The sequence below is a fragment of the Phoenix dactylifera genome, unplaced genomic scaffold (genome assembly GCF_009389715.1).
Source record: "Phoenix dactylifera cultivar Barhee BC4 unplaced genomic scaffold, palm_55x_up_171113_PBpolish2nd_filt_p 000113F, whole genome shotgun sequence".
Taxonomy (NCBI): domain Eukaryota; kingdom Viridiplantae; phylum Streptophyta; class Magnoliopsida; order Arecales; family Arecaceae; genus Phoenix; species Phoenix dactylifera.
The window spans coordinates 95,729-156,676 of NW_024067685.1; the positions used below are offsets into that span (position 1 = coordinate 95,729).

The following is a 60,948-nucleotide window of genomic DNA, read 5'->3' on the forward strand; positions in this document are numbered from 1 at the left end:
ATTCAACCCACTTAACTCGAATCTTTCAAAAGAAAAATAGAAGATGGAAGGAATCATGAAAGTAGGACTTAAAGTCTCCTTTTTTTTATTAATTCTTAAAAACTTGAGATTCATAGCCTCAATTTATAATGTGAGATCCACCCCAACATAATTTGGGTCGGATTCCTCTTTTGTAAACCTAGTAGGACTTTTTTTTATAAAATAGATATCTTTAGTAGAAATTTTCTAGAATAAACTAAAAATTTTGAAGAGATAGATCTCCACTTCTACATCAACTTTGCTTTTGTCGCTTCGCTCGATTCTTCTCAAATAAAAAGCTACGCTTAGTCAAAGTCTTATTCGAAAAAAAAAAAATTTCATTTTGAACAACCTATTTTAGGGTCTAACAATGAAATTTCATCATAATTCAATCTTCTAGTTATAGATCTCGAAAAGATACCCAATTTTTTTAAAAAAGATTATCTCAATCGGGCATCGTATGACCAAGTTATGGCTTCCAAAAATTTGGTTGCGACTTAGCTTTCCGTATGGCAGATTTCGCTCTTGAATCCTGTCTAACCTCGCTCATAGTGGTCAAAGTGGTCTACATCGAGTTTAGTGATCTTTCTGAATACTCATAGTAGCCAAAGTAATCCACTTCGAGTCTCGTGGTCCTCTTGGATATCTGTAATATCTAAAGTATTTTATATCGAGTCTAGTGATCCTCCTAAATACTCGTAGTGGCCAAAGTATTTCACATTGAGTTTAATGATCCTCTTGGATACTCGTAATGGTCAAAGATCTATATTGAGTTTGGTGATCCCATTGGATACTCGTAGTGGCTAAAATGATCTACATTAAGTCCAGTGATCCTCATGCATCACTTATTTTTTTAGCAGCTAGCGAAGGTTAGTCTTTTATGACATTAAAAAGGTTAGTCTCATCTCGAGTTTATTTGCAAAATTAAAAAGGTTTTGTATGGTCATAAGCAGGCGCCCATAGCATGGTATGAAAAAATTGTAAAGTTTTATTATTTTGTAGCTATTCTTTATCTTCCGTAGACTAGTTTTTTTATGAAGCACACTAGTAAAGGTATAGTGATTATTTGCTTCTATGTTGATAATTTAATTATTATCTGTGATGATGTTGACTAGGTTTGTAATGTTCGTGGGTAGCTATATATCTATACAGTTTGAGATAAAGGAATTTGGTGCATTGAAATATTTCTTTAGAATTGAAGTAGCTAAGTTTAAGAATGGCTATTTTATTTGTTAGAAAAAAAAATACTCTTGATTTATTGAATAAGTATGGATTAGCTAATTGTAAACATATACGTATAACAATTAAATTAAATTTAAAGTTAAGCAAAGAGCAAAGGAAACTTTTTAATGATCTTACCATATATAGATAGGTTGTGAGTAGTTTAATTTATTTGACTATCATCATGCCAGTTATTTCTTATGAAGTTGGTCTTGCTAATTGATATATGCAGCATCCTTAGCAGCCACATTTTGTTGCAGTTTTATGGATCCTAAGGTATATTGTTAAGACTATCTATTATAGTATTTTATATACTAATAATTATTCAATCAAGTTAGTAGGCTTTATAGATATAAACTATGCTGGTGATGTACACACATGTAGGACTTGTCAGGATTAAACGTTACCATTACACCAAAAGCAATTGCTGTTAGTGAAGGCGCAGCTCTATTTTCTTAACCAAGGCAGCACAAAGCACCCACCACTTTGGTGCCAAGGGTTCTCGAGTCAAAGGGTGGTGCTGCACCCCACCTGGGCCAACAATCACTCCCCCAGTACTAGCCTGTGCTTGGGAAAACTCGAATCCGCGACCTCAGGCTTTGATACCAACTGTCAGGATCAAATGCTACCATTACATCAAAAGCAATTGCTGTTAGTAAAGGCGCAGCTTTATTTTCTTAACCAAGGCAGCGCAAAGCACCCACCACTTGGGTGCCACGGGTTCTCGATTCAAAGGGTGGTGTTGCACCCCACCTGGGCCAACAGGGCTCCCACTGGTTATTCTTTTAGCTTGGGATCTAGTATTATTTCTTGGTATAGTAAGAGACAACATACTAATTCATCTTCTACAAAGATAGAGTATTGTGCAGCTGTGATGGCAATTTAGGAATTGACTTGGCTCATGAGATTGCTTGATGATTTAGGTCAAGACACTAATTATATTATTCCTCTTTATTGAGTGCTCCGATGGGTAAGGAATCTGATGTTTCATGGGAGGACAAAGCACATGGAGGTTCATCATTGCTTTATTAGAGAGAAAATTAATGATAAAGAAGTTGATTTGTTTGTTGGTTCCATAAAAGATTAGCTAGTGGATATCTTCACCAAGGTTTGGCAGTCAAACGGTTTAAAGATTTGGACAATAAGCTCGGTGTTGTTGGCATGGACTTCGCAATGAAGGAGAGTGTTGAAAATCGTCGCTTGTTTATAATGAAATTCTATTCATAGTTTTATTTTACTTAGTTATTCTATCTAAAATAGACATTGTTGTCCTTTAATGATTATCAAGGTTTGTCTTTTAGTGGTAGTGGCACCGAGCCTATGTGGGGCATCTTTTAAGGGGCAATATGAAGTGTTCATATGTGGAATGAGAAAGAAAGGGAGAGAGAGCGGGACACATCCTTATGGCATCCTTGTAGTAGTGAGTAGCTGGACTTCTATTTTTAAATTAAAAATTTTGTTTTCTCTCTCAAATTTTTTTCTTTCTCTTCTTAAACTTTTTCTTCCTGTATTTCTTCCCTACTATTTTTTTGGGATATTTTTTCTAAATCTTGGGCCGCCATGATCGATCTACTCTAGATAGCGTTCTACAAAGCATTCATCCTATATAGATCACATTTGGTGATCAAATAATATCCTTTATAAAGAGAGAGCAATCCATTCATCCTCTTCATGATCATGTGTTAGAACGAGCTATCGACAAACATAGCGATATTTACTGATGTTGCATGGTTTAGAAGGAGACATTGCAGATTCCTTATCAACTACATGATAGGAAAGTTGCTGCTAAACCAAGATTGAATGTTGAAGGAACATTAATTGCATTCCCGGTATTGAAAGATGCGACGATCAAAGAAGTGTTCATAAACCAGACTAAAGAGGAGCGCTTTCCATTGATAGAAAGACAGTCTTTACCTTAGTTCTCTCCTATGTTCTCCCCAATAATTTACACCAAAGACCTTCCTATATTCATTTCACCCTCAGCCACCATGGTAGGTCGTGGGCTCTTTAATGTTGGACCCTTGTGAATCTCATTCTTTGGTGGGATTTTGGCTACGCGTCCACTCATGGACTTGGATATTGTATGTTTTCTTTTCTTCTTGTTTTTTTTTTAGCAAAGGTGTTGTAGGTTTAATTTTGGATGGTATTATGGGTTTTGGTAATTTAGTTTTCTTATTTTGGTGATGTTAAGTGGGTGGAATCCACCTAGTATTTATAGATCTTACGAGGCTTATGACATGGATGATGGTCTTTGATATTTTATAGTGGTCATTATGATGTTTATTGTTAGAGAGTTTGGCTTCAATGTTGTCTAAACTATAAATTGGATCAATTGGTATTAACAAACTCTATGTATAGAAGTCACTTTCACAACACTAAGTTCTACAGGCTATGTGATTTATTGGGTTCAAGGGATTTTGTAGCCAGCAAAAAGTATATTAGCACTAATAAATAGCTTACCACTTTTGGGCAAGGAGTCTTCGATGTAAAATTGCTAAGAAATTATTTTACTCTAAGAGATCACAAGTAGGCATTTCAATTTAGTACTCAGAAATATGATGTCTTTGAAGCAAGAGTCCATGTAGTTATCGAAATCTGAAAGTGATGGTCCAATCTTGTGTTAGGACAACCTCATTTTTACCATCATGTCAAGATAATTTTGATGGTTAAGTTTTTAATAATCAGCATTGCTATGATGTAAAATAGAATTAAGAATAAATTATAAAACTCTTCTCGAGATTTATGTTTATTACATTTATACTTAGTAATTTATGAAACTGACATTTATGCTGAGTTCAATTAATAGCATTGGTAAATTCGTTTACTTCATATGAAAAATTAAAGTTGCTTTTGAATGAAGAGGAGGATACATATATTTTTATATGTTTTTGGATGGCTGTTATGCTATGTAAAATTATTTTAATTATTTTTTATTTTTTTAAATATAATATTTAAATTTATTTAAAGTTAACTGTTTGGCTAACATTCTGTTATGCGCTAAAGTATTAGATAAAAATAAATTTTAGAGAATAAACATAGATTTTTGGACATAAATATAATTTATCTTTAATCTTATTTTTTTAAATTTATTTTATAATTTAGTATTTTTTCTAGTCAACTATCGTTTAATTATCGGTAGAAATCTTTTAGCGTAATTCATGGCGCACACATCCGGCTTTATGTGGAAAAGGATAAGCAACAATATTATCAAAATCATTCGATTCCACTCGGTAAGAATATGTCCTATCTGATTTTGGGGAGTGCCCCGATAACAAAAGACAAAAAAAGGATTGGAAATTATCTCGATCCATGATGTATATTGTACTGAACTAATCGTTCGCAGCACGGGTGTTATGCTGCGTCGAGGATTATTTCGTCTCCTCAGAGGAGCGGCTCTCCAAGCGATCGCCCAAATTCCCCTAAAACCCTAGCCTCTCGATCGTAACCCTAGATGGACGGCCACTCCGCCGCCCCCGTCCGGTCGCGGAGCTCCCAGTCCCCGTCCCCCTCCCACTCCGCCTCGGCCTCCGCCTCCGCCTCCAGCTCTGTCCACCACAAGCGCAAGTTCCCGGGTGCCGCCGCCCCCACTGCCGCGGCGGCGGCGGCGGCGGCGGCCGCGGCGGCCCCCTTCTCCCTCTCCGACACAGGTGCCCTCACTTCGAACGACGACCTCGACAGCATCAGCGCCCGGGAGGAGGAGGAGGACACCGAGGAGGAGGAGGAGGAGGAGGAGGAGGAGGAGGAGGAAGAGGAGGAGGAGGAAGATAATGACTCCATGAGGGCCTTCACTGCTGCCCGCCTCGAGGCCCCCGGTGGCGTCGGCTCCAGCAACCCGAGGAGCGCGAAGCCGCCCAAGGCCGAGAATCCCTCGATCAAGGTTGAGCCTTCCGGCGGAGGGCTTTCAGAGATTGGAGTGAAGGATGAGCGCGGAGCCACGGGCTCGTCAGGTCAGCAGAATGCAGCTGCTGCGGCAAGCCTGATGCCGGGAATTGTTGTGAAGGAGGATACGGTGAAGGGGTTATTCACCGAGAACATACAGGCCAGCGGGGCTTACAGTGCCAGAGAGGAAGGGTTGAAAAGAGAGGTATTTCTTCTTGCATTTAGTTTTCTACCCTTTTCTTTTCTTGTCCCCTTGCTATCATGCTTAAATTAGACAGAACAATCATTTAAGTAATGCATCCAACAAGGACTTGTATGAAAGCTCCCATACTTAAGAAATTAGATAGTTTAAACCGTGATTTACTGTTGTCATTAGATAGTTTTGAGTTCATGTGGGTAAGATCAGATGTTACTTAACATGGAGGTTAGAATTCCTTTAATCTCAAAAATTGAAAGCAGAACATTATGAAACCCTTTTTTGTTAGTGGTCCTAGACGGAGAAGGTGATTGTGAAGTTACGGAGATAATGTTAAGACCTAAATTTCAGTCCATAGATATTAATCACTGTTTGTAATTCTGTGGTTAGCGACTTCTTCACAATGTTACCTTCATGTAAATTATACTTTTTACCTGTACAAGAAATCTTTACAGGACAAGGGATTTGAAGAATCGAAAAGAAACAACGGACATAATTTATGTGATGAAGTTTCAGGAAAAAAATCAAAAACAAAATTGTGGCTCCAATCAATATCATGGACAAGAGATACTATGAAGTGATTGATTTCTAAACTCAATTTTACAGAACAATAGAGCGATAGATGAAGACACATATAATATGACCACAAGTTATGATGCACGTGCATATGCATATGACTTAAAAATTTAGATTCATGATATCTTAAATAAATTCTGAATTCTAAAAAATTGATAATAACTAATTTATAATTTTCCTAGTGCATTATTTCTCACCTTTCATCTCGTGGTTCAGAAGTATCTCCCTTCCTCTTCCTTTAAAAGTTCTTAGAGTCCAAATATACTAAGTTATCTTTTTTAAAAGTTTTGAATTCTTTCATTCTTGATAAATTGGAATTTTCTCATCTGTTGATTTGAAGTTAGCATGAGTAGGTCTGTTCTTAGGTACCGTCTCTCCTCCTTTTTTTTTCATTTTTTCAAGTCTAGCAATATTATAAGTCTACCATGTTTTATACTTTTAAGAAGGAAATCCAATTAGGCTTGTTATACAAATATTTGATCTTTACTTTAGATCTTTAATGAACTAATTTGATTAGGGTTATTTTTGGAATTGAAGAATTGAGAAATTAAGCTGCTTTTATATAGTTTAAGGATTACTGTTTGATGGATGAAGTGGAAAGGTTCTATTGGGTGCCATCAAATGGTTACTTAATGTGGTGATGTGAGGGAAAAGTTTATAAAATGATTATAAGGACTTTTAGTGTTGTATTATTTAGAATGTTGTGCAGTGTACTGGTTTCAAAGAAATAAGTTGAATGCAGCATATGAGAAAATTGAGATGGATGTATGGTAAAATTAAGAAATAAAATGTTATTTTAGTATATTAGAGGAGTCTCAAGATATTTTACAAGCAAAAATTAATTATAGAATTGTTCACAAATAGCATGAGGGTTGTAATTCTTGCCATTTGTACAACCTATGGAGGATTATAAAGATCACCTTCTTTTCTTTTTTGATTTGGAGAAACCTCAGAGAAAGCTCCCTGTCCCTCCTCTTTCAAACACCATGATTTCTCCAGACTCTATTTTCCAAGAGGAAAGATTTGCCTTATCAACATTATGCTAAAACCTAGCAAAAGCTAGATGAGTATTCCCAACATCAGTAACTTGAAATCATTATGAATATGTTGGAAGTAATACATATTTGAAATTCAGTACTCTGTGTAGTGGTAAGTGAAAACAACACTACTTTCTTATAAAGATCTTAATGTTGCATTCTAGACTTCTCTGAAATAGGTTACTTAAGTTAACACATGTATAATTTAAGCACATCATAGCTTTTCCCTTCTCAAATTAATGTCTAGCTTTGATTTTTAACTTTAACATAATGTATTAAAAATGGATAGTGGGCATGTGAGGCCTAGGCCATTATGGCCCAGACCTAGCAAGGCTCGCCACAAGGCGGTGCCTTGCATGGTGGAAGTGGGAGAGGGGCCTTCTGGCTTTCTATCCGGGAGACAAGAGAGGGGCCACACACCCTTCTCTTCCTTGTGGAAAAAAAACAAAGAAAGAAGAAGATAAACAACGTGATGGATGCTTTGTTCTTCTTGTTCTTCTTCTTCCTCCTATCGTGACCACCCCAACCTAGCTGATGCTCCCTCTCGCTCTCTACATGCTCTCTCTCACACACTCTCTCTCGCTCCTACTCTCTCTCTCTCATCTCTTTCCCTCTCTTGTGCTAGAATTTCCTCTCCCTCCCATGCCGTGTTCGACATTGTCTGCTGCTTCTCTCTCCTTGCACCCTTAGCCACTGGTAAGTCTCCCTCCTCCTTTGTTTTTTTTCTTCTTTTAAAGAGCTTTAAAAAGGAGATTAGTATAGGACTTTGTCTCCCTATTTCCACGGTGGCCGGAGATCGTGTCGTGGTGGCCGGAGGTGGTGCCGCGGGTAGTGGCTGTAGGCTGACCACGTGCATGTTTCCTTCTGCTCTTAGATGAAAAAAAACAAAAATAGGAAAAGAAAGAAGAAGAAAAAATAGGAAAAGAAAGAAGAAAGAAGAAGAAAAAGAGAGGAGAAGAAGAAAGAAAAGAAGAAAAGGAGGGTGACAAGCATCTCTTTTCCTTCCCCTCTTTTTTGTAAAAAGCCCAAAAAGGAAGAAAGAAAGAAGAGGAGGGCTGTCACCACCCCCCTCTCTTCTCTTTCTCCCTCTTTATTTCGTGGAACCAAAAGAAATAAAAAGAAGAAAAATAGAGAGAAAAGGGGGAGTTATTTTCTTCCTCTCCTTGTGTGTGTGCGATTGCATGTATAAGGTTGTACAACAAGGAGGCCCCCACAGTGTCGCCTCTTGTCACACTAAGCATGAGTTGTAGCATAGACATGAGAATAGTAACCATTTTCCTGTTATAATAGTCCTAGGCTAGAAAATCGGAACTTTTCGAATTTTGGCAAAAATTTTAGAATTATATTGGAAATATAGCTCTAATTTGATGTTTGTGTGATTTGGAGGATGGTTAGGTTCCAACAAGTCCTAGTGAAGTGATTAGATTATTTGAGTTCTCGGCATCCGCGATGTAGGTAGCATGTACGTTCTATATTATTGTCTAAATTAATTATGTAAATAGTTATCATGATTCCAAATGAATTAAATAGGAAGTTTATGATTATATGAGATCTGAGTTATCATTATGTTTCTATTGATTAATCGCATGATTGAATCATCATTATGGATTAAATCTGTAAGTTTAGTGGAAGAACTTATAGTGATATCATAAAAGTAATGAATACTGGATCTATATATATATATATGTGTGTGTGTGTGTGTGTGTGTGTATTACTTGACTTTGAGCATGACTGCGTATAGAATCAGACTTGATTACATGTCTCGCCATGGCGGTAAGCATGGGGACCCTACCATGGGGGTCAACATGGCGTGTCCCTGCCACAGGGGATATATGTGGTGACACTACGACGGGGATAAGTATGGCGTGACCTAAACTGCAGGGCTCAGTGCGGTTGCGTGATCATTATTCTGATTGAGAATCTAGACTACAACGGTTATATGTGAGGGCCCCGCCATGGGGTAAGCATGGCATGACCTATGTTGCAGGGCCTAAATGCGGTCATAGTTATTGACTGTAGAGCAGAAATTGTAAATTGGATACCCGGGTATAAGTATGTGTATAGATTGATGTATCAATATATAAATATATGCATAGTATAATCTTAAGACTTGGATAATTTTTCTCCGATTTCAGTGATTCATTTATTCTATGTATAATATTGAAAAGGTGAAATGTATCATGTTACTATATGACTATTGTTAAAACCGATTATCATAAAGTAACCTATACAGATTTGTCATGTTTGTATGATTTGATTAAGCTGCATTGTATAATTTAATTTTATTTAATTCTATAAAGTGAATTTGTTACTTACTGAGCCGTGAAGCTTATAATGTTTACTTATATTTTTTAGATCTAGGGATTAAATTTTGGGGGGTGCGAAGTATCAGCATTTTGGGGCATGTATATAGAGGCAAGGCCAACTTGTAGTTGTTAGATATAGTTCTTTGGATCGGTCTGTATATTAATGTGTCATATGTGGATTATGTATAAACAGGTTAAATACTAAAATTTTGAGATGTAAGGATAATACTTAGTTATTTTTGATAAAACCACTATATGTGTATGGAATATATTATTTTCCAAATTATATTAGATTGATTGATAGGTAGAATGCCTTGTATGCTTATAGGGTCATTCCTTGTGAGCATGTGGCGGCTATTCATGCCCTCGAATTGTGATTCTGGGGCCGGGGGCATGACAACTAGAGTGGTATCAGTGCAGTTAGGTTCTATTTATAGGAATTTATTTAGATCTTAGGAGATGACATACGTTGAGTGTAGGTGGGGTAGTCACTAGATGCTAGAATATAAGTTCTATCTATTATGTTATAAGTGGTTAATAACTTTAAATCTTAGTTTCTTGGAATCATTATAAAGAACTTTTGGTTGTTGTTTCAGTGTGGATTAGAAATGGCATCCCATCGTATTAAGAAGGTTGCCCAAATTGTTGATGACACTCATATGGAGGAACCTTCAAATCAATGGGCTAACAACACCGGTTAGCAAGAGGGTGCTACAACCTCTACTGAAAATATCCAGATTGATCAAAAATAACAACCTACAATGCTCTAGTTTATGGATATCGTAGTTGGAATAATGCAACAACAGTTGCAATTTCAACAACAGATGCAACAACAGTAGCTGTTGCAGCAAAACAAATCGCAATCAGCTTGTGTTGAGGCCCATCTTGAGGTGGGGAGGTATTTTCCGAATTTAAGGTGGTGGCTTCACCAGCTTTCCGAGGTACTACTGAACCTTTGGAGGCTAAGATTTGGCTGGAGGAGATGGAGAAAGCTCTACTGATTATAAAATGCCCCAGAAGGAGATAAAATAGCCTATGCTTCCTACATGCTGCAGGGGGAAGCCTTGGATTGGAGGATGGTACAACCTAAATATATCTCTGAGATGGAGCGCCTCACTTGGGAGAAATTCTGTAAGGTATTTTATGAAAATATTTTCTTGCTAGTGTTAGAGCTCAGAGGAACAAGAATTCATTGCTCTGAAATAGAAAATATGACTGTAGCTCAATATGAAGCTAATTTAATAAACTTGCTAAGTTTGCCTCTAGCTGGTAGAGATGAGCAGACCCAAGCCTGCAAGTTCCAAATGGGCTTAAGAGCAGAGATTAGGAAAGACATGGCACCTCTCCCAGTTAACTACCAATGCAGAAGTTATAAATACAACTTTGATAATAGAAAGAGAAATTGAGCAAGAACAGAAGAAAAGGAAGTTTAGAGAAAGAAGTTTAGGCCAATGACTTTACAAAGGGGACAGAGTTCGGCCGGACAATCAAGAAATTTGTCCAGGAAAATGCGATTAATCAGCAGAAAAGGAGTTCTGATCAATGTCATGGTGTGGAAAAGTCATTCGGAAATGTATTGTCCTTGGAACATTGGTGCATGTTTTAGGTGTGGACAGGAAGGGTTATAAAGTAGCGACTTGCCCAATGAATAACTCACAGTGGGGCTGCTTCGATCCCTTTGTAACTAGTCAGCTCAAGCATCTGTTTATCATAACTCCTACTGTACAACGTAAAAGGGGGAAATCTTAAAAAGAAGCTTACAATACTAGTTATGCTGTGTATCCTGATAGCATCAAGCTGTACCGGAATGTAAACTTTTGTTGTATATATATATATATATATATATATATATATATATATATGTTATGGCTAGTTATTTTCTCGTGTCTAAATTAGTTGGATAGTGGAAAAAAAAGAATTGTTGTGCACTCAAATATTTAAGATATGATATTGACATGTATGGTGTGAGGATTTTGGAACAAGACTAATTTTGAGAAGTTCTAGTATTTAGTTAAATACTGAATTAGAGTTGCATGGTGGAATTATAACTCATAGGTTGTGAAAATTGTTGATACATACTTTTCTGATGTTAGTTCTAAAAAAAAAATATTTATTATGTATATGGTTATATTCCAGTTAGAATTTATTTTTGAAACATATATATTGATGGTCATTTTGGATATGTAATTAACCTTCTTGTGGTGGTAATTACAGAGGAATGGAGGTTATTGAGATATCATTAAAAGTCATTTTAATAGAACAGAAAAGCTAAAACTGCCTGAACCCATTTATGGACATGAACGGCACAATGGACAATATATAAGATCGTTTGTTGATATGGTGGTAAACCGAGGGGAAGAGCCACATGAAGTTGTCAGGCTGTGGGGGCCTAGAGGTGTAGAACAGCAGAAGTCGAAAGAGAAAGCAGCTGCCTTTGGTATTAATAAACTCAAGGGATAATTTAATTTAGAAATTAAAGATGTAATTTTGAGGATGAGGAGTATTACAAGTGTGTATATCAATGAGTTGATGCCGGTTATAAGGACCTACGATTGGAACATCAATAACTAAGATGGGAATTTGATGTATTAATGAACATATACAGAAATCAAATGAATAAGTGTACTCAGTTACAGCGAGAAGTAGAAAAATATAAAAAGATGTTCCGTCCAAATGCCGAGTCCTCAGTTGGGAGAATTCTATATAGAAAGAAAGAGAAAGTTGCACCAGATGAAGATATAATTTATTTTATATAAAATAGATAGTTATTTCACATGCATCATCTTGGTTATTGGTTTTGATTTGTATTGAGATTTTTTATGTGCCAAATGATTTAGTAGTACGATAAATTTTGAATTATATTGTTTGAAAACTCTTATAAGCTAGTTAAATATCTTGAATAATGGTTAATAGAAATAATTATTCAAGTCTTGAGGAATGTTCGAGTTATGACTTAAGGGTTTGGTACATGGATATTTATTTTAGTAGACGTTACACAAGATAGCATATTCAAGATAATATTTGAAATAGCATCATACATGGTAGTCCAGAACAAGGTTAGATCTCTTGATATTGGGAAGATAATTGGAAAAGAAAGTGAATTAGTAGTTACAATGGTACATCGATAGTGGAATGGATTCGACAAATCTAGATATTTTGATGCCATTTCTTGAAAGTTACAAGATTAAAGGAGACACAGTATGTTTTGATTATTTTTGATCTTCAGAATATAAATTTCGAGGACGAAATTCAATTAAGGGGGGAGGGAGGGAGGAGGATGTCAGGCCCAAGCCACTGCGACCTAGACCCGGCAAGCCCCTTGCATGGTGGAAGCAGGAGAGGGGCCATGCGGTTCTCTTCAGAAGACTAGTGAAGGGCCACGCGCCCTTCTCTTCCGTGTGAAGAAAAAACAAAGAGGAAGAGAAATAGAGTGATGGATGTTCTGTTCTCCTTCTTCCTCCTATCGTGAGCACCCCACCCCAGTCAACGCTCCCTCTTGCTCACTGCTCCCTCTCACTTTCTCTCTCTCCTACTCTTTCTGTCACATCTCTTTCCCTCTTTTGCGCTAGAATCCCCTCTCCCTCCCATGCCATGTTCGACGCCATCTGCTGCTTCTCTCTCTCTCTCCTTCTTGCACCCTTAGCCACCGGTAAGTTTCCTCCTCCTTTGGTTTTTTTTCTTCTTGTTGTAAAGAGCTTTAAAAAGGGGATTGGCATAGGACTTTGACTCCTATTTCCACTGTGGTTGGAGGTGGGTGCTGCGGGCTGACCACCCACATGTTTCCTTTCTGCTCTTAGATGGAAAAAAAACAAAAACAAGAAAAGTAAGAGGAAAGAAGGAAAAGAGAGGAGAATAAGAAAGAAAGGTAGAAAAGGAGGGTGACAAGCCTCCTCTTCCCCTTTCAGTCTCAGTCTCTTTTCCTTCCCCTCTTTATTGTAAAAAGCCCAAAAAGGAAGAAATAAATGAGAGGAGGGCTGTCGCCACCCCCTCTCTTCTCTTTCTCCTCTTTATGCCGTTGAACCAAAATCAAAAGAAAGAATAAAAGAGAGAGGAAGGGGGGGGGGGTTGTTTTCTCCCTCTCCTTATGTTTGTGTGCGTGCATGTGTAAGGTTGTACAGTAAGGGGGGTCCATCCAGCCTCCTGTCACACTAAGCATGGTATAAATATGAGAATAATGACCATTTTTCTATTATAACAGTCATGGGTTAGAAAATCGGGACTTTAGAATTTTAGAAAAAACATTTAGAATTATTTTGGAAATACGGATGTAGCTTTAATTTGATATATGTGTGATTTGGTGATAGTTAGGTCCCAAGAAGTCCTGGTGAAGTGATCGGATTATCTGAGTTCTCGGCATCCGTGATGTAACATTTACGCTTTATATTTTATCAAAATTAATTATATAAATTGTTATCATGATTTCAAATGAATTGAATAGGAAGTTTATGATTATATAGGATCTGAGTTATCATTATATTTCTATTGATTAACCGCATGATTGAATCGTCATTATGAGTCAAATCTGTAAGTTTAGTGAAAGAACTCATAGTGGCATCATAAAAGTAATGAATACTGGATCTATATATGTATATATATGTATCACTTGACTTTGAGCATGATTATGTACGGAATCAGGCTTGATTATGTGCCTTGCCATGGCGGTAAGCATGGTGACCCCACTATGGGGGTAAACATGGCGTGATCCTGCCATAGGAGATATATGTGATGACCCGCCATGGGGTAAACGTGGCATGACCTAAGCCGCAGGGTCTAAGTGCGGTCGCATGATCATTGTTCTGATCGAGTACCCAGACCACAAAGGTTAAATGTGGCGACCTTGCCACTAAGATAAGCGTAGCATGACCTATGCAAGGGGCTAGATGTAGCCGTAGTCATTGATTGTAGAGCAGAAATTATAAATTGGGTACCAAGGTAAATACATATAATTTTGAGATTTGGATAATTTTACTCTGATTTCAGTGATTCATTTATTTATGTATAATATTTTAAAAGGTGAAATGTATAACGTTAGTATATGAATAATTGTCAAAACTAATTATCGTAAAGTGACCTGTATAGATGTATCATGTTTAATTGTATATTTAGTTTTGATTTTATTCTATAAAGTGAATTTGTTCTTACTGAGCCGTGAAGCTTCATAATCTTCAACATATATTTTTTCAGATCTAGGGATCAACTTTGGGGCGCTAGTATTGGCATTTTGGGGCCTGTATATAGAGGCAAGGCCGACTTGAGGTTGGTAGATATAGTTTCTTGGATCAATCTCTACAGTGGATTATGTATAAATGGGGTTAAATACCAATGTTTTGAGATGTAAGTATAATAGTTAATTATTTCTAATAAACACACTGTATGTGTATGGAATATATTATTTTTCAAAGTATATTTAGATTGATTGATAGGTAGAATGCCTTGTATGCTTATAGGGTCATTCCCTATGAGTATGCGGTGGTTGTTCACGGCCTTCAAATTGTGATTTTGGGCGGGGGCATGACAGGCATGTAGCAGCTGAGAAGTTTCACAGCAGAGTGGATAGCAGCCAATTTTTAAAATATACTACATGTAGGTTGAATGTAGATAAGATAATTGGATTGTAGCATGAATCAATGTTTCTAGTATAGTATGGACCCATAGCGGTACCTTACAATATAAGTTGGATTGGTACGGTACAACCATTGTACCTATATGTAGTATGACATTGGAATTAATATGCAGCTGTATCATGTGCCAATATGAGGGTGATTTGAGCCCATGTTGTACTTGTGGGTTGTAACATACCGGCTGGTGTGGGCTGGTATTGCAAACACTAGTATGGATGCTATGGTAATCTGTTATTTGATGCATATATATTGATTTAAAGGTACCAACAAGAGCTAGTAGATATAGGTTCAACACTAAAGACTTAACAACTTGAAGGTTGTTGCCTCAGACTTAGGTGGATATGGATGTGTAAATTATTTTTAATTACAGGTGGCAATAAATGTAGGATCCTTCTAATCCAATTAGCCACTATAAACAAGAAATTCTTACCCAATATCCTGTGCTTTAGTGCTTTATCTTTAAGTTTATTGCATGCTTAATCATTATCGAGGGAATGGAAAGGTTCCACCTTCCTTTGCTACGTGAGAAAATGGAAAGGGGGTTTGCTAGCTTCATTGGTTCAAGAACCCTTGGGGAAATGCATCTTGCCTCTCACCTGTCCCTTTGTCTCGGCCCCAACCTTAAATTCACGATACGAGAGTTTGAATAGCCACTTCATACTCACAAGGAATGACCCTATAAAGCGTGCAAGGCATTCTACCAATCAATCAACCCAATATAATTTGGAAAAATAATATATTCCTACACATACAACGGTGTTTATTAGAAATAACTAACTATTATACTTACGTTCAGAACTTTAGTATTTAAACCATTGATACATAATTTACATACAACACATTAATACACCAACTAATCCAAGGAACTATATCTGCCAACACAAATCGGTCTTGCCTCTATATACATGCCCTAAAATGTTGATACTTGCCTCCCAAAATTTGATCCCGGGATCTGAAAAATATATGTAAAGATCATGAGCTTTACGGTTTTGTAAATAACAAATCCACTTTATAGAATTAAATCAACTAATTATACAATGCAGCTCAATCAAATCATGTGTTCATGTAACTTTATGATATCAGTTTTGACAATATTCACTATACTAACATGATACATTTCGTCTTTTCAATATTATATATCAAAATGAATGGATCATTGGAATCAGAATAAGATTATCCAAGTCTCAAGATTATAGTATGCACATGTTCATATACTGATACATCAATCTATATACATAATTACATACTTAGATCTGGGTGCCCAATTTACAATTTCTGCTCTACAGTCAATGACCATGGCCGCATTTAACTCTTGCAGCATAGGTCATTCCATGCTTATCCCTGTGGCGAGGTCGCCATATTTAATTCCTGCGGTCTGGGTTCTCAATCAGAATAATGATCAATGCGACCGCACTTAACTCCTGCGGCTTACCCTTGTGGCGGGGTCACCATATATTTCCTATGGTAGGTCACGCCATGTTTACCCTCATGCGGGTCATCACTTTTACCCCTATGGCAGGCACATAATCAAGTCCGATTCCGTACGTAGTCAGCTCAGAGTCAAGTGATACATATATACATAAATCCAATATCATACTTTTATGATATCACTATGAGTTTTTCCACTGGACTTGCATATTTGATCCATAATGACGATTCAATCATGTAGTTATTAATAGAAATATAATGATAACTCAGATATGATATATCATAAATTTTCTATTCAATTCATTTGGAATCATGCCAACAATTTACATAATGAATTTAGATAATAATGTAAAGCATAAATATTACTTACATCATGGATGCCGAGAACTCAGATAATCCGATCACTTCACTAGGACTTCTTGGAACCTAACCATCCCCAAATCACACATATCAAATTAGAGCTACATCCATATTTCCAAAATAATTCTAAATTTTTTTCAAAATTTCAAAGTTCCAATTTTTTAAACCCAGGATTGTTATAATAGAAAAATGGCCATTATTCTTATGTCTATGCTACAATCCGTGCTTAGTGTGACAGGCGGCGACATTGTGTGGACCCCCTTGTTGTACAATCTTACACATGCATGCATACACAAGAAAAGGAGAAAGAAAACAACCCCCCTTTTTCTCTCTCATTTTTGTTCTTTTGGTTCCACAGCATAAAAAGGAGAAAGAGAAGAGAGGCGGTGGGGACGACCCTCTTCTGCTTTCTTTCTTCCTTTTGAGCTTTTACAATAAAGAGGGAAGGGAAAAAGAGGCAGAGACGGATAGGGAAAGAAAGGGTTGGGACACCCTCCTTTTTTTTCTTCTTTCTTCTCCTTCTTCTTCTTTCTTCTTCTTCTTTCTTTGCTTGTTTTTTTCTTTCAGCTAAGAATGGAAGGGAAACATGCCGATGGTCGACTTTGTAGCCGCCACCCGCGACACATCCTCTGGCCACCGCAGCACGGCCTTCGGCCGCCGCCACCCATAGTACGGCCTCCGGCCACCGCAAAAAGGACCCTACAACCCTTTTTTCCTTCCAAAAAACCAAGGAAGGGAGACTTACCAGTGGCTAAGGTGCGAGAAGGAGAGAGAGAGAGCGGATGACATCAAATGCGGTGTGAGAGGGAGAGGGGATTCCAGCACAAGAGAGGGAAGGAGACGTGAGGGAGAGAGAGACGAGTAGAAGCGAGGCGAGAGAGTGAGAGTGTGTATGAGAGAGAGCGAGATAGAGAGCAAGAGGAGCACCGACTGGGGTGGTGTTCGATGGAGGAGGAAAGAAGAAGAATTGAGTGTCCATCGCTCTATTTCTCTTCTTCTTTCTTTGTTTTTCTTTCCACGAAGAGAAGGCGTGTGGCCCCTCTCTTGACTCCCGGAGAGAGAGTCACGTGGCCCCTCTCTCGCATTACCGCTGCTAAGTTGGGCTGGGCCGTAGGGCAAAGGGCTTGGCCTCACACCCCTCACACCCTTTCTCTTCATGCATAAGTTTCAGGGAAGGCACCTTCTGCGCGTGTGGCGTGATATCCTCTTATACATTCTTTTTATTTGTAGGAGATCGTGAGGGAGAGGAAACTAGCTGCTGATCCACCTCCTCCATGTGTATAGTCAGGAGAGAAAACAACCCTTCTATCTCTTAATTTATCTTTAGTTAAACAATCAGTCTAATAAAAGGAAAGATAATTTTCATGGTGAAATTCACTTTCTTTTACTAATACCCAAATGACTCATTCAACATTTAGTTACATTTTACTAGGGGCACGATAACCACCATCAATGCCTTGATGCCAGGTGAAAACTACTCAGACTATGCAATGAATCCTAATTCAATACTTGTAACTAGAGTTTGCTCTTTTGAAAATTGGTAAAAAAAGATTCATAAATCATTTCCAAGTGGTAGGGAGAAAGTGTAATGATTATGATACTAATGGCATGACGTTTTTTTGTCGAGGATAAATGCTATTGTAAAACAGTCACTTTTCAGTCTTCACCATTAAAGTTTTAAAAAACTTCTATTTTGGTTTTTGAATTTGAATAAGCTTTAGCTTTAAGTTTTATTCCATATTTTGAAGTACCTATACTATGTACAACATGAGAGTGCCTGAACCATACTTTGTCCATTAGCATTAGCCTTCACTTCTTTTCATGAAATGGAAGAATAGTGATGCTAATGATATTGGATATTCATAAGCAGCCTAATCTGGAAAAGAAAATAATCTGAATGCCAAAAGAACTAATGAATCTTAATTACGTATCTTGCCTATCGATGAATGAAGCAAGAAACTATGTAGAATACCATTTCAAAGGATTCTTTTTCCTATTCTATCCACAAGCCCCTGTAGCAGAACATGAAGGATGGCAATTTTTGATCAGAAGACACTGGCCACCCAAAATGATTTTTTAGTGGTTTTTATAATTAGGTTGGTTTTATTTTTTGAGATCATAGTATGCCGTACCATACCGAATTAGACGGTATCGGACGTACCGTGTTGGTTTGTACCGTCGTACCAGTTTGGTATGCAAAAGAACTGCGTACCGCACCATACTGACACTATGCTAGTGTGGCACCGATATGAAGTCCGGTACTAGACAATGAACCTTGCTTGAGACCAACCTAATTATAAATGGTTAAGTTTGGGTTTGGCATCTATATATTATGGTCACCATAGGTGGAACAAGGATTCAAATTGGTACCAAGGATGGTACTGGTTTTTTCCATAGTGGCATGGTATCAAACCATCCTAATTGACTCTTAGAATGAAGCATTTTTTTCAACTTTTTAATTTTTGGTTTCTTTAGTTTTTTCGCGGTTTAAAATCCTCTTACCTTTTGTTTTTTTTTTGGTTTTTATCCCATTGTCGATGGCAGAGAGTTGGAATAGCGGTGATAGAAGTGGAAGTGTGAATGGCTGTGATGGAAGGGGAGGATTTGGCATGGCACCTAGAACACCAGACAATGAGGTCGGGTAAGAATGCTTGGGGTTTCAAGGAGGATCTTGCCATTGTAGAGGTAGGTGAGGTCCAGAGTTGTACATTTGGAGAGATTGTGGGGAAGGCAATGGTAGAGGCTTGAAGGAGAGGATATGAGAGAAGAGGCATGGAATGGGATTAGGTTTGATTTGTGACCTTGGGTTGGGTTTGAATAATCGGTCGGATTTGAGTCGACCCCGATTATGGTGCACAAATTTGATTTACGACATCTTGACGTTGAAGGGGGAGGATGAGGAACCCTAACTCTTTGCCACTCCCTATCGCTCCTCTCTCATTCTCTCTCTTCCTTCCTTACGCTCTATTGCTTCCTTGCTAGCCCAAAGCAGAGAGGTGATAGTGGAGGCCGCAAACCACCCACCATATTGTATGTTTGAACACCACGAACTGCCATGGAGGAGGAACTCCCACTCGTCTGCCTTCGCCTCCCTCTCCCTCTCTTTCTCTTCTCTCTCTTCTCTTCTAAATCCCACCCCACATTGTACCCATCAGTATCTGTCTTGGTACTGATTGAACTGATGCTTACTCCGTTCTGTCCGGTACCTATCTGTACGATTGGTATACACCACTACTACTCGATTTGGCAATATGGCACGCATCCTAGTACCACTTCTCACTAAAAAATATGATACTGTGTACTTTGAATAATTTAAATCCATGGGTTGGAAAACCTATAAAATCTAGGTTCCTAGCATAGTGGTTAATAGTCATGGGCCATGGGCTAATCAAGCTTGGTTTGAGTGGTTGAGATCGGGGTTGTGTGAACTATCCCAAATCATGTGGTTCTGGCCGTTCCGACCATATCAGCAACCCACCGGTACGGTTCCATCAACGGAAACGAAAACCGTTGCCGAGGCGGAGAGGAAAGGAAAGAGAGAAAAAATAGCAAGCGGGGAGGGAAGAGAGAGGGAGGGTGGTGGAGGGTGGTGTCGGCAGAAGGGAAGTCGCGCCGTCTCTTGTTTCATTCGAAACAGGGTCGATCGCTTTTTTTATTTTTCGTTTTTAAGTAAAGTAGGCAAATTGCTTTCCGACTTCACTTAAAATCGATTTTTTTTTTAATTTTACGATTTTTAAGTGAAGTCGGCAAGCAATTTGCCGACTTCACTTAAAATCTGTAAATAAAAAAGCGGCCGACCCCTGTTTGGAATGAAATAGGGGAACGATTGCGACTTTTCTTTTCCACCCGCGCGGCCCTGTCGGTCCTTTGCCAGCCTCTGCCACCCTCTACCGGCTTCCCTCCTTCCTCCCCTGCTCTCTCTTTTTCCTCTTCATTCTCCCTCTACCCCCCTCTTTATTGTGTCGGTATGGTCCGCACGGCGCGGGCCCATACTGACTCGTCCAGTTGAGGACCGGTGCGCCGGTACCAGTTCGCCGACGTTGGTTGAGATAGTGATGTAGCTTGAACTATTGCAAAGAAAAAAGTCGGGAAATTTTCTTTGAAATCTGATTTAAATCTATCGAAACAACACTACTTTGCTTGATATTGTAGAGTTCTGTAACAATTTGCTGCGAAAATATATTTGGAGAGTAGTGAAGAGAAATAGAAAGAGGATTAAGGAAAAACCTTTAGAAAGATGAATGTTAGATTTGTCACATCCGCTAAAATTCAAAAATTTTCAGATGCGTAGCGGAAGGACATGTGCATCCGTTCATCGTATGAACGTATTTTAAAACCATTTATAGAAGATAGGATTAAATTCTATTTAAATCATTTAAAATCATGATTAAGAAGATCAATCTTCACCTTGTGCGGGTAGATGGTCTCCGTAAATCTGATTTACGTGGATTTGTAGAAGGTTCGATGGAAGTCGCACACGCGTCCGGCCTCTACGGGTATCCACACGAGGTAGTGAACGATCGAAGCTTGGATCTCCCAGGGTGCTAGCTCCCTTGCAGAGATGCTATAGATGGCTGAGATCCTCTCCTTAAATCAACTCTTGATTGCCTTGAGAAGAGGAAGATGAAGAAGAAAATCTAGGAAGAAGAATAAAAGGCCCTTCGCAGCCTTTTCTTTTCCATACGCTAAACTAAGGAAGAAAGACCAAGAGGAGATGAAAGCCTCCTCTTCTTTTCTTCTTGCTGATGGCGGATGAAAGGAGGAAGAGAGGAGAGGTCTTCACGGCTGAAAATGAAGGGAATTCATTCAAAAATTCGCAGCCCCTTGACCCCTTCTTTTATGGTGTGTGAATAAGGATGAGCTCCTAAATTTAGGAGCTCATCTTTATCCCTATTTTGAATTCAAATAGGAGGGGCATGGCCCCTCCTTTTTCCTTCACGCCACCAGCCAAGGGAGAGGCGTGGGCCCCTCCCTCTTCTCCCATATGGTCAGCCCCTAGTTGATCAAATCAAGTAGGGAGGGTTGGGTCCAAAGGATGGGTCCAATCCTATTCAAAATAGGATTATGTACACCCATTTTAATTTCTTCAAATTCTAATCCAATTAGAATTTAATTGAACCATGACTCAATTGAACTCTTCAATCCTAATCTAATTAGGAGTCATTTAATTAATTAGATTAAAATTAAAATTAATTAGGACTTAAGAAAATTCTAATCTAATTAGGACTTATTAAATTTCACCCTAATGCAATTAGGACTTTAGAAATCCTACTCCAAGTAGGATCTAATTTAATTTGAAATCCTAATCCAATTAGGACTCCAAGAATCCTACTCCAAGTAGGACTTGTGATCAAGTTCAATTAATTAAATCCAATTAATTAAATTAAATTGCAATCCGATTGCAGTTATTTCTTCTTCGAACCACTAATCTTAGCTGGTTAACCAATTATCAATCTAATTGATCATATGTGATTCTTAATCACAATTCAATCATCGATCGGTCATTACCTTTAATGTGTGTGACCCCATAGGTTCTATTCTACTTAGGAGTATATTGCGATCTCTATTACAATATCATTGAAAACTTTCAATGGTTGAAACAATTCCAACTCAACTCACCAGAAATTATCGACCATCAAGATGATCCCTGTGAGTCTCACACCACCAGTGACACCTAGCAGTATGTAGTGGCTATCCAGCAGAATAGAATAATGAACCTCTAGGTGCAGTTATCGTATGATACAGTCTTTCTATCGTGGATCCCTACAGACCGGAGTCATGGATAATCGTCAAACCCCCCGTCTTCATATGTCTAGATTTATTCGACTTAAGTCCGATAGTGAAAAACTCTTTCTCCACCATATATTACTGCCCTGGCCAAAGTCTTAGAACTCAGTCTAATAAATCACATAGGTTCACTCCCTCCTATCAAGGTCGATAGATTTCATGTAAGTGCATACCCTATTCTATAGTGAACCTACTGCAACCAATCTACACTACAAGGACTCATATGACTAGAGACTATGTATATGTGCAGTCAAACTACAATAACCTCACTGTGAATAGCGGAAGCACCGTAGGTCAAAGGACCAGTCAGACCACTGCAACATCAAGCAAGTCACTGACGAGTGGATAGACATCTAAGTGACTTCTTGTCTGGTCACGCTCAGTACCCTTTTTTTAACAAGCACTTGCACTATCACTTCAGTGTCCCTACACTGTGGACTCGAGTCTCATCCATCCATGAGGAAAGCCATCTGTGCACTGATCGGATCGATCACCGTCCTCGTGATGATTCATTGATCAGAGCATTTAAAAATTAATCATCAATAATACAGGCTCAAATTCTCAACTCTTGAGAATATGTATCATCTTATTAATTCCTTGGATGATTCATAGACACATAAACAATATAAAAAAAAAGATGCCCATTTATTATTCAATAATAATGAAGTCAAGTACAAATTTATGTCCCAGAATAATAATGTGTCCGCCAGATTGGCTTCTATGGCATACATTTAACAATCTTCCACTTGCACTAAAGCCAATCAGACATATATCTAAGTCCCATCTTCTCAAGGTGGGCTTCAGTCTTCTGCTGATTTAACTGCTTAGTGAGCAGGTCCGCCACGTTGTCCGCGGAGTCTACTCTCTGCACCTCGACATATTTCTTTTCGAGGTAGTCTTGTATGAGGTGAAAGCGCCGCTCTATGTGCTTGGACTTCTGATGAGACCTTGGCTCCTTAGCAAGAGCTATGGCGCCATTATTATCGCAGGAGAGTATGATGGCATCTGATGGCATTACATCTAGCTCTGCAATGAATTTCTTGAACCAGAAGGCTTCTTTTGCAGCTTCAGAGGCGGCGATATACTCAGCTTCCATGGTAGAATCAGCAATGATCGGTTGTTTGAAACTTTTCCAATTTACCATACCACCATTGCACAAGAACACATATCCAGAAGTAGATTTTCTATCTTCAATATCAGTCATTAAATCTGAATCTGTGTATCCTTCTGTCTTTAACTCTGATAATCCTCCAAAAACTAAGAACAAATCTTTAGTTCTTCTTAAGTACTTAAGAATGTTCTTCACAGCAGTCCAGTGCTCTTCGCCTGGATTCGACTGATATCTGCTAGTGACACTCACAGCAAGGGCTATATCAGGTCGTGTACACAGCATGGCATACATAAGGCTTCTTATTGTCGAAGCATAAGGAATCCTGCTCATGCGTTGAATCTCTTTAGATGGTTTGGGGCACATCTTCTTGGAGAGATGAATCCCATGCTAAGGGGTAATAGACCCTCTTGGAGTTTCCATACTGAACCTCTTCAGTACCTCCTCTATGTACATCTTCTGTGATAGGCCAAGTATCCTTTTAGATCTATCTCTATAGACCTTAATCCCAAAATATAGGATGCTTCCCAAGGTCTTTAATGGAGAACTCTTTTGACAACCAGACCTTGATCGAGGGTTAGCATGGGAATATCATTCCCTATCAGGGAGAATGTCGTCTACGTACAGTACGAGGAACACGACAGCCCTCCCACTAACTTTCTTGTAAACACCACGGTTCTTCTTCGTTTTTGATGAAATCAAACGATTTGATCGATCATTGAAATAAGTGTTCCAACTCCGAGATGCTTGCTTAGTCCATAGATGGACCTTTGCAGCTTGCAGACCTTGTGATCTCCATCACTGGAGGTGAAACCCAAAAGCTGCTCCATGTAAATACCTTCATCAAGATATCCATTCAGGAAAGCAGTTTTCACATCCATCTGCCATATTTCATAATCATGAAATGCTGCAATGGCAAGCAATGTTCGAATGGATTTCAGCATGACTACAGGTGAAAAGGTCTCCTGATAGTCAATGCCTTCGCGCTGACTATACCCTTTCCCACTAACCTTGCCTTATTAGGTCTCTACCTTTCCATCCGAACCTATCTTTCTTTTGTAGATCCATTTGCATCCAATAGGTACTATACCTTCTGGTGGATTTACTAAGGTCCAAACTTGGTTGGAATACATGGAGTCTATCTCTGACTTCATGGCTTCCAGCCATTTCTCGGAATCGATATCAGATATCGCCTCGTTGTAGGTATTGGGAATCTCCCATGAGGAATATTTCCTCGGTATTCTCTATAAGCATACCTAAGTATCTATCAGGAGGATGGGAGACCCTACTAGATCTATGAGGTGGAGGAGATACTACGTGTACTGGCTCTATGTGAATAGGTTCTATAGGATCATTACTCCGTTGCTTTTCAGAGACTCTCTATTCGAGCTCAATTTTCCTCCCACTGCCTCTATCAAGGATAAACTGTTTTTCCAAGAAAATGGCATTTCGGCTCACAATACATTGTGATCCTCTGAGACGTAAAAATTGTATCCTAATGACTCTTTAGGATATCCTATGAAACGAGCACTTATGGTCCTAAACTCTAACTTGTCCGCCTGTTGTCGCTTGACATGGGCAGGACATCCCAAATCTTAAGATGACCAAGACTCGGCTTCTTACCATGCCATATCTTATACGGTGTGGTAGGAACGGATATAGAGGGAACTCTATTCAGTAAATAAATTGCGGATAATAAGGCATCTTCCCAAAGAAACATAGGCAGATCTGTGAAGCTCATCATGGATCGAACCATATCCAATAGAGTCCGATTCCTCCTTTCTGACACCCGTTGAGTTGAGGTGTACCCGGAGGCATCCATTGTGAGACTATAACCATTCTCCTTGAGATAGTTCCGGAATTTTTCACTAAGGTATTCTTCTCCTCGATCTGATCAAAGAACTTTAAGGGTTTTTCCAGTCTGTTTTTCTACTTCATTTCTGAATTCTTTGAACTTGTCAAAAGACTCATATTTGTATCTCATAAGATACACATACCCATATTATGAATAGTCATCAGTAAAGGTAATGAAGTACGAATAACGACCCTTGGCTGACACATTAAATGGGCCACACACATCAGTGTGTACCAGGGTAAGTATTTAAATGGTCCTCTCCCATGTCCTACCTTGAAGACAAGACTCACAAACTGGATATGACTCGGAAGTCCAATGGCCGAGAAGCCCATCTTTCTCCATTTTGTTCATTCTGTCCTCTCCAATATGGCCAAAGCCTGAGGTGCCACAAATACTTCTGGTTTATCTCATCTCTGGATCTTTTAGATCCTATGGCATTCGCTACTTGCTCAGACACATATACACACACATCAACATGCAACATTCACTTCGTCTGTCATATGTCTAGATTTATTCGACTTGAGTCCGATAGTGGAAAACTCTTTCTCCACTGTATATTACTGCCCTGGCTAAAGTCTTAGAACTCGGTCTAATAAATTACATAGGTTCACTCCTCTTCTATCAAGGTCGATAGATTCCATGTAAGTGCATGCCTTACTCCTACAGTGAACCTACTGCAGCCAATCTACACTACAAAGACTCATATGACTAGAGACCATGTATATGTGCAGTCAAACTACAATAACCTCACTGTGAATAGCCGAAGCACCGCAGGTCAAAGGACCAGTCACACCACTGCAACATCAAGCAAGTCATTGACGAGTGGATAGACATCCAAGTGACTTATTGTCTTGGTCACGCTCAGTACCCTTGTTCTCTAACAAGCACCTGCACTATCACTTCAGTGTCTCTACACTGTGGACTCGAGTCTCGTCCATGCCATAAGAAAAGCAATCTATGCACTGATCGGATCGATCACCGTCCTCGTGATGATCCATTAATCATGAGCATTTAGAAATAAATCACCAATAATACATGGCTCAAATTCTCACTCTTGAGAACATGTATCATCTTATTAATTCCTTGGACGATTCATAGATACATAAACAATATGAATGAAAAGATGCCCATTTATTATTCAATAATAATGAAGTCAAGTACAAATTTATGTCTCAGAATTAATAATGTGTCTGCCAGATTGGCTTCTAGGGCATACATCTAACAATGAATAGAAGAGAGCGAGCTTTGGTGCAATGGTAAGGTTGCTTTTGTGACTTGGATGTCATGGGTTCAAAACATATATGTAGTCTCTCCATATATGGGGGTAAGGTGCATACATCTAACTCTCCCTAGACTCCACAATGCAGAAGCCTCATGCACTGGGATGCCTTTTATTAGAGATGAATAGAGGAATAAGAGAAAAAGATGCAAACAGAAGATAAAATAGAAGAAAGAGAATAGAGGAGTAAAGATAGAAGAGAGACGAGAGGAGAAGTGGATATGAGCTTGTTATTCTACTCAAAATGACTCAAATACAAGACTGATTTTTACCACTATCAGTCGGCCAGAAAGGCTTTATTTACAGACAAAATAATCTCCTTTTCACCCTAAATATGACTCTCTAAATAGGAAATAAATCTTAGAAAAATCAGTGACTGATACCCTCCAGCTGGCCACCTTTTCTATTACTTAAAGGACTCCTAAATTTGGAGAACAAATAGCAACTAATCCATGTAATTTTGGTTTGGCTGGCCACCTAGTAACTTCTCATTTTGAGTCTAATTAGGACTCCTAAAACGAAACTAAGCTTCATTTTATTGGGTGTCCATTATATCTGAATACAAGCCTTAAAATCTGGAAAAGGAATCCTATTGCAATCTGAAAATAGCCTAACAAAATCTGAACCAAAAGACAAGACCTTTTGCTCTAATAACAATCTATTGTAGCTTGAACTGTTGTAAATAATTGCAGCAGCTTTCTTCCAAATCTGGCGGTGTTCTGTCAAAATAGCAATACTTTGCTTGATATTGCAGAGGTCCGTTACAGCTCACTGTGAAAATATATTGAGCAGCGAAGAGAAGATTGAAAGAGGATAAAGGAAAAACTTTAGAAGGATTAGAGATGAATAGAGGAATAAGAGAAGAAGATGCAGAGTCAGGGAGAAGATAAAGAGAAGAAGAAAGAGACTAGTTTTTTCCCACATAAAATAACTCATTATACAAGAGCAATATTCACCACCATCCGTTGACCACAAAGGCCTTATTTACAGACTAACTGATCTGTTTTTCCAACCTAACTAGGACTCTCAAAATAGGAACTAAATCTCAGAAAATCCAGTGACTAATATGCTTCAGCGGGCCAACTTTACTATTCCTTACAGGACTCCTAAATTAGGAAAACAAATAGCTACCAATCCTTGTACCTTTTGCTTTAGCCGGCCACTTAATAACTTCGCACTTTGAGTCTAATTAGGACTCTTAAGTGGAAGCTAAGCTTCCTTCTGTTGGGCACCTCAATTCGTAGTTATTTGAGCTCCATTACATCTCAATACAAACCTTAAAATCTGGAAAAAGAATCCTATTGCAATCTGAAAGTGACCTAAAAAAATCTGAACCAAAATACATGGCCAAAATTACAACCCATAGTAGCTCTTTTGGTTGGTATTAGCTGCACCAGATAGTTTACTGGTTAATTTTTAAGAGAGTACAAAAAATACCGGAAGGAAACATGGAACAGGCATTGTGTTCAGGATCTGTCATATTTTATTCTCTACTTTATTTTCTTCTCCTCTCTCTTTATTTTGTTGCCCAACCATAGATTTCCTCTTGTTTTCATGTTTTAAGATTTATTTACTGATAAGTGAAGTTTAAACTAGGTTGGTCGTTGTGTACAGGTCCATGTAAAAATACATGGGTAGTTATGGTTTTACTTTTTTCAACCTGATCATAAATGGGTTGGTTATGGGTTGAAAGATATTTTGACCTTATCCTGGTTTGACCATTCTCAACCCTTACCACTCCGATCTGTTGCCAACCCTACAAAACATATAGAACAGATCTTCATGTTGTTGTACACCTTTCTTGGATCTACTTTACCCCATCTTTAAATTACATTTATAACTGAGTTCATACATGGTTATTGTTGCAAAAAGCCATTAATCAACTCTAATGTTCAAACAGTTAATGAAAAATTATAAGAAACCACACATAAACCAAAACCTTAATTATATGGATGCCTCCTTAGAGACATTCGGTAAAATTGGAGTAACCAGACTTGTTTTAGTAGTTATTGTTTTCCATTTAAACTTATGTCAAGATAACCATCTAGTTTTCTTTGTAGGAAGATGCTGGAAGACTCAAATTCTTGTGTTATGCAAATGACGGGGTAGATGAACACATGATCTGGTATGTGTTTGACTTTTATCTTCTATTATTCTTCTGTGACATAGCATGTAATACTAATTATTTTTATGCTAATGTTAACTTTAATTCTTACATAAAATCTACAGTAGTTCTAGATGTTATTGGTTTTTCCATTTTTTTTCCCATACTTCAGGTTGATAGGATTGAAGAATATATTTGCAAGACAACTTCCTAACATGCCCAAGGAATACATAGTCCGCCTTGTTATGGATAGGTAGGTAAACATCCAGAATTTCTTTTAGGGATAATTTTGTAGAATACATAACTAATATATTGCTTGTTTTGCTTGAGTTTATGAATGTCTGATCTCCTGAAGTTATATAATTTCATTTCCATGGTCAGTGTCTTCTTTTTTTTTGACATGAATAAGCATGGTCTGTTTATTGATCATTTATTAAAAATTTGTATGTGATGTTCATACCCTATTACTAATTTATCTTTAGGTTTTTACCCTTTTTTTAAAATCTAATCCTCGTTACAATGCTCGCCCCCCTCGTTCACTAACTCTTAATTCAATCAACATGGATGAGTAACATTGATTCTGCAAAAATTAACCAAAGAAAAGGTTAAAGTACACTTACTGGCCATCCATACACATATACATACTCAGACTTGTATGTACACATATACAAACACATATGGTTATTTATATGTGTGTGTGTGTGTGTGTGTGTGTATACTTATTTATACTTAATGGGTGTATTTACTTATTCTTGAAAAGGCACACACCTAGTGAAAGTAGCATAAGCTTAGATTTAAATATATGTCATACTAGCAAAACAGGATGGTCTTTTGCATTGGTTTATTGGTATATAGACCCAGCTTTTAGATTTCCTTCCAATTTCTAAAGATGAACATTTTAAAGTATTGCAAGAAATGGGGTGAAAGATAACTTTGCTCCACTTAAGACATCATAGGAGAAAAAATAAAAAAAGGAGATCTCCATAAATAACCATGTTGTATGCCAATATTCCTGTAGTTGACTGTGACGAACATTTCTGACATTCTTCTTTTGTTGGCCATATTGATGTAAGAACTGCTTGGAAGAGGAAGAGGGTAAACAGCGTTTAAATGAAAAAGAGTGTTTGAACACTTTTTTTATGTTCAAATTGGTTCATGAAGTAGAACTTAATCTTTAGATTATTGGGTTATGGACTCCTCTAATTGACACAAACCTGCAAGGCTGCAATAGATTTGGAATTTTGAGAATTCCTTATAAGCATCTTGTAGAAAGAATGAATTCCTACACATTCCAACAAGGAATTGGAAGACCTTAGTGGAGGAACATTCACCCCCAAAATTTGTGAAAAAAAAGTCCTCACTTGCTAAACAATCTTCATCTTGTCTCCCTAAGTAACCATGTAATATTTACATGTTGTGGTCAAAAGTTGTCAAATATGGCTCCTTAATAACCAGTATTGCAGATGAAGGGAAACACAAACCAACACTAATTATGCTAGTGGTTTGCAAGAAGGCTTTTTTTTATTACTTTGTTCCATATCCTCTACATCCCTTATTTTGCATTATAAAGATAAGGTGTCTGCTATATGTGCTAGAAAGACCATTTGTCCTTTTACTTGTAAGTTGACTACTGAAGGTTAGTCTAATAAAAAGTCGTGCTAATATTCGAACATAGAAACAGTTACAAACCTGTTGGTTATCAACACATGCATTATATATCAATAAACGAATTACTTGCACAAATCAAAGACCTCTGTATTCATCACCATTTGTTGGTTAAATGCCGTTTTCTCTAATCAATCCCAGTCATTAATTCATGCATATGATGGTGGATGTACACAGCTTTTCTTACCTTTTTCCAGTCCATTTTAATCAGTGACATGACACTGATATCAATATGTTTAGATGTCAACTCTTGAGATGACCTTGTTTATATTCTCTTTCGGCTTCCAGTTGTTTTTTTCTTTAACCTGTTCTGGTTCATTTTCTTTGTAACTGTTTCAGAAGCCACAAGTCTATGATGGTTATTAGGCATAATCAAGTTGTGGGGGGCATAACATATCGCCCATATATCAGGTAAAACTGTTGATCTGTTTTCTTCTTATCTCTAAGTTGTCTTTCATTCTTACTTGAGTGAAGATGCTAACAACTTGTTTATTTTATTACGGGAGCTACTTTCTTAATGATACTTGTCTGAGAAAACAGTAGAATCAAAACAGCCATCTAGCAGCTCTCTGCTCAACATATTCAACCTAACGTTCTTTAGAAGTTCACATAATAAAGCAACTATTTGCCAGTAGTTCCCATGATAAAGCAACTATTTGCAAAATGACAATGCAGACAGTGTGAGACTGTGAGTGCTGTTGGGGGAACTGGGAGTCTTATTATCTGGATTTGAGTCTGTACATATGTACATACATACATACGCTTTGCGTCCAGTCAACTACATTAATCCTCTCTCTTCCACAATTCATTCCTGTGGAATTTCACTTCATGCGTGATTCGCAACAAGAACATCTTTTGTGCGACCCGCCCACTATTACTACGAAAAAAGCCCTGCCCTGGCACCTTCACTAGATGGAGAGTAAACGACTTCTATTAGCGCCGGACCGTCGAGTCGAATTGATCGTGTCATGTGCAACGTCCATTAATGATGGTTCATTAATGTCCATTACATGGTATGCCGAACCGGCCTGTACCGGCCGATACTGGCCGGTACGGGCCGGTTCGGTTAGCTACCGGTACGCCGGAGCCATGGCAACCGGTACGGGCCGGTTCTGTGCCGGAGACGAAGAAGATGAAGAGAAGGAGAGAGAGCGCGGGGAAGAGAGGGAGGGAGGAGATCTGTGGCCGCCATCGGAGAGCCATGAAGGGGTGGCGGAGGCCGGGGGGGCTGCGGAACCCGGTGGGGGGTGAGGAAACTCGCGGGGGCACCGTGGAGGCCGAGGCCGCTACCGCGTCTCCTGTTTCGAAAGAAGTCGACAACCGATTTGCCCACTTCACTTAAAACCCCCAAATTAAAAACCTGCGGCCCCGTCCTCTGTTTCTTTCTTTTGAAACAGGGGATGCGGCCGCGGCCTCGGCCTCAGCCGCCTCCTTGCAGGTTCCCCCGCCCCCGCCAGGCTTTGCCGCCCCCCCCCCTCCCCGGCCCTCCTCTGCCCCTCCGCGGCTCTTCGATGGCGGTCACAGGTCTCCTCCCTCCTCTTCTCCACGCGCTCTCTCGTTCTCTTCTTCCCCGGCTCCGGCGGGAAGAGCTGGCCAGTTTGTACCGCCCGGTTCCGGTACAAACTGGAACCGTACCGGTCCGGTTGATGACCGATACGCAAACTGGACCCGGTATGGCGGACCTTGGTCCATTAATTTAGACTCCTTCCCCCTTCCCTTATGCGAAAAAGATCTATGGTGCTATCATTTTTGGTGCTTGAATAATCTATTCATGATATTATTGTGGAGAATTCATACATATGTTTTGGGCTCATTCATCTGCATCAATCCTCTCTTCCACAATTCATTCATTTGGAATTTTACTTCACACGTGATCCTCAACAAGTACCTCTTTTGTGCAATAAGCTCTGCGGTGCTATCATTTTTGGTGCTTGAATCATTTATTCATGACATTATTGTGGAGAATTCTTGAGTTGAATGACATGCATCTATTCCTCTATTTCATTCCCATCATGTTTCATAGATCTTTATTCATATCAATGCACTCTTCTCTATACGACAGGCATCAAATGGCTCCAATAATTATATCCCTTCATTAATTTTATAAGTTCTGTGATATTTTTTGGGTTTTGCTATCAAATCAGTTTAAAATCTTCATTTGAGCTTTCTTCCATGTAAATCAATCTGCTTTCTGAGCAAATGTTACATGAGAAGAACTCATGTTGACATTCTCCAACCAAATCTTAATACATCTATTCCAAACTCTCTCTCTCTCTCTCTCTGACTCTCTCTGAGTCTGAATGTCAGTGTCGGTATCAAATTGTCCCATGTGCTCAACAGCTAGTGCTAATTCTTGATGTAGGCGTTCATAGCCCTGTCCAACTTGATGAAAATATTCGTCATCCGTTTACAATGTTTGGTCATCTTTTGCTGGACCTTGTGATTGCCAATCTGTCCTATAGTGATCAGCTGGTTAATTGCTGTTGCTTGTGAAAGGGGTGGTGACTGGTGAGTTAATTTCCAAAACTCTTGACCTTCCATTACCCTTTTTAGTTGCTAAAAGCAGAACAAGGCTTGCTACTACTTGTGCTTGAATGCACGTTGATTAGGTTGTCCTTGTGCCTGATTTATACTCAAGGTTTGCAATCTTGGTACTGGACCTTGTAACGGTACCTTCTTGATGTCGTGTTTCATAAGCCTAATACGGGGGTCGATTCAGCATACTGATACTCAGTACACCCTATATCACATATCGGTACAATATCAGTCTGCACCAGTACAGGCCGGTATGGCGTACCATGTTAAATATACTAAGCAAAGCAACTGGCAATCAGGGGCTGCACTGAGCTAGCGTGCTTACTCGTCATCTCTATTTTTCTAAACATCAATCAGGTTTCAGGCTAAGCTGGGTTTGGGCTGTGGCTTAGGGAATCAACCTAACCTGAACCTTACCTGTAGTTGGATAATTGGCTTCCAATCTGACCATATTAATTTTGATCCAAACTATGTATGTTCTTTTTGTGAATTTTGTGTCTTCCCTTGTAGCCAAAGTGGAGAAAATTCTTCAAAGTTGGAAACTTGTGTCTGGTACTATTCCAATGCCTCCAGACCGCTGAATTCTGGTTACATTTGCACAGTCATCTCTGTAGTTGTCGCAAACAATAATTTTTTCCTTCTCATAAAATACCAATATCTTTTCTACCCAAAACAACTGGTGAGATATCCGAAGAGTTTCATTATGGTTTTTATTTGACAATTAGGAAATATATGTTTGAAATATTAACCCCACAGAGAGCATGTGATGGCGATAGATCATAGGTGTTTGTTCTAGTCTAAATGTGCAAACATATTGTTTCTTTTTTCCTGCTTCCCTTTTTATTATGTTTATTTTCTTAGCAATCTATTCCTCTAAATTATTGGAGCATTTGTGTTATTTATATCTAATCTTATATCATCTCATTCTATATTTGAACTTGTGAAAGTAATGAAAAAGGTGCAAGATGTCCCTTTCATCTTTGTCATGGTACAATGATTCTAGTTGATATCAATCTGCATGATTTTGTCCATTAACATATGATCTTTGATTGCTTGCAGTCAGAGATTTGGAGAGATTGCATTTTGTGCAATCACAGCTGATGAACAAGTCAAAGGCTATGGCACAAGACTCATGAATCACTTGAAACAACATGCTCGTGATGTTGATGGGCTCACTCATTTTCTAACTTATGCAGACAATAATGCTGTTGGCTATTTTGTAAAGCAGGTATGATTACCCTACTCAGCCACACAAAAAAGGGAAGAAAGATAGCAAAGTTCTCTTTTATTTGCTATATAAGTTGATTTTGGTTCACGACCACAATGTTACCAAGCCATAAGCTGTGCTCTATTTGTAGCTTCCATTCAACTTTGCAAATTTCACTTGACATCTTAAAGAGCTCATTTTTTTTCCCTTTTTTCTTCCGCTGATGGACACGAATCCTTGTTTTGTGGGTACATGGTGGGTCTGGAAAAGTTGTTGTACCTAGCATTTTTGTTCGTCACATCTTAACAATGCATCATTTTTGGCTTTTAGTTAAGGTGGTACCCTACAACAGCTACTCTCTCTCTCTCTCTCTCTGCGCGCGCGCGCATGCACATGCCCATGCAAGTGCATGCGTGCACCACTCACATGGAGATGGTGTCTCGTTTGAGCTTTTCAAGACTGACCTTGTGTTCGTGAATGGAGCTTCTCTGCTGCTTCACATCACACACTTGAAAGCTGCTCATGTTTTCCTTTTATGCTGATTGTTTATACCTGTAATGCAGTTTTCTGACTTTCCTTTGCTCTGCTATCATCAGCATCATCATTCTGATAGTCCAATTGTAAAGTTGCAAATACTCTCATGAACCAATTGAATTTAATATCATACTCATTATTTGATCTGTTCTTATAGGGCTTCACAAAGGAGATCACATTGGAGAAAGAAAGATGGCAGGGGTATGCATATTATTTTGTCTATATGACTTTTTAAGCTTGGCTTGCTTCTGAAGACTTATCTGCCTATTGACAATTTTGTAGTGTAGCTTTACCCCCATCATTTTGGGTTGAGCTTCACTAAAAGCTGAAATAGTCTTTACCAAGATTTATCCTGAACCTTGTCACTAGTTCTCACATATTTTACATGACAATTATGAGACTGGTCTTCTGGTATTAAAACACTGTTGAGTCACTTTCTAGTGTCCTCCAACATTGTCTTTAATATTTTGATGATTGATTAATTCATAAAATATCAAACATACTGTTTTTATGTTGGTTTCATGATAGTTAAAGAGGTTCTAAATACTGGTACCCGAGCCCTATAACGTTTTTCTATTGCAATGGTATGGTATCGGTAGAATACCAGTACCGATGATACGTATGAAAACTAAGTTATTCTAAAACTTGAAAAACCACCTGTCAGATCAATACGATAACCTATCGGTATGTATTGGTATAGAGTGGTATAGATCGATATGGACGGTACATACTGGTACAATTGTTTGGGCATCCTTGCACCTGTACCAGTACTGGTTTCACCTAGAATGGATGGTACTGGTTGTACCATCCCGTTTTGACGGCTTTTGAAAATTTACCTTACCTTGATTATTTGTACGTTTCAGGTATATCAAAGACTATGATGGAGGTATACTAATGGAATGCAAAATTGATCCAAAGCTTCCATACACTGATTTGGCTACGATGATTCGTCGACAAAGGCAGGTAAATTGAAAGATGCTGCTTCACATAGTCAAACTTTTTGTTCCATTTTTTTGGTTGACTTAGGAAGCACTTTCTGTCGAAGGTCAGGTCTTCAAAGGTGAAAAGTGTTTTCAGATCCATAATTGTTACCATCCAAGTCCTCAACCCATTTTTGTCTTTTTTATTTTTATTTTTAACCTTCATCCAAATCCTATAATTTCTTTTTATTGGGATCTTATTTGGCCTATGCTGCACATAGCTAAACCTTTTTGAATTATTCTCTCTCACTTTTTTTCACCTTTTGTTTGTGTTACTCTTATGTATTCTAAAATGTGCATATTTTTGAACTCATGCTTGTTACCCTACCCATCCATCTCAATATCCTTGTATCTACTATGCCCTTACATGTTCATAGACCCTGTTATTTGCTCTGCTTTATTTCCAATGCTTTCTTTTTTAAGTGTCTTTGTTGTTTGATGATCAAATGATGCTCATGTGCATCTTTTCTTTGTCTATTTGTGGAGCATATTTATTTCCATCTCTTTTTGCATTTAATAGATTGTTGGTGTAAATAATAATTTGTTTGGAAGATTTCATATTTGTTAGTTCAGATTGAATTATCTAATTTCAACATCAAACCATAAGCATAACCAACTAACATACCATAGTTGTAACCTTTACTTAGATAATGGCTACACCTACAAGGACTCAAAATTGGGTTATGACTGGGGTTTTCCCATTCAAATGAGTTGAATGGTTGGGTTCCAGCCATCATAATCTGTAGCTTTGGCATCATCTAAGTATTTTGACAGTAATTTCCTCATTTGACCTCTGATTGAGGTAATTCTAGATGCGTTGGAAAGCTAATTTGATGCTGGATATAATGGAAATGGTCCCATTCATAATTCCAATTATGCTATTTCTATTAAATCTCTGAAGTTGCTGGGGCTTACAAAAATATCCACCTACGGCTAATATCGCTGAAGTTTGAGCCCATTGAACATCTATGAGCCAAGTGCAACCCATTCAACTACTAATAGCTTCCTTGTGGTTTGGAGGTTTTCCTCTATTCATTTTGATGTGCCGACTAATGTTTGCAAGAATCTAGAAGCATGGATTTTTTGGCTTGTTTTGTCACAGCTTTCTATGCAACCATGACTTTGCTTGAGTATTGGAAGTTTTTTACTGCTGTTGTTGGTATTTTGAGGTCTCTCATCGCCAACCTTGATAAAAAATAGGTATGGGATGCTTTGTTCCATATCAACGAGATTTGTATGGACTAATTATTTGCTTTCCACATACAGTCTCAAATAAAGGATGATGTGTTATAAGAATGAAGAATCTGAGTTATACTTGAATTGGTGATTATAGCCTAGAGGTAATAATATGATTATCTAGGAACCAAGACAATAGTTGATGGTTGGATAAAATTTTGTCTGCCTTAAGTGAGAACTATATGTAAGTGCATGGTTACATAGTCACCCTTCTTTTAGATATTTCTTTTTCAAACATTCATGGTGTTTGGTATTACCACTTGGGTCAAGCTCTATAGATCTAAGGGTTGGGATTGAACAAGTGTTTTTTTTTTCTCACTCAATCATGATGTCCATCTTATTGTCTAGTTGACAATAGCCATGATCCTAGGGAGGATCATGAGGAACTTTATGGCGATAATTCTAATAATTGTTGAAGTTATTATTATCAAGACTCAATCACTCATTCTTTTGTTTCTACCTCTAGAAAAGTTTTGGTCTCTCCTAAATCCTAAGGGAGGAAAAGTTATCTGCCACCAAATATGCTTCAGTTCTCAATCTTTTAATGCAGTTGATTCAGGAGGAGGGAATGTCTGATGGATGTATGTGATCCAAAAGGAAAAAGAAAATTTTGATGGATATGCTTTAGTTACCTCAAATCAGAGACAGCCCTACAATTGTGAGATTGAGACAAAACCATGTATTCACAAATGCCTGCAAGAGTTTTCCTTTCTAGAACTCTTTCACCAGCTTCAGTTTTCAATTACAGAAACAACTTATAGGCCAATTTGCCTACGGACCATCGGAAAACTTTCCCATTATTATGATAAAGAAAATTTGGGGCCAGTTTTAATTTGTTAAGTCATTAAATTATATTGACCTCAACAACAACAGAAGATTTTCCATGTCCTTCTTTCCAGCTTTTGACTGGGTATATCAGGCATCCTTCCTCATTTTGGACCTTTCAACACAAATGCAAGCATCTTCCACTTTTTAAACTTTTCTAATTTTTGTTGCATGTTGTACTGTTTCAACCAGTTAACTAGTTTGCTCGCTAATCTTGTGACTTCCTTAATTCCTCTAGTGTATTCAATCTTTTATCACTCTTCTGAGCTTCACAAATGTCTTTATTATTATTTTCATCTTTTAATACATCTTTTTCTGCCCTATTTCTTTTTTGTAAATCTTCTTAGCTTTTAGAAGCTTTTGCAGAAATAATACTTTCATGAGAAAAGTTTAAGTAGAGAAATTATATTATCCAGAAAAACAGGAAGTTCCTCATTACCTGAATATGTGTTTTCTTTCTTTTTTTTGTGTGACTCATTACCTGAATATGTGTTTTCTTTCTTTTTTTTTTTGTGTGAATTTGCAGGCAATTGATGAGAAAATTAGAGAACTCTCCAACTGTCACATTGTTTATGCAGGAATTGACTTTCAAAGGTTGTATGTGGCCCTTCATTGTGATGTTGACCTTGACCTTTCCTACTTGTTTAATTATTTTTGGTTGATGTTCCAAATAATATGCTTTTTTCACACATTGAGAAATAATTCCTTGAAGGAAGTATCCTTAATTATTTGTTGTGCTTTGTTTTGGACTACTAAAGACATACCATCTGTGAATCTTCCAATTGAATTATGCAGGGAGCTGCTTTTATTATGACCAAGGTTGACCATAATGGTGTATAATGTCCTATACCCGGCAGTACCATACTGGTACTAAATTGAGACTCGATACGGAGGATGTACCAGGTCTAACTACGTCGAACTAGCCTTGTACTGGGCATTCTAATACTATACTAGGATGGTACCACTACGGGGTCTGGTAACAAATGGCGAATCTTGATTATGATAACAAGTCTAGTAATCAAATCATGCACTGTTCTTGACTGTTTTATTTTCTTGTACTACCCAGAAGTTGGTCTCACATGTGCTTGTCATCAATTGTGATTAGTTTTTTCTACAAAAATTAATAAGATGCTTTTATTAGTCCTAATAAAACCTTACACTTGGGTGAATTTGACAGAATCATGTTTTAAAGTTTTTGCATCATTTATCTGCATTAATGACTAAGGAATTGTGGAGAATGTGTTTTTCTGAATAATGTTTGTATGTGTACAGTTACGAACCAGAGCTGTACATATATGCATTTTAATGGTTTTTTACTATGTATGTATGTATATATCTATATATATGTATGTATGTATGTATGTATGTATGTATGTATATGTACGTGTAATGCACATGTGCATGTGTCTAAATGTCTGCATGTCTAGGTAAAAATCATAAAGTAATTTTCTTTTTCAGGTTAGAAGTCTTAAGTTTGTAATCCATTCAATCGAATGGCAAAAAGTCATGTATACTTGAACAATTATCAAATGAGTACTATTACTCAAAATGCTATAAAAAGACATCCAGTGGAACTATTTTTTTATATATTTGAATAGCACTTCTGTAATACAAGTCTTATGGATATATTTACTAACTAATTCTTGTGACTAGGGTTCAGAGTTCAGACTTCTTACTTCACATGACAACATTTTTCCCCATGAATTTCTATTAGCAACAATCACATGTTGGTCTTTGTCATGCATGACAACATCACCAGACATCAGACCAATAACAGACTTAATATGTAGCGATGAATTTCATTATATTTTTGGATTAGTTTTGTTGCATCTTATTAAATAAATTCACCTGCAAAACTAATGATCGGAACATACCTTTCAATGTCATCTGTTCTGCTCTCTTGTATAGGGCCATGGTTTCCCTGATGAGTATCTTATTTCGATTGATGATAATCCTGTTTGTTGAACATGCCACTGCATGTGATTGACTAAATTTGTCCACTATCTAGCACTCCGAAGATGATGACTGGATCTTGCATTATGTTGATCTTTTAGGTCTGAGAACATGCAACATATGTAACTAAGAAGTAACATTACCATGACATGTAGTTTTAACCAGGTGTTCATGTAAGATTGTCTGCAGGAAGGAACCTATGAGGGTTAGAAGAGAGCTAAAACTTATAGGTTGCTGGGAGTTTGGGTTTAGACCCAAATTTGTTAAAAAGTGAACTAGAAATATAATGTTCTTGAAGTAAATATGTAACTGATGACTATTATCAAAGACATTGTTTTGGATTCTAAAGCTGAAATCGAGTTTTTAAGGGTTTATGGAATTGAACAGTTGGAATGATGGAAGGTCTATTATCTGGTACATATATGACACGAGGTCTATGGGAACATACATAACGAGAAGCAAAGGGTAAAGGGAAAAGGGAGGATGATATGGGACTTACTCAAGGACTTCAGAATCACATCTTGAGTTGCAAACCTCATGCTTGTTCTACAGCATCACACTATAGGGGAAAAGAAAACTCAAATTTGATCCATCTTTTGCATAAATTCTGATTACATAACTTTTGTATTTGAAGAAAAAGAAACCCCTATTGGTCTTTTAAAGTCTTTAATCTTATAATGAACCAGTTATTTTCCATGGTTATTGTAGCATAAATAGCGCTGTGTGAACAGTATCATGACAGATATTTGGCTTGTCGAGTGGTTAAATTAGATCGAAGATCATTTAATCTTAGCCCTTGATTCATAATAACCCACTAGAAACTAAAAATCAACAAGATGAAAGAAAAATGCTGTAAATTGACAATTACAATTAAATCTAAGAAGAATCCCTAAGTTGCAGCCCTCCAATGCATCATAATAGCATGATCTTGGATCTCCATCAGACATGCTCTATATTCAACCTATAAACATATAAGAGATACCAAACTAACAGCATGCTGATGCAAAGTTAAAATTCTGATGGTTAAGTATCACCATTGCCTTCTTATGGTTAGCATTCACTGAGAGCGGCCATGTGAGTTATTCAAACTGACCTACAAGCATGATAGTTTATAGGACAAGGGATTGAGCACAGCATTCCCATGACCAAAGCTGATCATTTAAGCATTTTGTTGTTTGTATGTGGATTTTGGGTTGTCATATACCTTATTTCAATCTTCTTCTTCTTGTAGATGCCTCAGCATGTGTCAGATACAAAAACATGCAATGCTCTGACTCCAAGAAGAAGAATCAAAGTGTGGGAAAGTGGATAGAAATTGATTTAGCAAGTGGAAAATGAATTAACCCTATACTTTTAACACCTTTACTGTTCTGGTTGAGAACTTTGAACCATATTAATTGCTTGAAGTAGTTAATATCTTTCCTTATGTATTGTATTATCTTGAAAGAGTGGTCTCCTTTAAGAATTATGTCTAATTAACATCTTCTTTATGCTCAGAAAGATGCCGGTATACCTAGGAAGCCTATAAAAGTTGAAGATATTCCTGGTCTCCGTAAGTAAAACCACCGGCATATACCTTTTCAGGTTTAACTTTAGGAATAGTTGTAGTCCAATAACTACATTTTATGTTTTTTTAGCTGAAATGTATATTCCTGTCTCTCTAAATGATGCATTTGCTTTGACATTGTGAAACAAGCATGCCTTTGACTTTTATGTTAGCATCTTTCTTTCATCCAATATATAACTTTTTACAAAACATGGATCATACATGCTATTAACTTGTTTATGTATTTGTTTAAAAGTCTTGGTAATTTTTTTCCCGTGGACTGCCACCATTTCAAATCATATTTGAGCATTCTAAGAACATTTTGACTAACAAATGCTTACTAGAAATGGAATTGAAAACCTAAAACTTTAAACTTAGTCACTTACTATATATGATTAGTTTTTGAAAATTGTTTTCACAATTCATTGGGTTGCCAAGGATTAACCAGGAAAATTCTGACCTTGCAAAAGATAGGACATTTATTTTTTGACCCTGGAAAGCTGTGATGCAGATTTTGCCTCTGCTTATAGCTTCTCCTATTAGTTCTCACTTACTAGATAAGGTTTGGGCCCCAGTAGTAGCTACCATGTAGCAACTTATTAGCAAAGAAGAGCTCTTTTTGACCATATAAATGCGAACTGCCTTTCCACTCTGACTGTGGAAGATAAGCATCTGCTATCTCACTTTGATGCTCCTGATCAGACCACCAAATAACTGAGCATAGGCTAAATTTGCTTGATGAATAAGCTCAGCCATGCGTAATGTCTTCTATATCCTATATTTCCTTACAAGATGGATATCCACATTGCTTATATTTCACGATGAACAGATGAATGTCAACTATCAAACACTTAATGAGCCACTTTCCATCATAAATGACTCCACAATGTGATGCTTAATTTACTTTTAACGTTAACTATCTTATTGCTAATGCCTTTTTTGAAGACGTTGTAAGAAACTGAAAGTAGTGCAGGCCCAGCCTAAAAAACAAAACCATTTGACGAACCCATTGGAGATTATATAAAGCAACTGGTTGGACACAGGAAACCCTAAAGAGTAAGGAGTGTTGTCTATTTCTAACTCTAACATCTATTTGATATTTTAGTAAAGAGGCTAGCTTTTGCATAGTGTTTTATTTTCATAGATGCACATGCTTGTATTATTACATGAATTTCTTGCTGTGGCTATGTGCTAATTGTACACTATCAAACCAAGAGTTTATGTTATTGATCTATGGTAACCTTAATAGGTTTTGGCCGTTGATGCTGTCAGTCAGCTTTCTTATTTGTGGTGTTATTTTCATAAATAGGAGAGGCTGGGTGGACTCCAGACCAGTGGGGCCACTCAAGGTTCAAGACAGCAAATGCAACAGATAGTGTTGCCTATCGTCAACAGCTGAATGCCTTTATGCGCGGTCTTCTAAAGGCAAGTTGTGACCATAAATAGATTGTTTATATAAGGGAGTTCATGGCATTGAAATCAATTAACCAGCATTTTAACATGGAATTACTACATACTTTCTTTTGGGTCCTAGTTTTCCATTGGTTTTTCAATTCCCAAACCTCTGAAACGTAAAATTGTTGTCAGTTTTCTGAGTCTTTGTTGACCTTGCCGACCCTTCATGGCCCTTTAACCTATATCTGATACCCTCTATGCATTGGGCAAGCCTCCACCCCTATTGTCAATGTCGACAACAACTTAGACAGTTCTTCCCCCTTATTTTTGTGACTCCTATGCTTCTGATATGAGTCATATCAAATATAGACAGAGTGCTTGCTAATACCATTAACCATAACTTCTGATTTGGACTCACCATGAAAATTCTATATGTTTATTAGCTCATGTGTGAGTTTATGCAAGTATGATTTTAAGATGGCTTTCTAACAGATGATGAATGAGCATCCTGATGCTTGGCCATTTAGGGAGCCGGTAGATGCACGTGATGTGCCTGATTATTATGATATCATTAAAGATCCGATGGGTAAGTGTGGAAGACTTGTGTTGTTTTGCATTCATAATATCTAATCTTCTTCAGCTCCATTGCATCCTTGCAAATCTTGTATCTCTTTTTCATAATTATTAGATTACAATATGTTACCTAGTAGAAGATTGAATATGCATATGGGCATATGTTTTTTTTTTTTTTTGTTTACTTAAAATGTTTGCAATTTTATAATGCTTGCAGATAATAATCTTTTATGATACTTAGCCTCTATGGTTCAAAAGTTCAACACGTGGTAGGCCGAACCAGAGTGAACTGTCCGATTCGGCCCGTACCAAGCCGACCCGATGGGAAACCGGATCAGTTTGCCCATTAAAATCGGTTCCAGCTCCGAACCAGCTGAAATGGTTTCCGAACCGACCGGAACCGGCCGGAAAAGGCCCAAACAGGACCGAATTGACCGGAATCGGCCGGGTCCAGTTTGCACCAAGTCGACCCAATTTACAATCGAGCTCCCTCCCCCTTTGCTTCGTTTGTTAAAAGGTGTTGTGAAGATGGAAGGGTCAGTTTCGTAGCCAGCGAGGCTAGGGTTAATGCAGGGCAATAGGTAGACAGATATTCCACGCATCCTTCCAGCTGATCAGCCACAACCACAGGAGAGTCGATCACCACATGACTCCCTTGTCAGAGACATCCTCTCAGAGAATTGATCGAGAGATGCTTACATGAGGCTACTACGTTACTCGGTCGACTTGATCAGGAGGACAACATACATCCTCCCAATATAGCCAGGCGAAGGGACATGAAGAGTAAGCAGGCAGCGAGTGACATGAAGGATGAGCAGGCAGTGAGTGGCACGAAGTATGAGTAGGCAGTGAGTGGCACGAAGGATAACAAAAGCTACCTGCAACCCCAATAGAGTGTGGAGGAGCTAGTTCATTCATATTTAGAGACCAGTAACAGCTGTTCTGGTGGTCATGGATTTGCTAGTTAGAAAGAGAGTAGAGGACATAAGACCACCGTTTATGAGACACACCTGCAGGGTAGTCTTCGATTCATTGGTGAGTCCCAGTTTATGCATACTACACACGGTAGGGATCACGGTGCACGATCTGGTGGAGCCCGCTTGGATCCTATTGCATATAGGAGACTGGCTTTTTGAGGTCATTCAGGAGGATACGATGTAGCTGCAAATGACCTCGCACGTGGAGTAGGATCCATAGACGTATATAGAATCATATTATCTATAGGCATAGACAACCTATAACCCATACAGATAAAGATATGAATGTGGTGCGTCTGAGGATCTTTCGGTGGTTACTACCTTACAAAGTTCAGAGCATCTTATGGATCGAATTTTGCTGCCGGCTTATTCAAATGAGCTCCTTTATGGCCGTTTTATCAGCTAGTTTATCAGCCAGAGGACACCTCTCAAAGCCAGAGCTTCAGTGAGAGATCTGAGAGTGCTTGTAACCTGGAGTACGTTCCTTATGGGATGAACATACAAGACTACAATGCCACTTGGTTAGAGGGACGGGCTGATGTACTTTCTGACTCTGCTAATGATTCGGATATCTACGAGAGGCACCGTCACGCAACGAGATTTTAGATATCGGTATGTATGTTGTACTTTAAATATCTATAATTAATAGTATTATTTTATATTTTCACCTCACCACTTGATTTGAGGATATTTCATGTTGCTTCTTGTAGCATGCAACATCTCATTAATTATTTTATGGTTTGTATCATTTTAAAACAACAAGATGTATAATTTAGGTTAAATCGGGATCACAGAAATCTCAAAAACATCAAAAATTATCAAAAAAAATCAATTTAGACTTAAAATCATTAAGAAAGTTGAAAACGATTGATTGTCAATTAATTGAACTTGAAAACTAAAAAAAATGGACGTGCTGGTACGGAATAGAAAGCTCTAGTGTACCGTGTGCCGGTACGGTACCAAAATTGGTATTGTACCAGGTTTGGTACTGTGCAGGTCCGTCTGCCGACCGGTATGGGTTTCGGTACCGGTTCGGCGGACCTTGGTTCAACATGTGCACATTGATTTCAGCACAACACTCGTTTAACTTCTTTTTAGATAGTTTAAAATCTTTTTCTTTTCTTTTGTTTCAGCATTGTACTGTTTCCAGCAGGTGACCAGCATACTCACTAGTACTGACAAAATTTTGTCTATGAACATTGATTAATATAGTAATTACAAGGTTGTTAATTATTTGAAAAATTCTAGTCAAACCCATTTTTGTGACAGAAATAGGGGGCAGCTTACATGGCATATTGAGGTGTCCCTTAATTAACTTGTTAGAAAAGTTAAAGGATAATACTGGAATTATAAAATATTCCCTTCCCTTTCTTCTCTTCCACCAGAAATGGAAATGCTGACGTATGTCCTGCCTCCCATTCTCCTTTTCCACTGGAAGAAAGAAAATGGAGATTTATATTCCATCCTGTTGGAGATCTCCTTTCACCAAAGGAAAACTTATTAGCGTGTATTCTTATGCAATACCTAATACCTCTATTTTCTCTTGTTGGATAATTTTTTTTAATAAGCCAACTATTGAAGATGGGAGAAGAAGAGGATGACACGGGTAGGCAAGTGGCCAACACCTAATATGCATGCTTATTTGATTATTTAACAACCACCACCGCAAAACTATTCTTCAAATCACACAAAAATCTCAGGGAAAAAGGCTAGGAGGATGTGGTACCACACAGACTCCTAAGTTCTAAAACCAGATCTAGATGTGTGATGTGCTTCCTCTTTAAATCTTTCATAATCAAAAGAGAAGGATGGGAAAACGGCAGAATTGCTTTCACCTGTTATGGTTAAGGGTTGTTTTCTTATTTTTTTTGGTAGTAAGGGTTAAGAGTCTCTTGTTATATGCTCTGCAATATTTTTGTTCCTATCTGATCCATGGGTTTCCTGATCTTGTTTTGTATTAATTCATTAGTTATTGGGATAATCCCACCATTTTACCTATTAAACAGAGGCAAACAACACAGTCTAGTTCATTTATTTACTTCTTCGTCTTCTTCACAAATTGATTTTTTATGAATATTTTCTATTCCGATGGATAGGAAGGGAACACCTCAAGGGAAGTTTCAAGGTTGAAATTGGACCATGTTGGCAGCAGACATGATGGCAAATGCTGAAGTGGTTCTCTGTCACAGCCATCGACCTCATCTTTCACTGACAGAGTCACAGAGATCAGTCTCCTTCAAACCCACTAGAACCATTGAGGATGAGATCAGTTTTGATGAAGAAAAGAGATCATATTTTGAAGATGAGGTTAATGGCGGTGATATAGGTTCAATCGAGATAAAAGAGAGCGCCTCAAATGGACTATAGTCCTGTAGAAATTCTACTCTGTTGAAACAGAGTAGAAGAGGAAGGAGGTTGGCAAGAAATAGATTCTGGCCTCTCACTAGTTTTCTTCTCTAGTAATCAAAATTTTGACTTTCCGCCATTGGAAAGAAATCAAGGAAGAAGAAAAGGCTTTGTGTCACTTTCTCCTTCCCACAATCCCCGTTTCTACCATTTATCTAAAAGGTATTCAGCTATCAAGAGCCTGCCACATAAGCTCTCCCCTCATTTCTGTCCCATTTTTGGATCGTAGTAGCATAACTCGAATTATTCCCTTACCAATCTTCTGTTTTCTGAGGTTGTCAGCTATACTTATCATGTCGTAGTAGTAAAATGGGCCCCACTTTCCAGATTCCACTGACTCCATATATTTGTCGAAGTACTCCATATAATTTTGTGCATTTTCATATCGATGATTTCCTTCTATGCCAGGCTCTCCATTAGACAAATAGACAAGAATCAGTTGAGCTAATATAGTTCCCTTGTATTCAATATAGCCCAGGTACCTTCTGAACTTCAATACACTGATTTGATTTGACAAAAATACATGTTATCATTTCCATTAGCATTCAATCCGTGATGCCAGAAGTTTCAAATAGATTAGTGAAAGACAAAGTTATATAACAACTATAGCCAAAATACTGAATTTAAAAAATTATATAACACATTGGAAAAGAGAAAATAGTTGTCCTCCCTATCTTTATTGATAGGAACTGCAAAGATTGTAATTGATAATGATTTCTTAATTGGTTGAATGTTATTTATAGTTATCTTTATGGAATTCATTTCAAAAATGTAATGAACTCATATAAAGTTTTAGCATTTCTCAATACTAGCACATCACAGATATCCTTAGGAGCAGAAATGCAATTACGAATTCTCATCGAGAGGAAAACCCATGCAGATTGCTAGCCAAATGGCTTCTGTTAAGAATTATGAGAAGAAAGATGCATCTTACTAATCAGCCTCAATATTTTGACAAGTTATTTTGAAGGACTTGTGGCACTAATAGAAGAAATCAAAGTGTTAAATATGCATGCATACTCATGATGGTGCACATTAAACAACCTCATCTATTATATCATCCTCTAATTGGATTCTTAGCTTTTCATTTTACCAACTAAAACAACATTGAATATTTATCTAATTTCGAGTAAAGCACTCTGAAATCTGGATTCTATATGAAAATATTTTGATAACTTTTACATGAATGAATTGTTTCATTTAAAATGGCTTGTTAATGATTCACTTTTTAAAGTGAAGGCGGCTTACCTCTTTTTAATTTGCAAAATCACTGATACCTTCTCTTTTGTAGATGCTAGTGAATCCAGCACATGCCATGCAGGTGCTGGGATGCCTGCTTTTTTTAGCTGACCTATTAAGTAACTTTTCAATAGTTAAATTATATTTATAATATTTATATTCCAATGTTGTAGTAAATTAAAAGTGACCTTTGTCAGATATATATATATATATATATATATATATATATATATATATATATTTGCAATATTTTCTGAATTCTATAGTTTTCATGAATAACGCCATGAATCATACCCAAAAAAAGAAGCCCTTCACAACTTGTAGCTAACATGCCATGTGATGATAGGGGATTAGCATGATTCACAAGGTCGGCATGATTCATGGCAAGTTCCATTACAGTGCTGTTATAATGACCATTATTACAGTCATTGTTTTCATAATAAACAAAACTAAACGGCATAAGTTGTGGAAAGTAATGGCTGATGTAACCTTTATGACAGTCAATAAAAATTTCTGTAGTATTCGTTATAATGAAAGAGCACTTATTGAAACCAAAGGTAAAGGAAGGATTAAAATATAACCTTGTTTTCTGTTATTGTTTGTTATAACAATCATAAAAAAAATGGCATTACGAAAGTCATTATCGTGATCATTATTTAATAGTAAACAATTTTAAATTACATAGGCTTGGCAAATAATGGCCATCCTAACCATTTAACAGTCTCTGTTAAGGTCTGTTATAACCAAATGATATTGTTACTGAAACCTTGAAGGAAGGAGTGAGTATGTTATATTTCATTATAATATTGTTAATCGCTGTTATCATGGTTATTAGTTTTATAATAAATAATTCAAAATAGCATAGGTTGGGAGAGGAAATGGCCGTTTTAACGGACAATATCCATTTCCATAAGATCTGTTGTAATGGCAAATGTTGTTATTGAAACTTTGAAGGAAAGTAAGGAGTAAAATAAAATAGTGACAAGGGAGAAGAAAAGGAGATAAGGAATAAAATAAAATAAAAAAAGATTGTGTTTCTCTGTCTCAGAGGGGAATAAAAGATGTATGTTGGAATTTTGCAAAACTTTAGTGAAAAACTGCTTTATAAGTAGGCCAAAGAAGAGGAAGAAAGGATATGAATGGAAAATTCAAGCTTTGAAGTGTTAAATGGTGGTTTATACACTCATGGTGATAAACTGAGTATTATTTGGTAATATGTGGTGTACTGTTTGTATATCATGAAGTTTTCCACATTCATTTCCTTCTAATGTCAAAAGCTCGAAAAATAAGTAAGAAAAGATGGTGGTAGAACTTGCTTTTATTTCAGGAACTCCAATTCTTTAAACCTGATTTTGATGTACATATGTTCATGCAGATTTGAGGACCATGTCAAAGAGAGTAGAGTCAGAACAGTATTATGTTACTTTTGAGATGTTTGTTGCTGATGTCAAGAGAATGTTTGCAAATGCTCGGACCTACAACTCCCCTGAAACTATCTACTATAAATGTGCAACAAGGTGCATCAATTACGCCCAAACCCTACATTTTCATTATTGGGATGTACATCATTACATGACATTGTACTTCTTCAATATCAGCATGCTAAGTTGGTTTTTCTCTTTCTTCCTTTTTGTCCACACAGGCTTGAGAACTATTTTTCAAACAAGGTACAGGCACATCTGCTCCAAACAGCCAACAAGAATTAGTATTGCGCACAAAGAAATCTTTTCCTAGTTGAGAATGGAAGAACCTAGAGCAGTTCTGGCGGGGCATTCACAAACTACAAAGGAACCATGACATGTAGGACTGAATGCTGAGTTTGTGGGGCACAACTAGGCTCACCCGTCTTAATTTAAGAAAACTCTTCATTTGTACAAACCACAACTCAAAAGTACTTTTTTAACTCATCATCAGGATGTGTAAAAGAAAGACTGCACCATCATGCTACTCATTTGCTTGCGACCTTGGTGTTAGCCATGCAATGCTGCATTTGTTGGTGGCAGTCATACAGGGCTAGGTTTCATTGTACTGATTATGCCAAGCATGAGATCTGATTACCTTTGGCATTGATATGGAGATTGTTACCCAGTGGCATTCATCCACGGCGCAAATGAAGTTGTTTTAGAGATGCACACATTGGTCTAGATGAACAACTCAGAAAATTCCCAGGCAAGCTTCATTTAATTTGGTTAGAAGTTGTCATTACCAACGTTTTCATCTCCGTGGGTGATTCTAAAACGAGGGTAGGCATGCAGATCGAGGAAGGTTCTATAAAACTAGTTGCAGGCTTAATGCCACTCTCTACAATTCTCATCCCTTTGCAGTGTCGTGCCCTGGTGTCGATTTTTTCCCTTGTACTATTGGAAACAGGCTGTAAGCAGCATGATTTTTTTTTTTTTTGCCAAACAAAAAAGGTTAGGGGGGAGGAACGGACAACTTGCCCCCGCGTAGCAGCCTTCGCCCCGTTAGGAGAGTATTCGATGTGGGTAGACACCGTTTTAGTCATACTCTCTCTATCCGAAAGTGAGTACGTCATACCTGGCACCACCAAAGCTATTAGTGGACTAATAAGCGCTTCTAAACTCCAAGTCCAAGCAATGTCACCATATTTTAATCGACGTGCGGTGCGATTCGAATTTGGAACTCTGCGATTAGAAGACTACGCCCAGTTCTGGCTAGCATGACTTAGCTAGCCCATATTTTAATATGTTATCCTCATTTGAACCTAGCATCTGAGCACGGAGACGGGGCTTTTGCTAGGCCATTTTTATGTGTGCATAAAAAAATGACATGAGAAAAAGTGGGTGATGGTTGGTATACCTTTGCATAAACCCCTCTCGGGGACAAAGTGATACTCTTGGAATCAGTCTTTATTTGTTGGACATCAATATGTTCCTCGAATTATGATGTTTCTTTATAAGAAAGATACTAGCAATTTAACATAGAAAAAAGTAACATATTTTGTCACAAAATTTAGAAAGTCAATGTTCTAACTGATGCCTTATGATGGGGGAACACATTTATTTCAACCTAGAAAATATGAGAGTGCTCATGACTTGAGATCTATGGTCTATTTGCTGATACAACACATGCTTGTCAAGCAGGGTAGTGAGAAGATGCACGATCATTTTAGCTGAGTAGCAATTTCTTTAAACATTTAGTCAGGCATTAATTACAACGTAATAAAAAACAATAAGATAATTTTTGTACTGGCTATGTTTGCTCTATAGCTGTTATGAATGAGTGAAGCTGCAAATACATGATCTGACAGTCCAGGAGCAAGAACATTTAGGTCCCATTTAGGATTGTTTTTGGAGGACCCAAAATCATCTCTAGAACCCAAAAAATATTTCGAGGGGATACATGGGTGTTTGGTAAAAAACTTGAAATAGCTTCTTGATCCTCTTAGAAGTTGAAAAATCTCCGCTTGGCAAAAGCTCCAAACTAAAGCTTCTCTCCACGAAAATTTATTTGTGTGACCAAAATGTTTTCAAACTTTATGGCTATTACATTATTTATTATATCTTTATATTGAAATAAAATACATAAATTATAATTAACAATATTTTATACCACATAATATTAATATGATCTTATCTCATTCATATATTATAATAATATTAGAGTTTGTAATAATATATTAATATGAAATAATAATAATTTTAATACTTTATATCAAAATATTGTATCACAATTATTAACTAATAATACATATATTATTAATATAATATAATATATTATTAATATATTATTATATTATATTATATTATATCATATCATATTATTTAATTTTATTTTATTATACTATAAATATTATATTATATTATACTAATATTATGGTAATGCCAAGGTATTACCATAATAATCATATTTTAATAATAAAACATTATTAGATTTCTATAATATTACACTATCATACTATACTAATGCACACATATTAAAAGTCTGATACACATTATAAGATTTTGATGCTCACATTTGAAATGGACTATCCATGCATCCAATTATTGTTGCATGCACCTTAAACGGGTGATGTACTCGCCAGATGATAACTAAAGCGATGATATGCACCACCACCCATCACCACTAATGATGTTCCCCACTGTCTACCATGATCAATACTCTCTACCACTACTCACTGTTGTTAGTGATTTCAATTATTTCTCATCATTGCCCATCACGACTAATGAGCTTTATTGTCATCTACTATCATTGATGATCTCCACCATAACCCATCACTATCGATAATATCCACCATTGGGATCTTGAACATTGCCTATCATTGTTAACAAGATCTACCATTGCCCACCACCATCATTGATCCTACCACCACTCACAACTACTGATGATAGCGGTGGCGATCATTGTTGATGCATGTGCCTTTTAAAGGAGATGCGCACATTAGATAACCAATATACAGGGCCGGCCCGAGCCTTAGGCGACTGAGGCGGTCGCCTAAGGCCCCGGGCCAACAGAAGGCCCCCGGAAGGTGGAGAGAGAGAGAGAGAGAGAGAGAGAGAGAGAGGAGGGAGGGAGGGACCGTGACCAAAAGGAAGCAAAGGCCCCATATAAAACGGGATGAGCTGGCTACGAGTCTTCCCCCTTGATGGAAGGGAGGTGGAGAGTTTCTTGGCCTGCAGAGGAAAAATTTAGGAAGTTGGGGACGGTAGTTTTGTTTTGGATGGAGAGAGAGAGAGAGAGAGGAGGGATTTGGTTGGCTTGATACACGCCTGAAGCCACTCTTACCTTTCATCCCTTCTCTTGTTTGGTTTTGGTCTTGGTTTTCCTTCCCTCACATTACTCCTGATCTAGCTGGACTATCAGGAAGAAAGGGGGATTGGAAATGGACTTTCTTGGAGGGTGGAGATTCTTTTAATTTTCTCCTCTCGGTTTCTTCTCCCCTCTTGGGTGGTAGAGAGAGAAGGAGGGAGGGGGTTGAATGGCTGCTGTGCTGTGATGTTGCGGTTGCTGCTTGGGTACTCACTTGAAGGGGAGATGGAGGGATGGGACTTTTATTAATTAGATGGAGTCAATTTCCCATAATGCCCCTACTTTCTCTTATAGAGAAGCTCCTGGAGAAATTCTTTTCTTTACCTTGACCATGAAGTGCCATGGGATGACCTTTTCCTATTCCGCTCTTGCTTGACATGATAAACAAAATTGCCAAGCATTATCTCAGTTATTTAATCAATTTTATGGCCCTTCTTTTAGGATAATTACTTTTCTGCATTTCCATTCAAAAATAATATTAAATTAAAAAGATTTCTGGCCTATCTTTGTTAGATTCATGTACCTTTGTTGAAATAGTGTACTTGATAGCTATCCATTTTCATATCATTTTTTTAATATTTTATATTTATTAAAAAAATTTATTATTAAAAAAAAAGCCCTCATTCATTGGATTCGCCTTAGGCCCCCAAATGTATTGGGAATATACATGTTTCAAATTGATCGTGCATACATGCATGACATATAGCTGTACACTAAAATCTAATGTGAATGTTTTAATAGAGTGATGCACACATTATAAACTTTTAGTTAACATACTTGAAACGGACAATCTATACATAATTTATTAGTATACAAATTTTATGAGTACATTTTGAACAGCACTCATGGATGATACAACTTTTGTTAGTATACTTGACGCACATATTATAGATACGAAAGATTATAAGTACTTATTTTAAATAACTAATGCATACATTTTAAAAGTATGATGCACACATTATAAGCTTTTGATGCTCATATTTGAAATGGAGCATGTCCAATTATTATTGCATGCATCTTAAACAGGTGAAGTACTTACTGGATGGCAACTAATGCACATATTGAAAGATATCAAAGTGGTATAAATGCATATTTAAAAAGGAGAATTACTCATTAGATAACAACTGATGTACATATTTTAAATAGTCGATACAAAAGAATCTGATACTAATGTCCTAAAAAGTGACACATATATTAATTTTTGAGTAATATCCACGATTTGAATCTTGAACCTCATGATAGGCAATCTTGTAGGGGTGAGGTACCAACTAACTATGCTAACAATTATTGACAACTATCTAATATTTAAAATGGGCAATTCACACATGCTTAATACTATGCACATTTTAAATAGGTGATAAACATGTCTTGAAAAGGTGGCATTTATTGGATGACAATTGATGCATATATTATAAGAGATTAAAATGTTACCACTATACAATTTAAACGAGTGATGTGTACATTTCAAATTGGGCTTAAATAGCTGATGCTCTTGAATTGACGTTTGCTTTTAAAGAAGATGATATATGTACATTTTTCAAAAAGATGATGCCTACAGTATTAAACAGTAATTTACATATTTAAAATGGATGATCCATATATGCTCAATTACCATGCATAATTTTTTGTAGGGGATCAGATCACTTACATAATTTTAAACATGATAAGCAAATTTTATTGCAAAGTTGAGCATATGTCCATTACAAGACTCAAATAGAGAGTCACTACAAGTACTAGCTTGGCCGATTATTACCGTGATAACTAGACACTTCTTCACATTCATTAATTTAAATTTTACTTCTTCTGATTTCTTAGAATTTTTCATTTTTGATGGTACCAAAATGCCATTATATCCGCATATCTTATCTATTTCCCTACAAAAATGAATATTTTCAGAAAAAAATCAGTTCAATATTTATGCATCATCAATTTATAATATGTAAACAGCACTTTTTAAAAATATGTGCATTAATAACTTTTGTCAACTATAATTAACAGTTGTGGTTGGTGGTGTAAATTGTTAAAAGTAGTAGGTTATAGTGGAGATCTTGATGATAAGTGATAGCAATCATTAGCTATCACGTACGAAATTCGGGACGTAATATGGCCATACTATAGAGAGGAACAACCCATGATAACACAAAGCCAAACATTTCATTTAACTTCCAAATTCATCTCAAACAAAATATAATAAATAAAAATCTAATTTTATTATCCATAAAATGCATTGAATACTGGTTCAAAGCATCTAAATTCAAACATAAATACCAAACCCATAATCCTCAATATTTAAAAAATCATTAGCTACAAATTCTTAGTCAATTTAAAATACTAAATTTTTTTTACAAAATTGTCAAACTTGCTAACGCAAACTTAAGTCTGGGCCTTCGTCCTTATCGACCTTATTCATCTGGAGAGAGAAAAATAAAAATAGAGATATATGAGTGATAGTTTAGTAAGTAAATCTTACTCTACCTTACCGGATCAAGCTTTTTTATAGCAATGCATTATTTAAAAGAAATAACAGATATTATAAAATAAAGCATTTCATAGTACAATATATTAAAATAAGTCACAAAGCCAGTCATGCATGCATAAATTATTCAATTTCATAAACATAGTTACAAGAATATATTCAAAAACCATCCCTCTACCATTTAGCTATATCATAGTTCAAAATATTGCTTACAAATATTCGTGCTACAGTTACTTTATACTCATGACAGGGTCTGTGTTCATAATCGACATTTATTTTTATTTTGTATGTCAACTTTATACCCACTGGCAGGACCTGTGCTCTAATGGATGCTAACTCCATATGTCGATTTTTTCAATTATAGAGATCATACATAGCAATTTGAGAGCTTTTCAAATACTTATATCTTTTCTTAAAATATATACATAAATAGATAAAAAAATACTAAATAACATGATCAGATTCAGCTTTCATAACAGAACTATTTTTATTAAAGTATTCATAGACCTATTTTTCATAATAAAACATGATATTTCCACCAGTAAATTTTAAAAAAAGTATGATATTTTCATCAACAAATTTTATGCATGAAAAATATGATCATTTGAAAAATAATGAGTGTAATATCTACTTACTTCTTTCGCCTGTATAAATTTTACTAGGTAAATTAGTTAGCCCTATTTAAAAATATTAAAAGCAAGATTAATTTCTATTCGATGATTTTAATCAAACTAAAATAATAAGAAAAGGAGACGGTTGGTCAGGTGACAGCATTTGGCAGCTTCAGGCAGGTCAAATCTAAGAAACTCAATCAATGAATCATGGGATATGGACTCGATTAGCGCTAAGGTCATTCGATAAGATTCATTATGAGTGGAATCCAAGAATATTTAACAGAGCCGAAATGATAGGTCCAATAGGCATTCGGGGCACCAAGGCAGTATAGAGCCTCTTTTCAGGGGTCAACTTAGGTTCGTAGATTAGGTCGACAAGACTCTGTACTGGGATCCATAAGTCTCCTAGAGAGAGAAAGAGGAAGAAGAGAGAGAAGAAATAAGAGAGAGATAGGTTCTCTTTCTTCTTTTTCTTTTCTTTTCTAACTTTTCTTCTTCTTTCCTTTTAAACTCTTCTTCTCCTTGGCAGAACAGGGGAAGGAGGCAGCGGACCACGGTCATGGTCATGGTGGTTCGACGAGGTGGCAATTGGAGGTGATGAAGGGCAATGGGTGGTGATCGATGGTGGCGGCCGGCACAAATCAACCCAAAATAGGGCCAAATAGAGAAATTTTTTGGCTCGGTGATTCTCGAGTCCTAGCCCACTTGCCGACAACTAGAGGTCCGACTCGGATCAGGGATGAAGATAAGGAGGTCGGCCGACTCAACCAAGGCCTCGACATTAAAAAACAGTGGCATCAGTGGCCGAAAAAGAAGAAAAATTTCAGCCAAAAATAGGAAAAAAATTGGGGGTCAGATTTTCGGTCGATTTTTGGCTGATTGTTCGGCCAACTATCGTGATTCTAGATCATGGAAAGAAGAAAAAGAAAAGGGGAAAAAGGCTGGGGCATTAACTCAGTTCTAGTGGTGTCCGACGGCCCCAATTTTTGGCAAACACGAAGACGGACAACCATGAGATCAAGGGGAGAAAAGAGAGAGAAGGAGAGCTGATGACCGTCGATGGAGGGCTTAGAGGGGGGAAAAGGTGTTTATATAGAGGAGACCTAAGGCTCCAGTGTCCCTAAGTTTCTGACTCGGAGTCGAAGTCGTCGTGGGAGTCTTCCACCCATCATGTGCAAAGCATGCTTGGGGCTAACATGGGAAACTTAACACTTAATTCTTAAACAAATTGGGGTACTTTGTCTTTCATTTAACATTCCGCCATACTTTTGCTGCAGAACTTTGATCTGATCTTACTCTTCTAGGGCTCAAAACTCTAGATTGGTTTGTATTAACCCTAACTTCCTCGTCTAAGTGATACACATCTTAAATAAAACATCTGTAAAAATAACTTTATTAAGAGAAATGGCAACACATAATGGCTCATTCAAATCTTCAATTATGCAGCTTAAAAAAGTAGGAAACTTGAGAGATGCAAAAGAATAAGAAGAATCTTATTCAAATAGCACATGAGCATCTATGGACTTGTCTAGAATGGTACCTATCATTACTTGATCACTTGAATTGGCATGATGTTGGGTCAAAGCGAACACCCGTACATTCTCTTTGTGTTCCTGGTCAGCTTGTTTGGTAGATTTTGGATTTTCTTTTTTCTTGATAGAGAAATCTCTTGCCATATGACCCACCTTGTTGCATGTAAAACATGCTCCCAGCTTCTCAAGATAAGATCCATGATGATTCTTGCCATAATATTTTGAACTTTCTATTGATCTCGGCCTCTTTCTATCTCCTCTCTCTTGTTCTGATCTTTTCATATCATATTCCACTTTCAAAGCTCTTTCTAACACATCTTGTAGTTGTTAAAAGTATGAGATGACAAGTGCGACCGAATTTTATATCTTAGACCATGCTCAAATCTGTTGGCTTTGCCCTTATCGGACTCAATGACATGAGGGCAAAAGCATCCTAGCTCATTAAACTTATTAGCATATTCTAGCACTGACATATTTTCTGTATATTGTAGAGCTAGGAATTCATAACATAAGTCGGCGGCAAAAATCAACCCAAAATAGGGCTAAACAGGAGAGTTTCTTGGCTCATTGATTCTCGGGTCCCAGCCCACTTGCTGACAGCTAGAGGTTCGGCTCCAACTAAGGAGGAAGGTAGGGAGGCCGAGTAACTCAACAAAGGCCTCGATGTCAAGAAACGATGGCACCAATGGCTAAAAAAGAAAGAAAATTTCGGCCAAAATAGGAGAAAATTAGGGGGTCTAATTTTTGGTCGATTTTCGGTTGATTGTTTGGCCGACGACTGTGATTCTGGGTCATGGGAAGAAGAAAAGAAAAAGGGGAGAAAGGCTAGGAAATTACTCCAGCTCTGGTGGAGTCCGGCGGTCCTGATTTTTTGTGAACACAAAGATAGGCAACTATAAGTTCAAGGGGAGAAAAGAGAGAGAAAGAGAGCTGATGATCGTCAGTGGAGGGCTTAGACAAGGGAATAGGTGTTTATATAGAGAAGACCTAGGGCTTCGATGGACCTAGGTGTCCGACTCCTAGTTGGAGTCATCGGGGAGAAGGGAGGAAGGAAGACTCCTGATGAGAGTCTTCTACCTGTCACATGCGAAGCTGCGCAGGGCTAACATGGGCCAAGCCCAGTCAGGCCTTCACATTAGCAATGGTGGATGATAGAAGATATCACTGATGGTGATAGACAGTGGTAGAGATCATCTGCAATGGTAGGTGGTGGTGGAATCATTGATAGTAGTGGGCCATGGTGGAGATTATCGATGATTACGAGTAGTGTTGAAAGTTGTCAAATAGTGGTTGGCAACGGTAGAGATCCTAGATAGGTGAATATCATCAATAGTGATGGTTAGTGGTGAAAATCATAAGAATGGTAGGTGAACTAGAAATCGTTAATGGTGGTGCATGGTAGTAATGGAGATTATTAATGATGGTAAGTGGTGGTAGAGATTATCCATGATGGAGGGCAATTCTAGAGATCTAAGATCGTGAGTGGTGTTGGAGATCGATAATAATAGCGGACAGCTATGAGAATTCTTGGCAATAGTGGATAGTGATGAGATTGTTGATGGTGGTGGGCATGGCTGAAATAGCAAGTGGTGGTGGATAATGAGAGAGAAGATAGTTCTCTTTCTCTCTCTCCCTTTTTTATCTCTCAAGCTATCATTTTTTTCTCTTAATTCATTTTATATATGCCATATATTTTCAATATAATCCTCACCTGTAAAGAGAAATGATATTATGGAATATGCTGTTATGGCATGTGATGGCTACCATTATAGCATGAAATGTGAAGAACCTCTACATGTGGGCCCTTATTTTTTTTCTCCAAATGCTTTGATATCTTTCCATCCTTCAATAACAATCAATAATTGTGCTTTCTTTCATTTCTGTATAACAACCATAGCCGTAGATTATTTTCTATCTTATTTTTTATTCAATAGCATCAATCTTGTTATTATGATCATGTTGTATAATTATATATACATATCAATGAAAGGCTCTATGCAAACCTATTCACTAAACTTTCCATTGTATTAGAGCAGGTCGATCGACGCCTGCCAATAGTGTTGAATTAAATTAAATATTTTAAACCTTTCCTCCAAATTCAAAATTTGAATTCAAATTCCGCGTCAACGGGCTTTCTGCTTCTTTTGGCCTGTGTCTGCTTTGACTTAGTCAACGGCCAAGTGTCAAACATTCGCGCGCAAGCAATGGAGCAAACATAGAAAGATATCTAAAAAAGCAGGCCAAGACAAGTGTAATGCATCCATGCGCAAGAGCAAGAATGTAATGGCCCCCAAAGAAAAAAGGAAGCATGGAGGGCCAAGATACAACATGCCACAGGATCAAAGGAGCACAAAAAGACATGTCATCAATCCGCAGGAGGAGATTTTGCTTCTTTTGATGCGCCTGAGCCTATATAAAGGGCTCTAGGGATCATTTCAAGATAATGAAAAATTTCTCTTCTCCCTTTTGTTCTTATTCTCTTCTCCACATAATTTTAATTAATTTTCTGAGTTTCTTTTGAGCTATCTACAAGCATGAACGTGCTCTTCTTTCTTTCTGGAGGCGCACTGATGGAGAAAACGTGGTTCTATATTGCGTCATTGTATTTCTAGAAATCTGTACCAGCAGACCCATACGTGGGGGGCATAAACTTTTCTGGGACAGCGCGTCAGCGTGCTTCGATCCACAAGCCATCTTCTTTTATTTTTTTCATTTTATTATTCTATTTTCAAGTAAATAATTTGCTAGTTTACTCTTCTTATTTACTGTTTATGAATATTAGAAATATTCAATTATTGATTTATCAATTATATTTGTGCATCTAGGCTAACAATATAGAAAAATTTATGCACTGTTAGTACTAGATTTTAAATTACAATATTTATTATACATTCTGCCACATATGGCATGCATAATCTTGGTGTGATGTTACAATTGCCACATATTGAATGCACAATCTTGGTATGATATCAAACTACCACATATTGCATGCACAATCTTGTTACGATGTCACAATTGCCACATATTGCATGCACAATATGATATCACAACTGTCACATATTGCATGTATAATCTTGGTATGATATCACAACTGCCACATATTGTATGCACAATCTTGGTATGATATCACAGATCAATCTCCAAAAATTATTGAAACTGATTATCATATTCAAAATTAGTATTTATATCAAATCATAGGATTTAGTATATTTTAGCTGTTACACATTTTTGCTAGCTTTATTTTAGTGCTTAATTTTTCAAACAAAATATTAGATTATCTAACCTTCAAGAGGTTTATTAATACCTCCATTTGTACTTCTTACGGAGTAATTTCTAGATTCCATTCAAATAGAAATTCAGAAATTGGTTAATTCATAGGAGCTAGCTTAATATTTCACTTAGGATGAAATTGAATGATATCTAGTAAAATTATCTATTGAATAAGGTGTCTAAGAAAAGTTTGTCAAAAAGGCCTACGTGGCTAAGAAAAGCTGGTACTTAAGTGAGTCAAGTGCTCCACCACTGATCTGAAGCTGATCTAGCTGTTATTTTTTGAATTTTTCAACTTGACGTCTAAAGTTCAAATTAGATATCAGTGCAATAATTTGAAATAAACCTTCTCATTTTCACAGGTATCAAAACTGTGTTAAGCTACAAATCAATGGCTTCCCACACATTTGAAATCTTAGTGCTAAACCTAAAAAGTTTGA

General features: G+C 37.4%; 1 protein-coding gene across 4 annotated transcripts; it reads left to right on the plus strand.

Moving 5' to 3' along the window:
- The first annotated feature begins 4,464 nt into the window (after positions 1-4,464).
- Positions 4,465-49,918, plus strand: LOC103711623 (histone acetyltransferase GCN5). 4 transcript variants are annotated; one of them, XR_005507158.1, is made up of 13 exons: positions 4,465-5,323; positions 28,732-28,796; positions 28,948-29,028; positions 30,780-30,851; positions 34,035-34,203; positions 34,874-34,917; positions 35,580-35,679; positions 38,284-38,350; positions 41,206-41,262; positions 42,566-42,681; positions 43,144-43,237; positions 47,016-47,085; positions 49,222-49,356. XR_005507158.1 is itself a non-coding variant. In XM_039116600.1 (13 exons), exons 1-13 carry the CDS (start codon positions 4,691-4,693, stop codon positions 49,550-49,552), a joined length of 1,704 nt encoding a protein of 567 aa, XP_038972528.1. In that variant the 5' UTR covers positions 4,469-4,690; the 3' UTR covers positions 49,553-49,918. The 4 variants fall into 4 exon arrangements, 3 of the variants coding, with proteins under 3 accessions (XP_038972529.1, XP_038972530.1, XP_038972528.1); XM_039116600.1 differs by lacking the exon at positions 47,016-47,085 and adding an exon at positions 49,489-49,918 and having other exon boundaries at positions 4,469-5,323; positions 49,222-49,363; XM_039116601.1 differs by lacking the exons at positions 47,016-47,085; positions 49,222-49,356 and adding an exon at positions 46,298-46,472.
- The last annotated feature ends 11,030 nt before the right edge of the window (positions 49,919-60,948 follow it).

What these genes read in the sequence shown, in the direction of transcription:
- LOC103711623 (XM_039116600.1), top strand. Translation starts at nt 4,691, where the DNA reads ATGGACGGCCACTCCGCCGCCCCCGTCCGGTCGCGGAGCTCCCAGTCC. An exon ending in GTAGATGAACACATGATCTG is followed by an intron (nt 28,797 to 28,947) that starts GTATGTGTTTGA and finishes CCCATACTTCAG; the next exon opens with GTTGATAGGATTGAAGAATA. An exon ending in TGAAGATATTCCTGGTCTCC is followed by an intron (nt 41,263 to 42,565) that starts GTAAGTAAAACC and finishes TTTCATAAATAG; the next exon opens with GAGAGGCTGGGTGGACTCCA.